This window comes from Dendrobates tinctorius, unplaced genomic scaffold, assembly GCF_039654945.1.
Source record: "Dendrobates tinctorius isolate UK_male_01 unplaced genomic scaffold, ASM3965494v1 ptg000019l, whole genome shotgun sequence".
Taxonomy (NCBI): domain Eukaryota; kingdom Metazoa; phylum Chordata; class Amphibia; order Anura; family Dendrobatidae; genus Dendrobates; species Dendrobates tinctorius.
In genome coordinates this window covers 60,555,192-60,627,280 of record NW_027361687.1, presented here as the reverse complement: position 1 = coordinate 60,627,280, position 72,089 = coordinate 60,555,192, and the positions used below count along the sequence as shown (strand labels likewise).

Sequence of the window (72,089 nt, the reverse complement as noted above, 5' to 3'; positions counted from 1 at the left end):
CACGTTCAAAGGCACTCAAATCACCTTTCTTCCCCATACTGATGCTCGGTTTGAACTGCAGGAGATTGTCTTGACCATGTCTACATGCCTAAATGCACTGAGTTGCCGCCATGTGATTGGCTGATTAGAAATTAAGTCTTAACACACAGTTGGACAGGTGTACCTAATAAAGTGGCCAGTGAGTGTGTGTATGTGTGTGTGTGTGTATATATATATCAATATGCATGCAAGTGAGATCTATATGAAATACATATATATTTCCATCACAATCCCCCCTTAGATATCACTTGCCCTAATCCTGCTCCTGTCCCAAAGCGCTGCAACTTTTTTATGCTGCCAGTGAGCTGACACATGCCTAGTGCATACACCCCCCCTCCGTACAGACTTTCGCAAATGGGCGGTCAGGAGATCTGTTCCTAACGGGGATTCATTGCATTGTAATCAAAGTATCTTAGTTAGCAGTCTATGCAGTCGGTGGTGTGTATTCTCTATCAGGTAGGTAATTTATTCAGTCAGGTAGGGCATCCACAGCATCATTCCGGCTTAGCTGTATCTTCTGGTATGAGAGCTCTCTTGTGATGCGTGGATCCAAGTGGGAGGTCTTCCCTCCAGGTTGGTGTCGTCAGCAGCACTTGGAGAAGGGTCATCAAATCTGGGATCGAGTGCTCTCCTTACAAACTTTTTCCACCAACACTGTCTCCTGGCTTCAGGGCGTGGCAATGCAGAAAAAAACTTGAGACTGGACATTAGCAAGTTTCTTGGTGAATTCAGTTACACAAGCAGACAAAGTATATTGCATAGTCAACTGCTGAGAGAAGAACACCCCTAACCTGGGACTAGACCCAAATAAAACTTCATATTGGTGACAGCTTTTTCTGGGCCTATGGGAGTGTCTAATGCCATGGTTTTTGTTTCTTGGGCAATTTTCAACATGCTGCTCTTAAGTTTCCCATTTAGTCTAGTTTGCTGATACTTTGGGAATGGTGGGAAATGTGTAGGCCTACTGCTGACCAGATCTCTTGTCGTGTCAAGTTTGCTGTGAATGTGGGTCCCTGATCATTCGCTATCCCTTCTGGAACCCCGTATCTGCACACTATGTCTGAGAGTAGCTTTTTTTGCAGTAGTCTTCGCCGACTGGTTCCTTACTGGAAAAGCTTCAGGCCAGGTGATGTGGGGGAACTTTTTTCCTCTCGTCCAGTGTTGCATTTGTCGGCGGTCAAACAGCTGCTTGTAAATTTGGCTGTTAAGGTGGGAGTCCAATCAGATCATTCATCTGTGTCTTCAATCTGTGCGGGGGCCCATGTGCCCATTGAACCACCATAGGGTAAATACTTTGAGGTAGACAGGTTTTGGAGTCCATTGCTTTGAGATAGACAGGGTTTCCTTTGAGGTAGACACTGTTTTGAAGTCCAGTGCTTTTGTCCTTCCTTGATATGTTGTCCCTTCTGCATCCAGCTTCCCTTCTCCTTTGGAGTCTGGTCCTGTAATTTCTTGAACAGATCCCAGGACGTCATTTTGTCAGGTTTTCTTGTCTTCAGTTGTCATGTAGTAGCCGTCCGGCTCTACAACCTCTCCCACTTTTCCATATTGTCTTCCTCTGGCTGCTTTTTTGGCTGCCACGTCTGCCGTGTTGTTGCCCCGTGCCACTACTGTGATCGGTTTTCCGTGTGCCGTGACTTAACACTGTCACCACTTTTGGAAGTTGGAGAGCGTCCAGCAAGGTCCCTGATGTCTCAATGATGCTTCACAGTTGTGCCGCTTGCTGTGATGAAGTCCCTTGCAGCCCAGATGGGTCCAAAGTCATGTGCAATGCCATGCGAATACCTGGAATCGGTATAGACTATTGCAGTTGTCCTTCGCAATCTGGCAGGCCTTCGTCAGCGCCATCAGTTCCGCTTCTTGGGCTGACAAGCTAGACAACAAACTTCTGTACCATAGGATTTCTTGATTGCTGGTCACTGCACATCCCGTGTGGAATCTCTCCATCTGCAAATCTGGAGCCATCTACGGTATCCTGCGGATATTGTTCTGAAGAGTCCGTATCCGCATCCCCCCTTGGGAGTAGAGTCACGCAACAGCTGAGAGCACTGAAGATGAAGATGCCAGGCGGGTGGAGAGCCAGGATCTCCAGTGGTTCTCCAAGAATGATGTCAGCAGCCTTGTCCAGGAGGGCGTGCGCTGCAAACAGGACGCAAGTAGCTTGACCTTTTTCCATTTGGTAAAGACGGAATGGCGTCTCGTAGTCGGAGGCCTAGAGCTGGCGCAGAGACTATGGAGTCTTTCAGTTTCGTGTATGAGATGATGGATGCATACGACATGAGGAACGGGGTTGCATTGATGCAATCGTACAGAGGCTGCATTAGGGCTGAAGCATCAGGGATTCAAGTTCTGCAATACGAAACTGGACCAAGGAAGACCTGCAGCATCTTCGGAGTTGTTAGGGGAGCCATCTTCTCAGTGGTCTTCCGGTCATCTGTCAAGCATTTCGTCTGGCTGGCAATAGTGTCCCAGGCACGTAACTTGCTTTTGACACCACTGGACTTTGTTTTTCCAGAATTTGCGTTGCTGCTCCGCCAGGCAGAGTAGAAGAGACAAAGAAAGAGCAGTGCAGGTAGCGATGTCTGACTTCTGCATGTTCTGCAATCCAGTTGATGAGGATGGAGGGCAATGCTTTGAACTGTGAATGGCTGTTCTGGGCCCTCTTGGGCATCACTGTCCATGTGTTCTGCACCCCCATGGTGCATGAAGGTTAACAGGAACTGGTCGTCCAGGTGAAGGGGGAACATTGAAGGAAGCATTGGACAGATCAATCACGGTGAGCACTGTTGCTTGGGCTGGCACATTTGACAGGTGAGTGTGCAGATTTGGCACAATTGGAGTTTCAAACACGGTTGCATCGTTCACAGCCCTCAGGTCGTGCACCATTCTGAACCTGGCTGGTTCTCCTTTCACAGTCTTCTTGACCGAGAAAAGCGGGCACTGCACGATGATTCCTATTGACGAGGCGGCCCAGTCTGGCCTTGCTCTTTCACAATGCCGTGAAGGACTCCCATCTTCTGGCACAGAGCTGGCAGGAAAACAAGCCGTTTACTGGGATCCTCTTCATTAGAGATGACGTCCAGCTGAGCTTCCTTGTTCACCACCAAGGCGGTCACTGTGTTAACACCTGCTCTGATCACAGGGGGTCTCTTTGCTGGGACGTCTTCTTTACCAGCGTCTTGTTTTTCTCTGCACGGGCTAGCAGCCATTCATTTCTTCCAGCTTGGTCTCAGGTCAGCATTTGTGCACCAATTTGAAGAGCTGAGTGGCTGTCTTCCGGTCCAGGGCCTGGATGAACTTCAGGGAGCACCTTGAGAATCCTGTACAAGATGATCGTGTGGTACTGGAGCCGGAAGCAGCGTGGCCATTTCACAAAGCGGGTAAGGTCCCTTTGGGTTGAATTTCCTGGCCAATGCAAAAGTTCTTAGGCCGTTTCTCGAACAGCGGGTTCACTTAGACCTTCAGTTGGTCAGATACAGTTCAACTTTGGGTGATGGACTGGGGATGCTGGGCCTTATGAGGGTACGGGGTTCCAGACTTGGGTGACACCCGCACTGGCGCAACTTGAAGTCTCCCTTGGACCATAGGCTTTCGGGTGCTATGTCCAGCACCTCCTTGGGTAGGCTTTCACCGGTTGTTTTTGAGGCTCTTGTAGGGCCACCAGCATGATTGATTCTTCTTGGGTCAGGGGTGGAGAAAGTGTCATTTTTCCAATCTTCCTGGAACACCTTGGTCACCTTCAGCTCTCTGCGGTAGGTATGCTCCCAGCAGGTTGAGCGTGCAGGTCTTCCACCACAAACTGAAACAGGATGGAGTGTCCTGGCTGGGTTCACATGCTCAGGGGCTTGTAAGCTGGGAATCTCTGACTTGACCATCAATTCCCACACAAGACACAGAGGACTTTTGACAGGCAGTTGGGGTCGGGGAGTTCCACATGTCTCATCGCACTTCTGACTGCACCAGTGTCCATAAGGAAAGCTCTGACAACCCCCCTCCACCTTCAGGGAAATTTGAGGTATTGGGTCCACTGATGGGGTTTCACATGTCAGGGGCGTGATGTCTTGCGGACCTGGCTTGCCTCTGTCCTATGGACGGGGTTCTTCACTGCTTCCTGTGTTTATTTCTTGGCCTGTTCCTCTGCGTGATGTCCTGGGTTGCCGGGGTGCTCTGCACTGGTTCTGGAAATGGCCAGGTTTTCCACAGTTGAAACACCTGGCAGGTCTCCTGTCTCTGCGCGGAGGTTGTTCTCCCACATCTGTGGCCACCATAAGAGGGTCTGTCTTCCGCACTCCTGGGTGGGATTCAATCCTTCTGGCTACTGTGAGCAGGGTATCTACTGCTATTGACCTGTACTCAGGCCTGGCCACTATCAGCAGTTTCTTGATTGGTTGTCTTTATAGTCCATGAACAAAGGCCTGTGTCAACACTTGTCTGTGTATCTGATCATGAATAGTGAAGCTTATATCTTGGAATACTTGCATACCTCTGCCATGAAACTTCTCTACAGATTGTGTTGACTTGGCTCATGTCATGTAGGCTGAGGGCTTGTCCTGCCTGTCTGGCTTTGACCCACTCTCTGAGCTGCTCAATTAGCTTTGATCCTGACTTCCAGGAGTGTGCATCTAATTCTTCTGGAAGCTTGAAGTGTTCCTTCATGATTGGCCAGAATGCTTCACCTGCTTTTATTTCCATTATGGCCCAGAGATCAATCCAGGTTGCAGCATTTTTGCTGGCTCTGCTGCATTCTTCGGTAAAACGACATGGGGTCCATATCCGGGGTCTGGCAGATGATTCAGAATACTGAAAACCTGACTAGGGTGGAAGGGCACATAGAGCCAGAACCCTTACACTCTCTGCCCTTGCCTACTTGGTGCCTGTGGGTTTCTTTCCCTAGTACTGCGCAGCATGTATGATGTTCTCTCTTCACTTTCATCAGAGGAGAAACTGATATTGCGTGTTTTTTGTCACATACTGGCTGAAGTCTGCACATAGAAGTTGACTTTTGTGTGAGGATGCTTCCCCCCCGAGGCTGCGTTGATGATGTAAATGTTGGCAGCTCTGTCTAGTACCTAGGTTCCTCATTTTCAGCATTCATTGCTCCTGCCTCTGCCTCCCTGCACCCTGAGCTGTGGGCTCTGCTGGCTGTTGTATTGGGGGACTATCTGTGGTGTTTAGTGTAGGGAGATTTTCACTTTCTTCTCCTGATATCATAGCTGGCACTTTTGAGAAGGTGCCCTGTGGACATACGGACACCTCATTGTCCGGATTTGGCATTGGCCCAGCTGGTGACAACGAACTGAGAGGCGGGGGCGAGAGAGCATGAGGAGAGAGGAATGAGGGAGGAGAGAAGACAAGAGAGATGAGGGAGGAGATGATAGGAGCGGGAGGAGGAAAGAGAAATGAGGGAGGAGAGGTGAGTTAAGGAGGAGAGGAGATAGAAGGGGGAGAGAGACGTGAGGAGGGGCTGATTCCTTCCCCTTTTCTGCAGCCAGAGAGGGCATGCTTGGACGAGTGGTGTCTTCTTCCTGTAGGGGGGTGGGGAGCGGGGTGCCCCACAGACAGCACAGGTTTGGATTCTGCTGAGAACACCTTTTCCTATCTTATGCAACGTAACTCTCAGTACCTTCTATGCTGTAAGTCCGCTGCTACTTTATAAAACGCAGGTAGCAATCCAGCTTCAACTAACTTCCCTTTTTTCCTTTCAATACATCATGCCATGCCGCAGCCTAAAGGCTGCCCCTTGTAAGTCCACATACTCTTCTAAATCTCACCTACTATGTCTGTTCCAAAAACTTAAAAAAAAAAAAAAAAAAAATAAACGATTAAAACTTCAAAAACTTTTTAAAACTTGTTTAAAAAAAAAAAAAAGAAAAGGGCAAAACCAAAACTTTTATAAAAACTTCAAAAAGAAAAGGAAAAACTAAAAAAAAAACAACTAAACTTAAAGGAGAAAAAAAAGATAAAAGGAAAAATCAAGGAGTTGGTAAAACTTAAAAAAAAAAAAAACCTCCGAAAAGAAATCAAATATCAGTGCAACTTCCAACAATATATTTATGTCCGTGCACAGATGCAGGACACACACTTCCCCTTTCCTCTGCCTGCGTCTATTCTCAGTTAAGTCACGTCTCTGAGAACAATGAAAACAAAAGGGCACACTGAAACAATGGTATATACTCAGCAACCCAGCTTTCCTCAAAATTCTCACACTGCAGCTTTCACAGAATGTAAAAATGAACCAAGGGAAGCACTGCACAAAACAGATGTGACAATATGAAAAATATCAGAGACGCGCCCTACGGGCAAAAGAGGAAGTGTTAAAAAAAAAAAACTTTTTCTGCTCCAGAACTTCATGGAAAGCAGCAGTGAATCACAGACGGATGGACACACATGAATAGACATCTGGGAGAAATCGAAGCCCTCTTTGTTTTGTGACACATAGTACAACAATCTCTGGTAACCGATAACTGCCAATCACACTGGGTATTCTGCGCTCTGGCACCCGGAAATGTTATCACCCTGTACCGGTCGTCCTGCCTGGCTCCCCGTTAACAGGAATCTGTGATAACTCCACAAAGCTGTCACCACCCATCCCTGGCTCCGATGCACAGGTGAATCTGCAACAACTTTGTCAAGTGATTTGGCTCGCGATATCTCCCCAAGTTGCCACCACCCGTGCCTGGCTAGGCCTCTCCTGTCCGTCCAATGCACAGGTGAATCTGTGACAACTTGTCAGGAGACTCGACTAGTGATATCTCTCTAAGCCACCACCCCTCCTGTGCCTGGATGGGGCTTCTCCTGTCCCTCCGATGCACGAGTGAGTCTGTGAGGACTTATCTGAGAGATTCCACTTCCTGCTATCAGTTTCCCAGCAACCGCAAGCAAAATCAGCCACCTTTCCAACCCTCTCTCCTGGATCTTGACAGACATGAAACACATACCACTCGCAGCAGACACCTTTACTTATATCCCAGGGTTTGGATAAGAGCGTGGACTTTTACACTATCTGGGAAATGCGGTGGTGACCACACCTGACCGGCAAGAGGTATAGACCCGGACTGGGCACAGGGGACATTCAGGTAAGATAACCAGATTTTCTTACCTTACTTATGGAACTGCGCAGTCTCCGTCCCCATGAGCCAAGGCCATGGCCGACACCCCCGTCTCTCCAGTCAGCAGGGTCCCCGTGCATTTCGTCCACAGCCCCACGTTGGGCGCCACATGTTATGGAAATTTGGTTGGGATTAATCTATGCCCGTGTGTGCTGCGGCTGCTCCCAATTAAAACAGTCTTTGAGCACTCAAGGAGGAATGATTACACTATACACTGATAGTAGCTTGACATTCCATCAGAACTCTGGAGGTTTATTGCACATACATAGTTTTATAATTACGTATAGAAAGGCGTGGTTAGTAAATTAACATAAGGCTGAACTTCTATCTTATTGGCTGGTTGGAGTATATGAATGTATATGGAAGTGTCTAACAAAAGGGTGATTCAGCAATACATGATTTCCTGTAGCCATTTTCCTACCATTCAGCAAAGATGGAGACCTCAGTTTGAACATCTGGTGCTAGTTCCTGTTTTCCTATGTCTAGAGACATATCACAAGATAGTCTGGTTTGAGCTAGATGGCTCACGAGGTCCCTGGGTCATTCTGAGCAATTGATTATAGAGTTCTTTAGCTATGATAATATATATATGTGTCAATATGCATGCAAGTGAGATCTATATGAAATACATATATATATTTCCATCACATGCGTACCTAATGTTAAAGATAGGTACGCAGGCCGCATGCAGACGTAGGAGGAGCTGACCGGAGGAGGTGCGGTAGTGGGCGGAGATGACCGGAGGAACTACGCAGCCCTCCACAGCTCTGCCGAATGCAAATGTGATGCCTGCCTAACAGGGAAAAATGCAGGATTCTACATTTGGGCAGGAAAAACGAAAATTACATCTATGGAACAGGAGGAACAGAATTAAGCCTCAGCACGTGTGAAAAAGACTTGGCTATACTAATAGATCACAGACTACACAAGTCAACAGTGTGATGCAGCAGCACAAAAGGCAAACATGGTTCTATGATGTATTAAGAGAAGCATAGAGTCTAGATCACGTGACTAAGCACCCAGAGACGATACAGGTGGGTGGCTCTGTAGAGTAACTATGTAAGTGCGATAAAGATACAGGGAATATGAATGCATGAGTTCTAGTCCTGACAGATACTAGTTAATCTGATGGTCCCTAGTGATGAAACTAATAAAATGAAATTATCTACGGGTTGGAAAAATAGTTTTGACTCATCAGAGATATATACAAATTCTTTAATATGGATGCTAAACGATAAATAACCTTATTTTAAACACGAAAGTATATAATGAGAAGAGAAGGGAGAAAAGGAAGAAGGAAAGGGAAGGAAGAGGGAGGAAAAGGGGAAAAAACAAAACTTTCTATTAGATTCCAAGCAATATAGGTTCCACCTACAACTAGCCTCCTAACAGTTTGGAGAGGTGTGCATGTGTTTTTAATCGATGATAATTAATTGAAGGGTGGAACCTTTTTGTTTTTTGTTTTCCCTATATAAATGTGTCTTTTAAAGATATATATGATTTTACCTGATGAAGGCTAATTTTATGTATAGCCGAAACACGTTGTGTTTTTATGTCTAATAATAAACTGGATATTCCTTTAAATATTCGGAGTAATTAATGAATCAGCCGGAAGCGCTCCTTGACAAACTGGAAATCCTTTTCTGCAGATCACGTGACGTAATTATTGCCCTCTACTCCTCAGTCAGGCCTCATTGGAAATACTGTGTCCAGTTCTTGGCATCATTTAAAAAGACATTTGAAAAACTGGAGCAAGTTCAGAGAAGAGCTATCAGGATGGTGAGCGTACTGCAAAGTGTCCTACGAGGAACGGATCTGGGAATGTTTAGCTTGCCAAGAGGCACTTATTAGCTGTCTTCAAATATCTTAAGGGATGTCACAGTGATCATCGTTATTCTCATTTGCACATGGAAACACGAGAAGCAATGGAATGAAATTGAGAGAAGATACAGATTAGATATTATAAGAGAAACTTTGACAGTGAGGGTGTGATGGACACTGTATCGGACTCGCCACCAGAGACTTTATGCGTGTCCAAAGACATGCTGGGGAAACCTGAGGAGTTCCTGCCGGAGAATGTGAACACGGCTGAAAGTGTGCTGCAGGAGGAACAGGACCTGTAACACGAGACCACTGGGGGGGAGTGACTGGGGGCAGAGCTAAGTACCAAACTCCTAGCAGGGATAGTGGGGCCCAGCAGAGCCGGGAGAATCGCCCGTAAAGCCGAGGTCAGACCAGAGGGCAGCGCAGTAACAAGCGGGTAACACAAATAGAGTGGTAAGAAGCAAGCCGGGAGTCAGAAGCCAGAGAGAGCAACGCAGTACCAGGACAACAGGAAGTCAGGGACGTAGCCGGGGTAGAACCAAGAGTAACAAAGTACAGCATCAGCAGACCAATATCAAACGAGAAACAGACTGGGTCATACACATAGCAATCGTACAGAAGCAGGCAATATACACAGGTGTACAAGGGTCAGCTACTCAGCCAGGAACGGACATATCCCTGATAACGAGCATAGCACCAGTGTTATTATTTGTAGCCCTCCCCAAACCAAAGAGAGGCCACAAAGGATTTATCCAAGAAGGACTCTTAACAGAAACTCCAGGCAGACCATTACAGAGGGTGATCAATGAGTGGAGCAGGCTGCCACGAGAGGTGGTGAGTTCTCATTCAATGAAAAGCTGGACAGACCTCTGTCTGAGATGGTTTAGTGACTCCTGCATTGAGCAGGCAGTTGGACACGACCTTTGAGGTTTCTTCCAACTTTTAACATTCTATGGAGTGCACGTGGCACTGACAACCAATGTAAGTGTAGAACTAGTGTAGGATACATCCATGATACTTGCCCATGCTGGACGATTTCCTTATCGTGTCTCCAGATTAGGCTCCAAAGAGACATCAACAGAATTTTATTGTATTGTTGGATATAGTGTGTAAATACAAGTGCTTTTGTATTTTACATCCGTTCTTGAGATATTAGCACTTTTGTTTGCAAGTCATTGCCTAGGAGACCGACCATCACTGCAGTATAACTTGTAAACGCTTCACTGAAGCTGGCTGGGATTAGGAGGCAATAGCGCGCTTCAAATGATCCCGGTTGCTTTAAAAACAAGCTTAGGCTAGTTTCGCACTAGCGTATTTTCCGTGCAGCGGACGACGACGCTAAGCCCCACCCCCTGCCGGCTCCCTGCCCGCCCCATCCGGTCATCGCCGCCTACTATTGCACACGGCCGCATGCGATCTGCACACCCTATCTTTAGCATAGGGTGCGCTGGCCGTGCGCTAGTAGGATTTTGGCGTGCGCTGCACACTTTTGAAGGTGCGCCGTGTGCGCCGTATGCACCTAAAGATAGGGTGCGCAGATCGCATGCGGCCGTGTGCGATGATAGGCGGCGATGACCGGATGGGGAGGGCAGGGAGCTCACAGGGGGCGGGACTTAGCGGCGCCGTACGCTGCATGGAAAATACGCTAGTGTGAAACTAGCCTTAGAAGAAAAAAAGATGGTAAGCGCTGCGCATCTTCTGTTGTCTAGCAGTGGTGGTTGGTCTCCATGCTGTATACAAAAGAAAAATGTTAATATCTCAAACTTCTGAAAATTTTGGTAAGCAATAAATTGCTAAATTACTTGTATTTCCAAGAGCTATTCAACAAAATCCATTTCTGAAGATGAGAATGAAACTTTTAACCCCTTCCCGACAGTTGCAGTACATAAGCATACTTCCCTACCAATGCATTATATATGTCACGGCGATCTCCCGCCCTTGCACAGGAGGCTAAGCGAGGGCGATCACCGCCTTTTGACAGCTGACAACCAGCACTCGATGCGGGCAGCGCTCCTGCTATTGAACCCCATAAATGCTGAGATTTAGCATTTGCTGAGCATTTAGCAGGCATGCAGAGTAAGGGAGCCCCTCTCTTCCCTCCAATCGGCGCCCCGCGACTTCACTGTGGGGTTCCGATGTCGTCATGACGTCATCTGGGTCACCAGAGCTACAAAACTTGCTGCACCATGCTCAGATCATGGTGTAGCAAGTTTCAGTGCAGCACTGACAGTTTTCAAAGCATAACATTGCATCTCTATGCTAAACCAACGATCAGAGTGCAAAAAAAGTGAAAGTCCCATAGTGGGACAATGTTAGGAAAGTTGGAAAAAAAAATTGTAAAGAAAAACACAACCCCAAAATAATAAAAAAAAATTGTAATATATTGTACAAAAAAAGTATACACTTTTGGAATCGCCGCTTCTGAAATGACGACCTATAAAACTAGTCCCACTAGTTAACCCCTTTAATAATAATTATATAGCATCAACATATTCCGCAGCGCTTTACAGTTTAACAGTTTCAAACACAACAGTCATAAGTAACGACGTTAACAATAATACAATAATTAAATCAAAATAAAATGACCCTGCTCATGAGTGCTTACAACCTACAATGAGGTGGGGGAGATACAAAGTCCAGCCATCTTGAGGGAGTGGGGGATAGATATAGTGAATGGACTACACACACACACTCACACGCATATATAAAATGATCTTGATTAGGGAACATGATAGGCTGCTCTGAACAAATGTGTTTTGAGGAAGCGCCTAAAATTGTGCAGGTTGTAGCTGGTCCTAATTTCTTGAGGTAGAGCATTCCAGAAGATTGGCGCAACATGGGAGGAGTCGGGAGTGCGAGGTACAGATTAGTGCAGAGGTTAGTTGAAAGTCGTTTGCAGAGCACAGCGATCGGCTAGGGCGATAGACAGAAATAAGGGAGGAGATGTAAGGGGGTGCCTCACTGTGGAGAGCTTTGATGGTGAGAACAAGTACTTTGAATTGGATCCTATAATGGATGGGCAGCCAGTGTAACGACTGGCGAAGAGCGGACACGTAAGAGTACCGATTAGCCAGATGGACGACCCTGGCTGTTGCATTAAGGATGGACTGGAGAGGGGAAATTCGAGTGAGGGGGAGGCCAATTAATAGAGCATTACAGTAGTTCAGGCGAGAGTGGATTAGGGCGACAGTGAGGGGTTTTTTTTGTCTCCATGGTGAGAAAAGGGCGAATTCTAGAGATGTTCTTTAGTTGTAAGCGGCAAGAGATTGTATATGGGAGGTGAAGGAGAGATTGGTGTCAAAAAACACCCAGACAGCGCGCCTGCTGCTGGGGTGTAATTATGGTGCCACAGACTGAGAGGGAGATAACAGATTTAGGGAGGTTAGTAGACGTCGGGAGCAGAAGTAGTTCAGTTTTGGAAAGGTTGAGTTTCAGATAGAGAACGGACATGATGTTGGAGACTGGGGACAGACAGTCACTGGCGTTCTGTAATACAGCGGGAGTAAGGTCAGGGGATGACGTGTATAATTATCAGCATATAGTACTGAAACTCAAATCTGCTGATGGTTTGTCCAATTGGGGGCGTGTAGAGAGAGAAGGGGGCCAAGGTCTGAGCCCTGAGGTACCCCAACAGTGAGAGGAAGAGGAGATGAGTGGATTCAGCAAAAAAAAAAACACTGAAGGAGCGGTCAGAAAGCTAGGAAGAGAACCAGGAGAGAGCAGTATTCTTAATGCCTAGTGACTGGACCCTAGAGAGTAAGAGATGATGGTGGTCAACAGTGTCAAAAGTTGCAGAAAGGTCAAGAAGAATGAGCAGAGAGTGGTCACCGTTAAATTTTGCTGTCAGAAGTTCATTGGTCACTTTGAGTGCAGTTTCTGTCGAATGTAGGCGGCAGAAGCCGGACTGTGAAGGGTCTAGGAGGAAGTGAGTGGATAGGTAACTGGTAAGGCGGGAGTAGACCAGGCGCTCCAAGAGTTTAGAGATGAAGGGGAGATTGGAGAGTGGCCTGTAGTTATTTGTGCAGGATAGGTCGAGTGCGAGTTTCTTTAATAATGGAGTAATGATAGTGTTTGAAGGAGAAGGGGAAAATGCCGGAGGAGAGGGAGAGATTAAAGATTGTAGTTAAGTGAGTTGTGACGACTGGAGGAGATGAGGGAATGGGGTCAGTAGTGCATGTAGTCAGATGAGAAGAGGAGGAGCCTGGAGACTTCTGTAATGGGATCAAATGTGGAGAGTGAGCCAGGGGAAATGCAGGGAGGGATGGGAGTCACGGCACCTGGTGACTGGAAGCGGATTTCCTGATGGATATTATCTATTTTCTCTATAAAGTGGGAGGTCAGGTCATCAGCACAAATGACTGTGATAGGGGCTTGTGCTTTTGGCCTGATGAGGGTGTGAAAGTTGTCAAAAAGTTTCTTGTGGTTGTTGGATAGTGAGGAGATCAGGATGGTGAAGTAGGTCTGTTTGGCAAGGTGAAGGGCAGAGTTATAGGTTCTTAGTTTTCCTCCATAAGCCTTCAGCACTCCTAGAGCATCGCTGGAGAAATCGAGGTTGCGATGTGAGCCGGGGCTGTTTTACTCTGTGCTTGGAATTTCTGAGGGTGAGGGGAGCTACATGGTCAAGGATGCTTCTGAGAGTGTCATTGTATTGGTGTTCAGCCAGATCAGAACAGGAAAAAGGGGAGATTGTGGACAGTGATGAGTGTAGGGAGTCCTGAAAGTGTATGAGGGTTAATGGTTTGTAGATTTCTGAATGTGTGATAGGTAGGAGTGTGCTGGGGTGGGCGAGGATTTGTGAGTGGAAAGGAGAAAATGCTGTGGTCCGAGTGGAAGCTGTGAGTTATCAAGGTAGGAGATTGAACAGAGCCGGACAAAGATCGGGTCAAGGGTGTTAGTCTTTGCGTGTTTCAGAGGTTGAGAGCTGTAGGAGGCCGAGAGACGTGGTTAGTGATAGAAGCTGGGATGCAGAAGTGAAAGTTGGACTGTTAATGGGGATGTTGAAGTCTCCCAGGATAAGGGTTGGGAGTTCAAAGGACATAAAATGCGGCAGCCAGGCGGAGAAATGGTCAAGGAAGTGGGTGGGTGAGCCTAGGGGCCGGTATATGACCGCTACTCTGAGGGTGAGGGGACGGAAGAACTTGATGGTGTGGACCTCAAAAAAAGGGAATGAGTGTTGGAACTTGGGGGATGACCTGGAAAGTGCATTGTGGGGACAGGAGTATGCCAAATCCACCACCATGTCTGTTTGTGGGTCTTGGGGAATGGGAGAATTGTGAGCCACTGTGGGAAATGGCAGCAGGGGAGACAGTGTCAGAATCCTGATTCCAGGTTTTGGTGAGGGCCAAGAGATTGAGAGTTATTGAGAAAGTAATTGTGCAGGAAAGGAAGCTTGTTGCATACAGACCGTGGATTCCAGAGGGCACAATTAAAAGGAGAGGAGGGAGTGCAAATAATATTAATTAGGTTAGTAAGGTTTCGATGTGAGGATAGGGATTGAGGGATGGTGGACCAGGGTTGGGGAGATGTCCCCCGAAATCAGTAGGAATAGGAAGATGAAGAGCAAGTAGTTATTGGAATTGTCAGAAGTTTTTTTTGTTCGATGTGCTGGGCAAGATGAGCTGAGGTTTTTCAGAAAGGTGAGAAGTGCATGGGAGCTGTACATGGGAGAGGGAAGTATAGAGGGGCTGATGTGTATGAGTCGGGATGGAGGGGGGGGATGGGGTGGTGAATGTGAATGGCAAGGGAACACGGGAGGATAGAAATAAAGCACATGGCTAAAAGGGAGAGCAAAGTGTGGGTTACCTGTCTCCTGCCCCGACTAACTGCCATGGATTAACTGCTTCGTCTAGAGTCTTAGCTGCTGAGATGCTTTGCTGAGGGGATGCATACACCCCACACTGCGTGTACCCCTTAGAATGCTTCTAAATTCATAGGCCACACTACAGGTTCAGAGGAGAGGGATTGTGAGAGCTGGTTTGGGAAAATTTAGCAGCTGCTCCAACACACCCAGGGGGTGGATAGATGATTAAAGACACTAGTCCTGGTTCCATCTCTATGCTATAACACATTTCACAAGATATCTGCAATGACCCCAGCCATGGATATACAGCAGTGAGAATTGAGTACAATGCAAGAGATGAATTATAGCAATAATTCAGCAGATTCTATACCATTAAAAGAAATGTAGGATGATAAACAGCAGATGACAGTAAGCAGAGGTTGTACCATTAAAAGAAATGTTGTAGGATGATAAACAGCAGATGACAGCAAGCCGAGGTTGTACCTGTGTGAAGAGAGAAGATGGATGTTAATTCCTTGCCATGGATTAACTCCTTCGTCTAGATGCTTAGCTGCTGGGATGCTTTGCAAAAAACAATGCGTTATCAGTAGAGTTGAGCGATACCGTCCGATACTTCAAAGTATCGGATCGGAATGGATCGGCCGATCTTTAAAAAAAGTATCGGTATCGCCGATTCCGATACCGGAAGTCCCATTCAAGTCTATGGGACTTCCGGTATCGGAATAAGAAAAACCCTGTTTTTGCCTTGTACAGCCTCTCTGGGGTCTGTACGGGCCTTTCGGGGGGCTGTGCCGGCCTGCCAGGGGGTCTGTGCAGGCTCCGGTGGTCTGTGCCGGCCTGCCGGGGGGCTGTGCCGGCCTGCCGGTGGTCTGTGCAGGCTCCGGTGGGCTGTGCCGGCCTGCCGGTGGTCTGTGCAGGCTCCGGGGGGCTGTGCCGGCCTGCCGGGGGGCTGTGCAGGCTTCGGGGGTCTGTGCAGGCATCGTCCGATGGGACTACAAGTCCCATCGGGCGATGCCTGCTACCATGACAGTGATTGACACATTAGCCAATGATGGGACAGTAGTAGTCCCATCATCCGGCTAATGTGTTAAATGTTAAAAAAAAAAAAATACTACATGCATGCTACATACATACTACATGCTACATACATACTACATGCTACATACATGCTACATACATACTACATGCTACATACATACTACATACATACTACATGCTACATACATACTACATATATACTACATGCATGCTACATACATGCTACATACATGCTACATACATGCTACATACATGCTACATACATGCTACATACATGCTACATACATGCTACATACATGCTACATATATGCTACATATATACTACATACATGCTACATACATGCTACATACATACTGCATGCTACATGCATGCTACATACATACTGCATGCTACATACATACTACATACATGCTACATGCATGCTACATGCATGCTACATACATACTACATGCTACATACATACCACATACAAACTACATGCATGCTACATACATACTACATGCATGCTACATACATACTACATGCATGCTACATGCATGCTACATGCATGCTACATACATACCACATACATACTATATACATACTACATGCTACATACATACTACATATATACTACATGCATGCTACATACATACTACATGCTACATACATACCACATACATACTACATACATGCTACATACATGCTACATATATACTACATGCATGCTACATACATACTACATACATGCTACATACATACCACATATATACTACATACATACAATACATTCATACAATACATACATAGACATACAGTACATATAACATAGAGTAACATACTTACCAATACTTGTCACATTGTTCCCCGAAGCCATTGTCTTTTCCGGAATAAATATTAACATAACAAACCACAAAAATACTCACCCACGATCCGAAGCAGTCCACGAGTGTGTCCCACGACGATCTTGGGTAGAGAACTGCAGCATCAGATGATGCTGCCGTTCTCTACGGGCTGCAGGAATCCAATGACGGAAGGTAGGTATCCTTCCGCACTGTATTCCTCCGCCACTTAAAAAAAAAAAAAAAGTCCCTAGTCTCACTTTATGCCATTGCTGCGTGGGAAATTCCCACACAGCAATGGCATAAAGTGAGACTAGGGACTTTTTTTTTTTTTTTAAGTGGCGGAGGAATACAGTGCGGAAGGATACCTACCTTCCGTCATTGGATTCCTGCAGCCCGTAGAGAACGGCAGCATCATCTGATGCTGCAGTTTTCTACCCAAGATCGTCGTGGGACACACTCGTGGACTGCTTCGGATCGTGGGTGAGTATTTTTGTGGTTTGTTATGTTAATATTTATCCCGGAAAAGACAATGGCTTCGGGGAACAATGTGACAAGTATTGGTAAGTATGTTACTCTGTTATATGTACTGTATGTCTATGTATGTATTGTATGAATGTATTGTATGTATGTAGTATATATGTGGTATGTATGTAGCATGTAGTATGTATGTAGTATGTATGTAGCATGCAGTATGTATGTAGCATGTATGTAGTATGTATGTGGTATGTATGTGGTATGTATGTAGCATGCATGTAGTATATATGTGGTATGTATGTAGTATGTAGTATGTATGTGGTATGTATGTAGCATGTAGTATGTATGTAGCATGCATGTATGTAGTATGTATGTAGCATGCATGTAGTATGTATGTAGCATGCATGTAGTAGGTATGTAGCATGTATGTAGCATGTATGTAGCATGCAGTATGTATGTAGCATGTATGTAGTATGTATGTAGCATGCATGTAGTATGTATGTAGTATGTATGTAGCATGTATGTAGTATGTATGTAGTATGTATGTAGCATGTAGTATGTATGTAGCATGCATGTAGTATATATGTAGTATGTATGTAGCATGTAGTATGTATGTAGTATGTATGTAGTATTTTTTTTTTTATTTTTTTTATTTTATTTTATTTTTTTAACATTTAACACATTAGCCGGATGATGGGACTACTACTGTCCCATCATTGGCTAATGTGTCAATCACTGTCATGGTAGCAGGCATCGCCAGATGGGACTTGTAGTCCCATCGGACGATGTTTGCACAGCCCCCCGGCAGGCCGGCACAGCCCCCCGGCAGGCCGGCACAGCCCCCCGGCAGGCCGGCACAGCCCCCCGGCAGGCCGGCACAGCCCCCCGGCAGGCCGGCACAGACCCCCACAGGGTGCACAGACCACCGGCAGGCCGGCACAGCCCCCCGGCAGGCCGGTACAGACCCCCACAGGGTGCACAGACCACCGGCAGGCCGGCACAGCCCCCCCGGCAGGCCGGTACCGACCCCGGGCAATCCACACAGCCCCCCGGCAGGCCGGCAGAGACCCCCGGAAGGCCCGAAATGACGGCGCATCATGATGCGCACACACCGCGCATCATGATGACGTCAGGCCGTCAATCAACTTTGAACTTCTGATTCCGATGCCGAATTCCGATATTGAAAAAATATCGGAAGTCGGTATCGGAATTCCGATACAGCAAGTATCGGCCGATACCCGATACTTGCGGTATCGGAATGCTCAACACTAGTTATCAGACTTCCAAATAAAAAGTGGAATAAAACGCCATCAAAAAGACGACTGTAAGTAAAAAATGGTGCCGCTGAAAACGTCATGTCCTGCAAAAAAATTATCATAAAGCTCGCGGAAAAATAGTTATTGCTCTCAGAATAAAGTGATGCAAAAATAATTTCTATAAAATAGCTTTTATTGTGTAAAAGCACCAAAACACATCCAAATGATATAAATGGGGTATTTCTGTAATCGTACTGACCCAAAGAATAAAACTGCCTTATCAGTTTTATCACTCGTGGAACGGTATAAAAAAAAATAAACTTGGAAAACAATGAATTGCTGGTTTGTGTTCGTTCTACCTCACAAAAAATGGAATAGAAAGTGATAAAAAAAAGTCACGTGCCTGAAAATGGTACTAATAAAAATGTCAACTCGTCCTGCAAAAAACAAGCCCTAATATGACTGTGGGACAAAATATGGAAAAATTTATAGCTCTCAAAATACGGTGATGCAAATAGTTTTGCAGTAAAAATTGTCTTTTAGTGTGTGACAGCAGCCAAACACAAAAACCTGATATAAATCTGGTATCGATATACTCGCACCGACCTGAAGAACAGTCATCTAACCAGTTATAACGCAGGAGTAACGGCATAAAAAAAAAAAACTAATTCTTCACATGCAGATGATGTGATCATTCTGCTTCTAAAAGACTGCAGTAAGGCTCCGCGCACATTTATCCTGCGCTGAGTGCTTACACCGGGGTTTTCATGTAAATCTCTGAAATACATGATTCCGAAGGAACCCCCAACAGAAGATTCCTTATAATGAGGCAGATGAAGGCACTGTGGACGCCGTCTGACCTGTGATCTGGTGGTGTCAGTCTTTTTAGGATTGCATAAAAGTGCAGTCGACCACAGATATGGGGAATACACTTCCGAAAAAGACACCTCTGAACAAAGGCCAGATGGAGTCCAGAGTAACTCTGCTGCCCCATTATAGTGAATGAATCCATCGCGAGTTTAATCAGAGTTGCGTCACTCATAGATTTACATGGAAATCCCAATGTAAGTGCTCAGCATATAGCGTCAGATAAATGTGATCCCAAACAATTTTGTAAAATGTTTCCAATAAAAGCTTCTACTCAATCAACAGAAAAGCAAGTCCCCACTCAGGTCTGTCATGTCAATATAAATATAGGGGGCTTCCACTAGCAGCACAAAGGCTCTGGAAAAGTGCTATAGCTCCTTGCATCCCAAAAGAAATTCAACATATTCTGTGCTCCCAAATCCAAATGCCCCCCCCTCCCTTCGGAGCCCCAGTGTGTCTAAACCACATTTGGCGTCCACATGTTTGGTATTTCAGTAGCAATGAGATCCCTCTTTAAAGGTGCATGTCTCCAGAAGCACAAGCTGGGCACTACAACGTACTGATCACTACAATGTACTAGGGACTGCAATGTGTACTGGTTATGACAACAAGAATTTGCAAATTTCATTCAGCAACATCCACTGTTAAACACTCACGGAGTCAAAATTGTCAGTACACCTATAGATAACTTCCCAAAGGGGTATAATTTGCAAAATTAGTCACTTGAAGGGGGATTCTGCTCTTCTAGCACTTGGGGCCTCTGTCTATGTAGTCTGCAAACTATTCTAGGAAAATCTGCTCTCCAGGAGGCAAACAGCACTCCGTCTCTCCCGAGTCTCTGTGGCTAAGTAGTATTATACAACCATATATAGGGAATTTCTACATTCAGCAGAAATTGGGGGACAAATTTCCGTGCCATTTTTACCCATTTCCCCTTGTGAAGATGTAAAATCTGGGCCTAAAACAAAACTTTGGAGGTAAAAATGTAATTATTTTTTTTCTTCACTGCTCATTTACTATAAAATTCTGTGGCACACCTTGGGTGTCAATATGATCACTGCACCTCTAGATGAATTCATTGAGAGGTGTAGTTTGTAAAATGGGTTTGCTTATAGGGGTTTTTTTCTGTGTTGGCACCTCAGGGGCTCTGCCAATGTGACATGGCACCCACAAGCGAAATCTGAACTGAAACATGGCGCTTCTTCCTTTCTGAGCTGTGCACTGTGCTTAGTTTTCCTCCTACATATGGGGTATCTGTGTACGCAGAATAAATTTTGAGGTCCTTTTTTTTCCTTATGAAAATGAAAAAAATGGGGCTGAAACACTTTTGTGGGAAATATATATATATATATATATATATATATATATATATATATATATATATATATATATATATATATATATTTATTTTATTTTTTTTTTTTTTTTTCATTTTCACAGATCAACATTGTAAAATTCTGTGAAGCACCTGTGGGTTCAAGGTGTTCACCACACATCTAGATAAATTCTTTTAAGGGGGGTCTAATTTTCAAACTGGGGTCACTTGTTTGGGTTTTCTGCTGTTTAGACATATCAGGGGCTCTCCAAACACAACATGACACCTGCAGACCATTCCATCAAAGTCTGTTCCAAAACGTCACTCCCTGTCTGAGCCCCGCCATGCGCCCAAATAGTAGTTTTCCCCCACATGTGGGGTTTCTGCTTACTCAGGAGAAAGTGCATAACCAATTGTGTGGTCCAGTTTTTTTCCTGTTACCCATGTGAAAATACAAAAATTTGGGTCTGGAATAAAATTTTTGTTAAACTGTTAAATGTTCATTTTTTTTTCCCTTCCACATAAAGCACATGAAGGGTTAATAAACTTCTTAAATGTGGTTTTGAGTACCTTGAGGGGTGCAGTTTTTAGAATGGTGTCACTTTTGGGTATTTTCTGTCACATAGACCCCTCAAAGTCACTTAAAATGTGAGATGGGCCCTGAAAAAAAAAAAACGGTCTTGTAAATTTTGTTGAAATAATGAGAAATCGCTGGTCAACTCTTAATCCTTATAATTTCTGAGCACAAAAAAAGTTTAAAAATTTATGCTGATATAAAGTAGACATGTGGGAAATGTTATTTATTAACTATTTTGTGTGACACATTACTCTGATTTTCAGGGCATTGCAAAATTAAAAGTTTGAAAATTTTTCAAAATTTTTGCCAAATTTTTTTCCACAAATGCAAACAATATTGGACTAATTTTACCACTGTCATGAAGTACTATATGTGACGAAAAAACAGTCTCAGGATCAGTGGGATCCATTGAAGTATTCCAGAGCTATAACCTCATAAAGTGACAGTGGTCAGAACTGTAAAATTTACGAAGGTGAAAACAGGCTCAGGGTGAAGTAATGGTGTTTTTAAAGGGATCCCCTAAATGTAACAGCATTCAGTTAAAAAACGACCTTTCCTTTCTCTTGCAGGCTAAAGAGAGGGAACTGGAACTGAAAAACACCTGGGCGGAGAATAAGATGAGCCGGCGGCAGACGCAAGCAAAATATGGCTTTTGATGCCCCTTAGCGGCTGGGTGAGGTTTGGTTGCCGAAGTGGAAAATCCATATAGCCGTTATTGCGAAGTGGACAGACATGCAGCCAGGCCGCCCGCTGCACACCATGTGTGGGCTACAGACTATGGGAGAACTTCGACCTTTATTAATGTGGTGAATACCATTAACTTTGAAATGCCAGACTTTTTTTTTTTTTTTTTTCCGGCTTCTGGCTGGCACTGAAACGTATACCTGTATAATGTGTAAATGAGAGGACACGGACTCGATGGTAAAAGACTTTTCCACACGCTCTTGAGGTTTTTTCAGTTTGTTACTTTACAGGTAGTCTCCGTCTCGCTTCTAGTTATTCCTCTGAGTACCTCTTGTGTTGTAGGAGGCAGCAAGTTTGTGGGGTTCTTATAAATACACTTGAGTCCCACTATATACTTTCCATGGATTACTTGGCTTTATTGCTGTAGATACTAGGTTCTGAAGTCAGGTTCTCACTCCCTTTGATTTGGTACCTCTCTTGGGGTCCAAATGGTAAGTAGTGAGCACCAACTACTAGACAGGCAGTGTACACGTATGTCCTCTAATCTTGACACAGCTCATGTCTAAATCCTGCCCAATAGTGCACCTTCCCATGTCTAATGAAAATCCAATGCATTTGCCACTATACTCTACATCCGGCACATGTGCAGTACAAGCCAAATCCTGTATGGGGTCTGGCGCAGGTGCATTGCAAGCTTATATCCTGTGTGGGATCTGGCGCATGCTCAGAGCAAGCTGAAATCCTGTATGGGGTCTGGCATATACGCAGAGCAAGCCAAAATTTTGTATTGGTCTGGCACATGCACAGTGCAAGCTGGAATCCTGTGTGGGGTTTTGCGCATGCGCAGTGCAAGCTGGAATCCTGTGGGGTTTGGCGCATGTGCAGTACAAGCTGGAATCCTGTGCGGGGTTTGGCGCATGCGCAGTGCAAGCTGGAATCCTGTGCGGGGTTTGGCGCATGCGCAGTGCAAGCTGGAATCCTGTGTGGGGTTTGATGCATGCGCAGTGCAAGCTGGAATCCTGTGTGGGGTTTGGCGCATGCGCAGTGTAAGCTGGAATCCTGTGCGGGTTTGGCGCATGCGCAATGCAAGCTGAAATCCTGTGTGGGGTTTGATGCATGCGCAGTGCAAGCTGGAATCCTATGTGGGGTTTGACGCATGCACAATGCAAGCTGGAATCCTGTGTGGGGTTTGGCGCATGCGCAGTGCAAGCTGGAATCCTGTGGGGTTTGGCGCATGCGCAGTGCAAGCTGGAATCCTGTGGGGTTTGATGCATGCGCAGTGCAAGCTACAATCCTGTATGGGGATTGGCGCATCCACAGCGCAAGCTGGAATCCTGCATTAATGTTCACCTGATTGCCATTGCTTGTGTCTGAGAAGCCGCCAATTACAATTCCGCATGGAAGCGGGGTGTATTTTCCTAGCAATTCCAGGAGCTGAATGCACGGACAGAAGTAACACATGTGCCCTCTGCTTCACTGCGCATGCACCAGGACTAGAAGACCACAGCGCAGAATTTCTGAGTTTTGGGATATATTCTGAGCTCAAGTTGAATGTGTTTCTATGGCCATAAGTGACATACACCTGGATGGTCCGATGCTGCTGACGCCTGCCCTGGTGACACTACCATTGCCGCCTTGTGGTAGGCTTGAATTAACTTGCTGAACGCAAAGCTATATAGTAATGTGAACTGTAAATAATCCGAACAGTGTGTGTGTATGTGTGTGTGTGTGTGTGTGTATATATATATATATATATATATATATATATATATATATATATATATATATATATATATATATATATATATAAAAAAAATTTATTATTTTTTATTTTTTTTTTTTTTTTTATTTTTTTTCCCTTGTAGCTTTTGTCCAATTCGGAGGGTTCATTGCCTGGAAGACTTTGTGGTTTCAAATATTAAAAATCTAGTTAGGATGAAGTCTCTGCAAATAAAGTCTTTTAATTTAAAGGTTTTTATTTGTATGAATATTACACTACAGAATATCATTTATTGGCAAAGAAAAACAAAATTGAAGGCAGGAACATGAAAAGTCACAGCTAACGAGTTTAACATGGGTATGAAAATGAAATGCAGTACCGAAGATCTGCCACAAGGTGTCAGTAAAGTCTAAATTTATATAAAGGCATTAAAAAAGTTCTGTTTTAAATATCTTATTTACAAGCTAAATACACGTCTGTAACTTTTCATTCAGTACCCCTAGTGGGAAGAAGGAACTTTCCAATTTTTTTTTTTTTTCGTCTAAGCCAATATCTAATGTGATTTTAGAAAGAACAGAAAATACCTGCAGAGAAGTCGCAAATTGTGCCTTCTGCACAGGGAATCAATGTGATGTTATTATTGATGTCACAGGGTTTCCCATCTTGCAGATATGTAGACCCCTTGGGTCATTTACAGATGTTGTCAAAATTGTTGGTACCCCTTGTTTAATCACAGAAAAACCCACAATGGTGACAACTTGAATTTGACTAAAGTAATAATCAAAAATCTATAAAAATGAACAAATGAAAGTCAGACATTGCTTTTTCAACCATTCTTCCACAGAATTTTTAAAAAATAAAACTCCTGAAATAGGCCTGACCAGAAATGATGGCACCCTTAACTTAATATTTCATTGCACAACCTTTTGAGGTAATCACTACAATCAAACGATTCCTGTAACTGTCAATGAGACTTCTGCACCTCTCGACAGGTATTTTGGCCCACTCCTCAAGAGCAAACTGCTCCATTTGGCTCGTGTTTGAAGGTTGCCTTTTCCAGACAGCACGTTTCAGCTCTTTCCAAAGATGCTCAATAGGATTTAGATCAGGGCTCATAGAAGGCCACTTCAGAATAGGCCAATGTTTTCCTCTTAGCCATTCTTGGGTGTTTTTAGCTGTGTATTTTGGATCATTATCCTGTTGCAAGACCCATGACTGAGACCAAGCTTTCTGACGCTGAGCAGCACATTTCTCTCTAGGACCCGTTGACAGTCTTGAGATTTCATTGTACCCTGCACAGATTCTAGACACCCTGTGCCAGATGCAGCAAAGCAGCCCCAGGACATAACAGAGCTTCCTCCATGTTTCACAGTAGGGACAGTGTTCTTTTCTGGATATGCTTCATTTTTCCATATGTGAACATAGAGCTCATGTGCCTTGCCAAAAAGTTCCATTTTTGTCTCATCTGTCCATAGGACATTCTCCCAGAAGCTTTGTGTCTTGTAGTTTGGCAAATTCCAGTCTGGCTTTTTTATGATTTTTTTTTTTTTTTTTTTTTTTTTTTCCCAACAATGGTGTCCTCCATGAAGTCCACTTTGGCTCATACAGCGACGGATGGTGCGATCTGACACTGATGTTCCTTGAGCTTGAAGTTCATCTTTAATCTGTTTAGAAGTTTTCTGGGCTCTTTTGTTACCATTCGTATTATCCGTCTCTTTAATTGGTCATCAATTTTCCTTTTGCGGCCACGTGTCCAGGGAGGTTGCTACCGTCCCATGGATCTTACATTTCTGAATAATATGTGCAACTGTAGTCACAGGAACATCAAGCTGCTTGGAGATGGTCTTATAACTTTTACCTTTAACATGCTTGTGTATAATTTTCTTTCTAATCTCCTGTGACAACTCTTTCCTTCACTTCCTCTGGTCCATGATGAGTGTGATACACACCATGTCACCAACCAGCACAGTGAGTATCTGTAGCCCTCTATACAGGCCCACTCACTGATTCCAAGATTGTAGACACCTGTGATGCTAATTAGTGACACACCGTGATTTAACATGTCCCTTTTGTCACATTATTTTCAGGGGTACCATCATTTCTGTCCAGACCTATCTCATGAGTTTGATTTTTATTTTTTTTAATTCTGTGGAAGCATGGTTGAAAAGTAATGTCTGACTTTCATTTGTTCATTTTAATAAATTTTTGATTTATTACTTTTGTCAGATTCAAGTTATTTCTGTGATCATTGTGGGGTTTTTCTGTTATTTATTGAGGGGTACCTACAATTTTGACCATGTGTGCATGTTCCTGATGTGGTTAAACTATTATGTACTAAATAAGGACTAATAATAAGAATAGCAGTCAACAGCAGCCTGTAAATAGTTTCTGTATAAATTGGATATTTTTTTTCCAGCACGTCATTCGTCGGCACATCATCTGGCTTTTCTTCCTGGGTTCTTCGATGTGGGCACACAATTTTCAGGAATCTTTTCATAGATGTTCTCGTCTACATCTGACAATCCCTGGCCCCTTGCATATATTGGGTCATCTAGCTGTGGCTTCATCTGTAAAAATGGAAATAGGAATTGTTTTTTCTTAATTGAAGTTTTCCTACAATGTTTCTGATGTAGAGCCTGTATAACTACCTCGCATAGCTGGTTGTTCTGCTGCTTCTGACAATGCAGGACAACACTCTGCTTTGCCTCTCCCATTTCTCAGCCTATGTGCACATTTACATATCATTTTTTCTCTTTCCCCCATGACGGCACCACGGAGAGAGAGGGGAATCCGCCCTCAGGGACAGGAAACCTACAAGTGAAAAGGGCGGTACCTCTCTCCCACATCAGTTGGTTTCCTGTCCCTGATGGGGGGGACCTACAGCACGTACCTTCAGAGAATCCGTAAGATGCCGGGGGCCGAACCAGTGCGGTATCAGGCAGTGGTGCTCCCTGCCTCGGCTGGGTCGGTAACATCTCCCTCCCCGAAGCACCACCGTCGGGGTCGGCGGACCTTGAGGGTGAGTGTGGAGAGGCAGTGAAGAGGACGGAGTCTGCCAATCCAGGAAAAAAAAAAAAGGGCACTTTTCCCCATGTGTAGTGACGGCGGTCACTAAAGGGGACTTCCCTGCCAGAGCGCCAGAGTAGAGCACAGTGGGAGGTAGCGGCGGCTACCAAACCCCCCGCAGGATAAAAGCCTACGCAAGTGCCCACGCACGCGCGAGCACCTCAGAGAAGGAGAAAAATAAGATTGCAGTGTGCATGCACAGGCAAGCGTTTCCAGCGGTGGTGTGATGCATTACTGGGTACGCCGCACCGCCTGACGGCGGGAACAAAGCATATTTAAACCCCTTAAGGGGAGCAGATGCACCCACAGTCACAATGAGTGACCATGAAGAGCGGCAAATAGAACAGGAGGGTCAGCGGCAGTCCCCTAAACAGGTGAAGCGGCAGACGTACAAGCACCCACAATGCCAGCGCACATCTTCCCAGCAGCGCAGCAGCAGCAGTCGGTCAGGATTGCAGCGCAGCCGACATTCCTCCAAAGCGGCACGGCCAGAAGTGGATCCAGTTGTGGAAATAATCCCTAGGCCTGAGACGGTATCCTTCTTTACAAGGCTGAGTGATCTCTGTGAAAATCTGCTTGTTAATGTGGAGTTATTTTTTTCTAGGGAAAGAAATGCATAGTCAAATCCATGCACAGGGTATGTGCTATATGCGCTGAAGAGCTGCCCTCTACATGGGAGAAAAAGCTCTGCGGCACATGCATAGAACAAACAATCCAGGATGAATCCCCGAATTTTGCTTTAGACCTCAAAACGCTGATAAGAAGCCAGGTTGAAGATGCCCTTAAACGCGTGAAGACCTCAAAGAAAAAACGCAGGTCCAGGCAAAGGTCTCCAGAGTCGAGCATTATTGGGTCAGAGAGTGAACTGTCCGACTCAAGTAATTCGTCATCTTCCCAGTCTTCTTCATCATCCTCAGAAGGTGGGCGTAGCTGCTTCCCTAATGAAGACACAGACGCCCTTGTAAAAGCTGTGAGGGCGACTATGGGGCTGGCAGACAAACGGCCTGAAAAAAACGGCCCAAGATCTAATGTTCATCTGGCTGGAACAAAAAAACTGAGCATTCCCGATAAATGAGAAAATCCACTCCCTAATTAAAAGGGAATGGAAAAAAACAGATAGGAGTACCTTTTTATCACCCAAGAGGAAATATCCCTTCGATGATCTGGCCTGCTCCTTATGGACTAAAGCGCCAAAATTAGACGTGGCAATAGCGAAAGCCTCAAAAAAATTCGCCCTGCCCTTCGAAGACATGGGCACCCTGAAGAACCCAATGGATAAGAAAGCGTAAATCTTTTTAAAGAGCTCCAGGGAAGCGGCAGGGGGAGGGTTAAAACCAGCCATAGCAGCCACGTGTACTGCTTGCGGCCCTAATGGTGTGGTTGGACCACTTAGATTCCCAAGTAAAAGAGAAAATCTCAAGGGAAACAATTCAGAAATCAGTTTCTGTAATGAAAGGGGCAGCGGCTTTTCTGGCTGATGCATCAGTGGACTCGACCAGTTTAGCAGCCCGAGCAGCGCCTTCTCAAATGCCGCAAGACGCGCTTTATGGCTAAAGTGCTGGCCAGTAGACTTACAGACCAAGACTAAATTATGCTCAATTCCATGCGAAGGCGAGTTTTTATTCGGCTCAACCCTAGATGACATCTTGGACAAGGCATGAGACAAGAAAAAATCCCTTCCCGGGTTCCCCAGCCAGTCATACGGCCCTTTCGGAACAAAAGGTTTATGTGACAAAGGCGCCCAAAGGGGAACAAGGACGGATGGGAGGATAAAAGGAATAAAAACAAGGCTTTATGTTCAACAAACCCCCCCCCCGATAACAAAAAGCCACAATGAAGGTGTTCCCCGGGTTGGAGGAAGATTGACCTACTTTCTTCCGGCCTGGGAAGAAATCTCCGCAAGTGCTTGGATACTGAGCATAATAAAAGAAGGTCTGAAACTGAAATTCCATGCCTCCCCAGACGACTCTTTCATGATAACGCCCCAAAAAACATCACATGAACAGTCGGCACTTCAAGAAGAAATCGTGAATCTAATAGAAAAAATGGTATTACAAGATGTCCCCTACCAGGAAAGAGGCAAAGGCTTCTACTCCACTCTTTTTCCGCAGAAAGCCAGATGGAATATACAGGGTGATCATAAATCTAAAAAGACTAAACAAGTTCCTGGAATTACAACATTTCAAAATAGAAACAATAAAATCTTGTGTAAAGATGCTTTTCCCATCATGCTTCATGACTATATTAGACTTAAGAGACGCATATTACCATGTACCCATTCACAGAGACCACCAGAAATACCTCAGGGTAGCGGTGACACTCCAGGGAGAGGTAAAACATTACCAGTTCAGAGCAGTCCCCTTTAGGTTAGCCATTGCACCAAGGGTATTTACAAAGATGTCAGAGGTAATGGCCCACATAAGGGAACAAAACGTTCTAATAGTCCCTTATCTGGACGATCTTTTGGTGGTAGGCGTCTCCTTTCAACACTGCAAACAACAGCTGGACATAGTCATTACATCTCTATTGAATCTAGGATGGATGCTGAATTTACCCAAATCCAGAGTTGTACCAAGTCAGGTACAGGAGTATTTAGGAATAATCCTGGACTCTATCAAGAAAAGATGTTATCTCCTGCAGGGGAAGGTCCAAAAAATGATACAGATGGTATCACAAATGACAGTTTCCTCGGTCAATACCCTGAGAAAGGCAATGTCCCTGTTGGGATCAATGACAGCCTGTATCCCGGCAGTGCAGTGGGCACAAAGCCATACTCGGGACCTACAATGGGAAATATTAGGCACAGGCGTTTCCCTACATGGGAATTTAGTTCAATAAGGAATAAATTCTTGGACTTTAAGTGCGCTGCCAGACAGATTCAATAACCACACAAGGTTAAAAAAGTTAACCCTTTAATCCCTACGCGTTTCGAAGCATAACGCTTCTTCTTCAGGGGTTGATCAACCCCTGAAGAAGAAGCGTTATGCTTCGAAACGCGTAGGGATTAAAGGGTTAACTTTTTTAACCTTGTGTGGTTATTGAATCTGTCTGGCAGCGCACTTAAAGTCCAAGAATTTATTCCTTATTGAACTGTGGTGCGGTTCCGCTGTGGACCGTTGGACGTGCAGCAGGCTGACTTACTATGCAGGCTTTACTTTCTCTTTGAGAAGGTGAGTATAATACTTTCAGTATTTGTACATTTTACCCGGATAAGACCCTATTGCGCTTTTGTTTCAACCCTTTAGTGAATATAATTTCTACATGGGAATTTAGACAGGCAGTTAGACATCTCGTCAAAGACAGTACGCTCATTAGCATGGTGGGCGGACCTGGCAAATTTAACCAAGGGGGTTCCCTGGGGATTTCCGGTAGCAAAGATTTTAACCATGGACGCAAGTCAATGGGGGTGGGGTGCACATCTAGACAATCAGGAAGCACAAGGCCCCTGGGCTCAAGATCAGGAATCAGCCTCCTCGAACATGAAGGAATTATTGGCAGTAAACCTAGCGCTTGTTCACTTTCTAGGTCTTCTTCACTCCCAACATGTAAGGGTCGTCTCGGACAACCAGGTAGTGGTAGCATACCTAAACCAGCAAAGGGGCACCAGGTCTCGAGCATTGATGGAGGTAACAAAATCCATCCTTCACCTAGCAGAACACAATCTAGGGTCCCTGACAGCTCTCCACATAAAAGGCTCAGAAAACCAAAGAGCAGACTTTCTAAGCCGGAGTCGCCTAAAGCAAGGGGAGTGGGAACTAAATCAGTCAGTTTTCAACCAGATCGTAAAACTCTGGGGTCGACTGGAAATAGACCTATTTGCAAACAGACAGAATCGGAAAATAGAAACCTGCTCAATCGATCCCCGACGGAGCCCACTAGCTCTAGACGCCTTTCACAATACCCTGGGATTATCGTCTTGCTTATGCTTTCCCACCAATATCCCTCATCCCCTTAGTATTGAGGAAAATACGGGAAGACAAAGCAATGGTAATTGTAGCCCCCTTCTGGCCTCGGAGAATATGGTTCTCTTGGCTGAGAAGGATGTCTGTTTCAGACCCCTGGGTTCTACCGGACACTCCAGATCTTTTATCCCAGGGTCCAGTGCGTCACCCCCACATAAAAAATTTACACATAACAGTTTGGCTTTTGAGAGGAAACTCCTAAAAAGCAGAGAGTTCTCATCAAATTTAGTATCCACTCTACTGCAAAGTAGAAAATTAGTAACCACTAAAGCATACGGGAAGGTGTGGAAAAAATTAATTTCAGTGTCAGGTTCTGACCCAACGGGAGAAATCCCAATAGAAAAAATCCTGGAATTCTTTCGGAAAGGGTTAGAACAGGGATTAGCTACCAGCACCCTGAAAGTACAGGTGGCGGCCTTGGGAGCACTATAACAATCACGATTTAGCCAGAAATCGTTGGATTATGAGATTCATTAGAGACTCAAGTAGATCCAGACCTATCCCTCTCCATACTACCCCCCCTGGGATATAAACCTAGTACTAAATGCACTAACCAAAAACCCTTTTGAACCCCTGGCGGAGGCTTCTTTAAAAATTTTAATGCTTAAGACCTCCCTGCTTGTAGCCTTAACTTCGGCCCGCCGCGATAGTGATATACAAGCTTTAACGGCATACCTACCCTTCACTCAAATACTTGAGGATAGAGTGATTCTTAGGACCAACCCAGCTTACCTCCCCAAAGTCCCGTCACCGTTCCATAGGACCCATGAGATCTCCTTGCCCACCTTCTGTCCCAGTCACAAGAGTAAAAGAGAGGAAGTACTGCATACTCTAGACGTAAATAGATGCCTGATCCAATATTTGACAGCCACAAAAGGGTATAGAAAGGATAAGTTTGTCTGCTTTCAGGGTCCACGGAAGGGACAAAAAGCGTCGAAGGCCACACTGGCGAGATGGATAAAAGACGCCATCACCCTATCCTACTCCTCTTGTGGGGTGGCCATCCTGGAGGATATAAGAGCCCAATCAACCAGGGCAGTGGCATCATCCTGGACGGAGAGAGCCGGAGCTTCAATAGACCAGATATGTAGAGCTGCCACTTGGTCTTCCCCCTCTACATTTTTCAAACACTACCGTCTAGACTTGACCTCCTCTTCAGATCTCGCCTTTGGGAAAAGGGTTCTGGAGGCGGTGGTCCCCCCCTAATGTACAATCTTTGTAATTCTCTCCGTGGGCCGTCATGGGGGAAAGAGAAAATCGTAGTTACTTACCGATAACGGTATTTCTCTGATCCCATGACGGCACCCGTACATCCCCTCCCTTTCACACACAGGTGTGAACACTACAGCGAGTTAGTTATTAGTATTTAGTCACGCGGTGCCTCTACTAAGCTTAAATTGATTAAATTTTGTTTTGTATAACCATTTGCGTTTCAGCTGAAAATTCTGTATAATGCTCTGTAAACCAACTGATGTGGGAGAGAGGTACTGCCTTTTTCACCTGTAGGTTTCCTGTCCTTAGGGCGGATTCTCCTCTCTCTGTGGTGCCGTCATGGGATCAGAGAAATACCGTTATCGGTAAGTAACTACGATTTTTTTGGGCTGACCAAGGCTCTCTTGATATGAACTAACAACTATAATATATATTATAATATATATGAGGTGGATGGTTTATATCGCTAGACCCTCAGTCGGTTATTGTAGTCCAAGTATAGACTGAAGACCAGATGGGTGAATGCGCATTTTGAGAGGAAGCAGGTTATACATGACAGTGGAGAGACATGGTGGATCATCACACAGGCTACATCCAGGGAGTGAAGAAAATGTAAGGCAGTTTTCAGGGGGACGAGGAAGAAACCATTAGACATTTTCTTCAATTTTTCTGCTGTATAGTGTATAATGCTCCTTCATATAGCATGCTGTTCTGCTGCTAGTAACATGGATCTGAGACCGCACTCTGCTCCTAGCTCTGGTCTGTTTCTCTGGTCTGCCGCTCCCTTTTTAGTGTTTGTGATAGCGGGGAGGGCAAGTCGGTGGGAAACAGCAGATAACTGGGTTTCCTCCCTGTCCACACTCTTATCAAGGAGGGCAGATTACAGACTGTAGATAGGAAGGAAAGCATACTGTACTTATCTACAGTATATGTGATCTATCAATCCTGATAACTTAGATGCTTTTTCACTCTCCCCCACTCTTATATTTTGTTTTCAACCTTTTTCCCTCCCTGTTACTATGTATAACACAGATATCAATTAGGGAACACAGATGGGAACAGTATGCTTTTCTCCTTAGCTGTCTTCCCTATTTTCACTCAGTTATAGATAGCAACAGTGAGGGGGGGTTGTAAAGCAAATGTTAAGAGTGGAGGAGGAGAAAGGCATCTAAGTTATCGGGGAGGGCAGATCACACAGACGATTGATAGCATGAGTATGCTTTCCTCCCTATCTGTGTTTGACATCCTTGTCATTTCTCTCAGTATTAGAGATGGCAGCAAGGTATAAGCAGTAAGTCAGACTGGAGAGGGTGGAAAGCATCCAAATTATGGAGGGCAGATCACACAGCATTTAGATGTGGGAGCAAAGAAAGAGAAAGGTAAGATTATACAGGATCTCTTTATGGTCAAGCGAAAGTAGAGCAACCTTAGCGCACACTGCAACAGAATGGAGTGGGATATCACATACTACAGTCTGAAGCCTGTCTTGGGGTGTAAACTAGTCTTTCTCTTGACTATGCAATCACACTTTTCCTGTAAGCGTCATGTAGATAGTAACTGATTTACTCTCTACTAACCACTTACATTAGTCCGTGAGAAATGCCCACTCCTGGCGTCCACCTGGGGCGCTGCACTTTGCTTGTAAGAGCGAAATGATGAATGGAAAGCCGTGGTCTTTTGTTTTACAGGTTTGGTTGGCGTATGAGGAAGAGTAGAAAGTCCAGCTTGTCGATTCACGGCGGCTCTGGGCTTGCAAGATGTAATAGCATTGACATCCACCTCGCTATAAACATTTTCCAGATTGTGCTTACAGGATCCTCGGCCTACAGCATAAAAGGCTATGGGCTCGCTGACATTACTGCCACTCTCCACTCTTGGATGATCGCAGAAGTCTGGCTCTGTGTATGTGTGGACCTCTCCTGAAGGGTCGTATGGAGGGGTTAGTGAACAAGAACCCCCTACATCACTTTCGTCATCCCCTGAAGGCTGCCTAACAGGAGTCACGGCAAAAGATAGGTCACGGTTCTGTGGACTCTGGACTGGTCCTTTCCTAAGCAATGCTGGGACCTTTCTTACAGCTGAAGGTGAGGCATATTCCACCTGCTTGAAAAGAAGGAAAAAATAATGTTTGCTACTGTATCATAGTAAATAGTGATGAGCGCGTATACTCGTTGGTCGAGTCTCTCTGAGCATGCTCGGGTGATCTCCGAGTATTTTGGCGTGCTCAGAGATTTAGTTTTCATCGTCTCAGCTGCATGATTTGTGACTGCTAGACAGCTTGAATACATGTGTGGAATGCCTGTTTGTTAGGGAATTCCCACATGTATTCAGCCTGTCTACAAGTCGCAAATCATGCAGCTGAGATGATGAAAACTAAATCTCCGAGTACGCCAAAATATTCGGATATCACCTGAGCAACGATGCTCCTCGCCTATTACTAATAGTAAAGTTGTAACCAGACGAGGCAGCTGAACCCTTGTGGCCAAAACCCTCGATTTGCTGTGCAATAGGGTGCCTGCGCAATCGATCTACTTTTTGCCAGTAGGAGTTGATGGTGTTGCTCGTCCCACATGTTCTCTGCCGCTCTGTGCTTTTTGGGTGGAATGGCACAGGCGCAAACATCCGTAGAACAAGAACATCCCTTTAGTGGTCAAAAAGGAACCATTTTTTTACGCTGTAGTCTTTTTTTTTTTTTTTTTTTTTTTTAAACTCCTGGTCTATTGTTATATAAAATTACCGGTGTTTTCTCCTCACAGATTACTCTATTCCTTTCTATCGAAGAGGTGGGTAATGGAGTCGCAGGATCTGAGTTCTGTTTGCTGATCCTGGAATACATCTGTCCATCTTGTGGGTTGAGTTGTGATGAGCCGGAGACATTGTCCCTAAAAGAGTTCTGTAGGTGAAAAAGCACGTGGATGAGTATATACTGTGCGTATAAATGACCTTAGCACTTGGACCACGAATGGTGGGCTGTGATGATCTTCACCTTCATAAATGATCAAAATAACAAAGGAACATTTTATTGAGTATAACTGCTTTTAGTTCTAATGGTACTGATGTGCGTGTTGAGACTTATAGGCCAAGCAATGCTTCCTGGGAAAAGGGTATGCAAATCGGCTCTTCTCAAAGTGGAAAAAAACTGTCTGGGTACCTCAGAAAAATGGAGAAACTGTTTTTTTCAACTAAGAATACAGCCAACCTCCACTACATGGCACTAGAGAGAGAGTTTTCACCCCCAGGTGATATCTAATTTGCATATTTTCCCATGGGGCATTGCTCATACATAGACGGTCTCGCTAATATTTTAAAAGGATGCTTTCAAATGAGATAAAGAGCTGTAGTGTGTGATATAACATGTCTGCCAATACTTCAAAGTATATGTAGTAGTATATACAGTAGGACAGGCCGTGGTCAGCATCTCTTTGTAAGGCTCCACAGGAAACTTGCAGTAGTAGTTGATTAGACAGTCTAGGCTGGGGTGGAAGGTCTCCTCTCCTTCTATCACATATCGCTCGTCTTCTAACTGATTGAGCTTGAAGTGACGGCATCGCTCTGCTCCCCTGGTAGAGACACGGGACCGTAAAATTAGAACACTTAGATCATTAATACAGTCGGTTTTGTTTTAGCTAATGTGTGGCCCACTGTGTGACTCCTAATAAAAGAAAAAATAAACTGGTTTCAATATTGGCGCACCACTATTTTATGCCAGATAAAACTTCTAGGACCCCCTTTTTATAACCTTTTATAGAGGTTGTCCGATCCAGACACTACCAGGAATCCAGAGTCTTAATTTCAGAGAACTGGGTAGAGTGGTTTTATTAAAAGAGCTGATCCTCAGAGGAGGGACTATCCAATAACAGCTGCCCCACCCCTGAGGATCAGAATTGTATTATGAAACTTAGCTCTACTTCTGATGAATCCCCTAATCTTCCATAAGGTGGATTCCATATTTTCTCTAGCGATAAGTGTCACAAGCAGCATTTTTATATATACATTATATAGAAAATAAACCACGCAAAACAAAGAAAATCTTACCTATAAGACAGGACAAATCCAATTCGGCTTTCACAGAAACGGATGAGAAAACAGCCCAGAGGTTTATCTTGTAATATTTCTTCTGCTCGTCTTTGTGACAGGAGTGATAATAATCTGATTATTACATGTCATTAATAATAAGCACAATCTAACCTCCAACGTTTCTAAGGCTCTGATTGGTCCATATGAAAGGTATTTCTTGGTGGGAAACATGTACATGAGTTTGCCTTTTGAGAGGCTGTTAAAATAGCGTCTAGACAATGGCTGCCAGGATACCATAGACCAGGGTTCCCCAACTCCAGTCCTCAAGGCCCACCAACAGGTCATGTTCTCAGGATTTCCTTTGTATTGTACAGGTGAAGCAATTATCACCTGAGCAATAGTAAGGAAATCCTGAAAACATGATCTGTTGGTGGGCCTTGAGGACTGGAGTTGGGGAACCCTGCCATAGACTATGCCTTTATCCCCAACTCTGTTTTTAGTAACCCCCGAAAACTACACTGACATACTGCTGAGCTGTCACAAGCTCAAATACGTAAACTCTGGAATAAAAAGTATTGTGGTGGTGGGGTCTTCTACAACTGACCTGTAAAAAAAAATTACTTTCCACCATGTCAATATAACCATTCCAGGCTACAGCCTGAAGATTGAGCTGTGACCTTACCAGTGATGGGGGCTGTTATGTGGTTGGAAACAAAGTTTGTTCCTGCCTTTTATATAGACACAACTATAATGCGTGCAAAAATAATTAGTAATCCTGTTCAGATGCTCTTGGTGGGGTGGGCACCTCTTTTTTTTTTCTTATGGAGATCCAGCAGGTGAATCATAAAAGTAGTGCTCTCTGGGGAAAAAGGTATGCAAATGACATATCTAACTTGACCTTAAGGAGAAACCGTACCCTCTGGTTTGGGTTCTAATTGCAAAACTTGGGCCCCCACATAATTGGCTGTGCTGCTGCTTCTGACATGAATTCAAGGCGGCACACAAGTCTGACCAACCAGACATGTGGAACAACAATACTTCGTACTGATGCTCACCTCCGTGTTATAAAACCATGGAACCAGTCGGCAAACTGGCCGCTCTTCAGCAGCTTCTTCCTCTGCGTCCTTTCGAACCATTGATATGTTTGGTCTTTTAGGGTGGCTTTGGGCTTTTTTGATGGCTCTTTGGACACAGAGATGGTAGGTGAGGAATCGATATTCTAAGAAACAGAAAACATTCGGCAGTTTAGATCCTGACCAACATCCTTACCAATTACAATCCTGCCCGTGTTTCTTAATGAAGAACCATAAAATGATCTAAGACCCATGTAGAGTCATCCTTGATGTCAGAGCTGATGAATGACCTATGGTTCTTCAGAAAGACATTGGTAGGGCAGAGAACGACTGATATTTCTATATAGACTGGATTATAACCTTGTTCTTGGCCTCTGCAACTGACTCGGTCAGCAGACTGGCCTTTTCACGGCACGCTGGGCGGCTGTTGGCCATATCCTTGTTTTCAGGAATTGGTTTAAAAGTGCTGAAGAAAATTGGAGGGAAATCTATAGAAAAGAAAATTTCAAGAATTCGGTATTTTCATGACAAAGGACAAGAAAGCACATAAAATAGCATAAAACGCGTCAGTATAGGAAATATACTGTCTAGAACTGGGCACATCACTTCTTTGTGGTTAGGTCTGTAATTAACCTGAGAAGGCCCAGTGGTGGCTGACTGGTAAGAAAACCGTCATATGCTGCTAAACAACATTTATCTATTCCCACATAATAGTGCCCTAAAATGGCTTTTGAACAGTATTATGCAATAATAGTACTGTATGATGCCTAGATGCCTACATAATAAGTTTCATATAATGCCTAGATAACTGTCATGGGGATATCGGGACAGAGAAGGGCTGTCATGATCACACGCGACTGAACACACCGCCTCCAGCAGGGCGAATTTATATTACACGCGTGCCCCTGGATACACCGCCTCCAGCAGGGCGAATTTAAATAATTACACGTGCAGCCGGATACACCGCCTCCAGCAGGCGAATTTCAGAATAAAGGGGAAAACCAGGGAAACAATTACAATGGTGGCCCTGCGATAGGGAACGGGGACATGGAGACCTCCTGCACTCCCCTGAGTCAGTGTCTCTACACTCCTAACGATCCCTAGGCCGGTTCCACACCGGGCGCCGATCAGGATACCTAATATCCCAAGCTCGCCCTGCACCTAGCCCTTTCTAGTGAAGTGGACGGGGCAGACACTAATCCCACCACTGAACTAACACACACATAAGGAAAAGAGACAAACAGGGAACACCACTTAGCTTTGCTCTTGTCAGGAACACCGCACTGCACTTGCTCACTGAGCCAGTGCGCGTGTCCTGAGTAAAGCGAACTGTGCTCAAAGATACCTGTGGAGCGGGCAGCAGCCGAATAGGTGCATACTTCAGAACAGCAGGACCTGAAGCACATGACTGCTGGGGGCGTGGCCTAAACTCCAGAGAGCTAGGAGCTGCAAGAGAACTCCTAACAGGGTAACTGCGAGACAAAGTTACCAAGGGGCATAGACATGGAGGATAGTCAGGACATAGCCAATGAGTCATACACAGAGATAGCTGCAAAGTACCAGAGGGGCGAGCAGAGAGTAGTCAGATCACAGGCAATGAGTCATACACAGGGAGGGTAGCGAAGTACAGAATCAACAGGCAAACTCACAACAGGGAACAGAACCGGGTCAGAACTATATAAACAAGCTATAACAACGAACAGGCACAGGCACACAGAGGTCACCACACTCGGCCAAAGGCAAAAGTATAACTGACAGGGATTGGAGCTTCCCAGGGGTCTAAGAAGCTCTCCCAGAACCAAAGCGAGGCCACAATCATTAACCCCAGGTGTGCAGGTCAAAACCTGCGCTGAGCTCCAGACATTAACCCCTGACCTGCAGCTCAAAAACCTGCACTGGGATCATGACAGCTCTGGTGCTAATGCTCCCAGCAACAGAGTCCGACACCTGAGTGCATCTTCCTCCGACCGTTCCAACACCTGAGTGCAGCTTTACAGCAACAGCGTCCAGCACCCGAGTGCCACCTTGAGCAGCAGAGTCCAGCACCTGAGTGCAGCTGTCCAGCAACAGAGTCCAGCACCTGCGTGCAACTGTCCAGCAACAGAGTCCAGCACCTGAGTGCAGCTTTCCAGCAACAGAGTCCAGCAACTGAGTGCAGCTCTACACCATAGCTGCCACTCCACCAAGCTTTGCAGGAACTCCTCACTGACACCATAGCTGCCACTCCACCAAGCTATGCAAGACCTCCTCACTGACACCATAGCTGCCACTCCAGGACTCTGACTGAGCTGCCCGGGACTCTCCTCCAGCTCCCTCCTTCCCCAAGGATGGTTGGAAAAGACCAATAATATCACCAACAGTGAGTGAGCACAACTGACACACCTTTATTGAGCAATCATACCTGTTAGTGATTCCCATGCAATAACACTAACCACCACCGGGGGCAAACTAGAACTAAAAACACCAGTGCAATGACCCTAATGGCCACCGGGGGCAAAAACCAACCTTAAGCACAAGCTTAAAAAAAAGGAAAAAAAAGGTTACTTTGTACATTTATCTGTCAGATCCAACCTGGATCATGACAAGGGCCATAAGTTTGCGGTGTCTGGTTACACGAATGCCTGCACTGATTAAAATGCTTCACTATCATATTAATACAAAAAGGGTGGGGGAACAAGAGGCGCAATAGTGCCCTATCACTAGTGACACTACGATGTTAGTGGTGTAATGCAGTTCCACTCACCTATTCCAGTTGTGTGACCCACAACTGGCTTGAAGACATAACACAGTATCAGCTGCTGCAGGACCTCCACCGACCACTCCAAAGTGGAAAAACTGCCAGAGAATATGGGAAGCAAGGTGTGCCACAGTCCGCACAGTCCTCAGGGGAAGGTGCCAGGAAGGGCGCCGAAACGCGTAGGAAGGAATAAAGAAGTACTTTGTTACTACATCTTGCATCCCAGGTGATTTTGTGGATTCAGCAGCGCGGACTGTGGCACATCTTGCTTCCCATATTCTCTGTCACTATCATATTAAACAGTGCAGGTTTTCCTTTCTCTGTCATTGCAAGTTTTAATCAATTCTGTCTATCTCCTGGAGCACTCCATCCTGAATTGTCTCAGCTGTTCTGTGTTGGCCTCTCCCCTCTGGTATATATGCTCGCCACAGGAACATGTGAGTTGCCAGTGATAGTTACAAGCTCCTGGTTTGGTGTTGAAGGAGAGTTCTGAGTTAGTAGCATTCGATTGGTGTAGTTTACAGGAGATATCTGCGTGGATTTGGTATTGTGTTTATCCTAATCCTCTGCCATTTGGGTTACTCCTCCCATGATTTCCACACAGATGTTTGGAGTACATTTGTACGATAATAGTTTTCTTTTATTCCTGTCCGTTTCCCCCATCTGTCAGGTTAGTGTTATCCTACACACTTCCGTACCTCCCTGAGTGGTGTAGGAAACAGATCAGCGTGCATGCAGGAGCATAGCAAGGTACGAGACCCCAGCATCTCCATCTTCAGAAGTAATCTGGGGTACAGGGATAACCTAGGATCCTCTTATCTTTAGGGACAGGGAAGGTGCATTTCCCTGAAAAATCCTGCTACAGTATCCTGACAATTGCATTGTCAAACTACATATAATAGTAGTATCTATGTACATAAAAGTGCCATATAGTGGCCATTTACTAGTACTATATAATGCCTATATAATAGTGTCATGTGGTAGCCACATAATAAATCATGTCTTTATATGAGTACTGTGAAGAATATTGGAGACATAATTCTATGTCAATCATCTGTATACTATTCGACATGGAGTTATAAAAAAAATCCTTTAGCACATGCTGTGGAAACATGACACCTGTTCAGCTCAAACAAAGCTGGCAACTGCACGGCCAATCCCTGATTGAAGGCTGGCTGTCTCGTTGGGTATTTTTGCACCTGTGCAGTTGCCGTTTTACTTGGGTCCGCTGCACCCTGTTAGTGCATTTGTACTGAGGCCTAGTTAGACAAGTAAGTATCTCTGCCTGTTTTTGGCTTTTCTTGAAGATTGGAGGATTTTTTCCTCTTTTTGTGGTTTTTATCTCACATAATAGTACCATGTAATATGTAATCCATAGATAAGAGTATCGTATAACACCATAAAGTGCCCACTTAATTATACCATAAAATACTTAAAGGGGTTGTCAACTACTTTAAATTAACCGCCCAATGTATCCCATCCCCCCGGGGCCCCTAATGAATTTTGTAAATACCTCATGTTGCCTATACTGCCTGTGAGCGGCGCTATCGTGGCCGCTCACAGGCAGCATGTGACCCCTGGCTGGAGCCTGGCTCTTGCTTCCGCTGACGTCCCGTCAAGTGCTGACAGCAGCCGGGGGTCCCTCTTCCTCCTTCCGTGCTGGCTGCCAGGCTGTGGGCAGGGTTACCCCCCCCCCGCGTCACACCCGGCATCCACCGCGCACCCATTCATTGAGAAAGCACGCTGTGGATGCTGGGTGTGACGCGGAAGTAACCCCACCAACAACCCAGCAGCCACCGTGGGGAGCCAGCGCTGAGTCACGCATCACTTGACGTGACGCCAGTGCTGGGTCGCATGCTGCCTGTTATACAAGCTGCACACTGACTACTTTACATCGTATCAAAGTGTCAGATCTTCAGTGTTGTCCCATAAAAAGATATCACATTTTAACCCCTCTGTGCCATCCGACGTACTATTCCCTCCATGTGACATGGAACTTTATTCCATCCATGAGAATTGTAAGTCATGGCGATCGGCCGTGCTCACGGGGGGACTACGGCTGGGTGTCAGCTGATTCTCACAACTGGCAGCGGTCACTAAGTGCCAGGAGCGGTCATAGACCACTCCCGGCATTTTAACCACTGGATCACTGCGATCAAATAAGATTGCAGCATTCCGGAGCCGATACAGGGGCTGACAGCCCTTCTACCTTTGGATCGGAGACCCCGCGGCGTGACGCGGGGACCCGATCGCTGCTATGGTAATCCAATGTCATCATGACAACATCTGAGAGACTTCCTGTCAGGAAATGGTTGAGGAGGTAAAAGTGGCTGGGACCCTAGGAGGTAGCGACTATGTTATTTTAGAATTTTGGATAACTAGAGGAGGAAGACCTGTGAAGACTCAGACGTCAAGGTTAGATTTCAGAAAGGCAGATTTTAAGGGACTCAGAAAGAGAATTGGAGGGATCCAATGGCTGGATATCCTTAAAGACAAAAATGTCCAGGAAGGATGGGAAATCTTGAAAAATGAAATTCTCAAAGCACAATTGTTAACAATTCCGAAAAGAGGGAAGAACAGGAAGCATTTAAGGAAACCAGGATGGATGAACACAGAACTTAAGCACATGCTAAAAAGGAAGAAAAAAATGTTTATAAAATGGAAAGAGGGAGGCATAGCTAAAGAAGAATATAATGCTGTCTGCAGAACCTGCAGGGCACAAATCAGATTAGCTAAAGCTGACAATGAATTGAGGCTTGCAAGAGATGTCAAAAGCAATAATAAAGGATTTTGGGGATATGTCAAAAGTAAAAGAAAAGTCAAAGATGCTATGGGATTTTTACAGGATGAAAATGATGAAATGGTAAGACAGGATGTTGAGAAGGCTGAACTTTTAAATTCCTATTTTGCATCTGTTTTCTCTCAGAAAGGAAATGTAACATCAACTGTTCTTCACTGCCCTATTAAGGGAATAGAAGAATCCAGGATATCTATAAACAGAAAGATGGTGAGGAAACACTTAGCTAACCTAAATGAATTCAAGTCTCCAGGTCCAGATGAATTACACCCCAGAGTACTGAAGGGGATAGCAGAAGAAATTTTTGAACCCCTCACCATAATCTTTGAAAATTCTTGGAGAACAGGAGAAGTCCCAGAAGACTGGAGAAGAGCAAATGTTGTTCCTATCTTCAAAAAGGGGAAGAAAGTGGACCCAGGCAACTATAGGCCGGTGAGTCTGACTTCTATACCAGGAAAGATCTTTGAACAAATTATTAAACAACATGTATGTCAGTACCTGGATAAGAATGAAGTGATTAAACAGAGTCAGCATGGGTTTGTAACTAATAAGTCATGTCAGACTAACTTAATTTCCTTCTATGACAGAATCACTGATTGGGTGGATCAAGGAAATGCTGTAGATATAGTATATCTTGACTTCAGCAAAGCAATTGACAAAGTATCTCATACAATCCTTATTGAAAAAATGACTAAGTATGGAATGGGCAAGGCAACTGTTAGGTGGATTCATAACTGGCTTAGTGATCGGACCCAAAGAGTGGTCGTAAATGGCTGCACATCCAGTTGGAAGAATGTCTCAAGCGGGGTACCACAGGGCTCTGTCCTGGGCCCTGTATTGTTCAACATCTTTATCAACGATTTAGATGAAGGAATTGAGGGTAAACTGATTAAATTTGCTGATGACACAAAGCTAGGAGCGATAGCTAATACTAGAGAAGAGAGAGAGGATTCAAAAAGATATAAATAAACTGGAGAAGTGGGCAGCAACTAACAGAATGGTTTTTAACAGGGAAAAATGCAAAGTACTACATCTGGGCAATAAAAATGAAAAAAGCATATACAGTATGGGAAGTATAGGGCTAAGCAACAACACATGTGAAAAAGACTTGGGTATACTAATAGATCACAGACTGAATATGAGTCAACAGTGTGATGCAGCAGCAAAAAAGGCAAATGCAATTCTAGGATGTATTAACAGAAGCATACAGTCTAGATCACGTGAAGTCATTATTGCCCTCTACTCCTCTTTGGTCAGACCTCATCTGGAATATTGTGTCCAGTTTTGGGCACCACATTTTAAAAAAGACATCAACAAACTGGAGCAAGTTCAGAAAAGAGCGACCAGAATGGTGACCGGTCTGCAAACCCTGTCTTATGAGGAAAGGTTGCAGGATTTGGGAATGTTTAGTTTGCAAAAGAGAAGACTGAGAGGAGACTTAATAGCTGTCTATAAATATCTAAAGGGCTGTCACATTGTAGAAGGATCAACTTTATTCTCATCTGCACAAGGAAAGACTAGAAGCAATGGGATGAAACTGAATGGGAGGAGATACAGATTAGATATTAGAAAAAACTTTTTGACAGTTAGAGTGATCAATGAGTGGAACAAGCTGCCACGAGAAGTGGTGAGTTCTCCTTCAATGGAAGTCTTCAGAGGCTGGACAGACATCTGACTGGGATGATTTAGCGAATCCTGCTTTGAGCAGGGGGTTGGACCAGATGGCCCAGGAGGTCCCTTCCAACTCTATGATTCTATGATTCTAGGTCAGTGTGCAGAAAATGCAGCGCTGACAGCTTATATGGCATGCAGATGCTGCTTCATCTGCACACTATAGAAGCGATCAACCTGCACAAAATGAGTGTCCCATAGTGGGACAAAGTGTCAAAGTTAGAACTAAATTAAAAAAAAAATTTAAAGGTAAAAATATTTAAAAAAATAATTAAAAAATCAATATTTATTCAATCAATAAATATTTGAATGAAAAAAAATCTAAGCAATAAAAGTACACATATTTACTATCGCCGCTTCCATAACGACCTGACCTATAAAACTGTCCCACTAGTTAACCACTTTAGTGAACACCATAAAAAAAGGCAAAAAAATAATGCTTTGTCTTCATACCGGCAAAAAAAAAGTGCAATAACACGCGATCAAAAAGATGGATATAAATAAACGTGGTACCGTTGAAAACGTCATCTTGTCCCACAAAAAAAAAAAGCCACCATACAGCTCCATCACCGGAAAAATAAAGTTATAGGTCTCAGAATAAAGCGATGCAAAAATAATTATTTTTTATATAAAATAGTTTTTATTGTATAAAAGCAGAAAAACACAAAAACAGCTATAAATGAGATCTCTCTAATCGTACTGACCCGAAGAATAAAACAGCTTTATCAATTTTACCACACACAGAACGGTATAAACCACCCCCCAAAAGAAATTCATGAATTGCTGGGTTTTGTTCATTCTGCCTCCCATAAATCGGAATATAAAAAAGGGGGAGACAGAAGCGCACAATAGGGTCTTATCCAATGATATAAACGTTTCACAGATATGGATCCACTCACCTGGTTCAGTTGTGTGGAACACAACAACCATAAGCACAAATGGGTAGGATCCGATGAACTGCAGCAATCAGCTGGTCACTAGAATTGCATATATAGGAAAGAGAGAAGTCCGGCTTTCAGGATCGCGCTATTCCAGTCCAAAGTTCACAAGGAGTTAATCCAAGGACCAAGCAGCGATTATAACTTTCTTTTTATTCCATAAACTCTACGCGTTTCGTGTACACACTGTACACTTCCTCAGGAGCAAAGTTACCAATGTATCTTTGCTCCTGAGGAAGTGTACAGTGTGTACACGAAACGCGTAGAGTTTATGGAATAAAAAGAAAGTTATAATCGCTGCTTGGTCCTTGGATTAACTCCTTGTGAACTTTGGACTGGAACGGCGCGATCATGAAAGCCGGACTTCTCTCTTTCCTATATATATAAATCGGAATAGAAAGCGATAAAAAAATGTCATGTGCCCAAAAATGGTACCTATAAAAATGTCAACTCGTCCTGCAAAAAACAAGACCTCACATGACTGTGGGGCAAAATATAGAAAAATGATACCTCTGAAAATATGGTGATGCAAAAACTATTTTTTGCAATAAAAAGCCTCAGCCATGCACCCAAACAGTGGTTTACCCCACGTATGGGGTATCGGCATACTCAGGACAAATTGCACAACAACTTTTGGGGTCCAATTTCTCCTGTTACCCTTGGGAAAATAAAAAATTGGGGGCGAAAAGATCATTTTGGAGGAAAAAATTATTTTTATTTTTTACGGCTCTACGTTATAAACTTCTGTGAAGCACTTGGGGGTTCAAAGTGCTCATCACACATCTAGATAAGTTTCTTAGGGGTTCTAGTTTCCAAAATGGTGTTACTTGTGGGGGGGTTCTACTGTTTAGGCACATCAGGGGCTCTCCAAACGCAACGGTTTAACTTTTAACCCTTGTAACTTCCTAACGAAAAAAAAAAACATTTGGTTCCAAAAATGTGCTGATGTTAATTAGATATGTGGGAAATATTATTTATTAACTATTTTGTGTAACATATTTCTCTGTTTTTAAGGGAATGAAAATTAAAAGTTGGAAAATTGCTAAATTTTCGCCCAATTTTGGTTCTTTTTCACAAATAAACGCAAGTCTTATCAAAGAAATTTTACCACTATCATGAAGTACAATATGTCACGAGAAAACATTTTCAGAATCACCGGGATCCATGGAAGCGTTCCGGAGTTATTACCTCATAAAAGGACAGTGGTCAGAATTGTAAAAATTGGCCCGGGCATTACCATGCAAACCACCCTTGGTGGCTAAGGGGTTAAAAAATGTGAGGGGTGTACTCACTTTTGTGATATACTGTACCTACAGTGGTGTTCAAAATAATAGCAGTCCAATATGACTAACCAGATTAATCAGTGCTTTTGGTATAAATTATATTACCACGTCACACAATTTACCAGTTGGTGCAGCAGATTCTAAGGAAACCACCAGACTCTGCATTCATGATCTGCACTTTTTTAAGTTTGGATTAGAATAATTAATTGAAGTGTTCAAAATAATAGTAGTGTGGAGTTCAATCATTCTGTGAAGAAACAGGTGTGAATCTGGTGGCCCTTACTTAAGGGTGAAGCCAAGACATGTTGAACATGCATTTCTTCTTGAAAACCTGAGAAATATGGGTCGTACAAAACATTGTTCAGAAGAACAGCATACTTAGATTAAAAAGTTTGAGAGGGTAAAACTTACAAAGAAGTGCAGACAATGATAGGCTGTTCAGCTATAATGATCTCCAATACTTTAAAAGGTAAAACCAAACCAGAGAGACATGGAAGAAAACAGAAGACTACCATTCGAATGGATGGAAGAATAGCCAGAATGGCAAAGGCTGAGCCAATGATCAGCTCCAGGGTGATCACAGACAGTCTCAAGTTACCTGTGGTACTGTGACAGTTAGAATACGCCTGTGAGAAGATAATGTCTTAGCAAAGTCACACTGTTACAAAAAGACATGTACTAAAGCGGATACTATCTGCCAAAGAACACATCGACTTGACTAAAGAGAAATGGAGTAATATTTTGTGGCCTGATGAAAGTAAAATTGTTCTTTTTGGGTCCAAGGGTGGCAGACGGTTCTTTGTTTCGACCCCCAAACTCTGCATTCAAGCCACAGTACACTTTGAAGACAATGAAGCATGGTGGGTGGAAGTCTCATGATATGGACATGTTTCTCTTACTATGGTGCCGAACTGATTGTTACGAATCCTGGAGTGGACCCGCTGGATCACGGTGCCGACAACCCCGGGCAAGCTGGTAAGGTGGAACCGACTCCTATACAGGCACCGTTAGGGTCAGGCCCGTGGGGGAAGGTATGCTGCGATAGCTAGTGCCAGAGGGATGTCTCGAAGGAAACAGAACCAGGGAACTCACCAAGAACCGAACGGAGAAGAGAGTGTCTACTGAGAGGCATGGGATCCAGGACAAGGCAGCGTTCGCACAGCGGGTACGGGATCCTGGACGGGGTCGATTTCCTCACAGGGAGGCACGAAATCCTGGGCAAGGCAGTGCGCACACAGGAAGACATACAGGGGCAGGAACAGAGTACCCACAGGGAGACAACCAATAACAGGTACAGAGCAGATTACACACAGAGGGACACACAAGAACAAGGCCAGAGTAACGGTGGTACCAGGAGGTAAAGTACTCCGAGGGAAACGAGGATCTGATGTGCAAGTACCTAAGGGGACCTAGAGAGGACACTGAAGTAAGGCACAATAATAATCAGGTGCCTCCTGAAGCGGCTTGATATACCAAGAGACCACTGCCCAGGCAGGGCAGTGCTTCCAGCTCAGTACAACCCGGCAACATAAAGAAGCCAGGAGTGCGCTCAACCGTGACCTAAGCGGCCTAGTACGCATGCGCGAGGAGCGGGATCTCCAGTGCGGCTGAGGACCCGGAAGGGCAGGCGAGACTCGGTGAGGGACCCGGTAAGCAAGGTGAGTATCGCCAGGTGTTGTAGCAGAAACCCCCCTTACATCCCTCTCAAGGCTGGGAAGAAATCTCCTCAGGATACGAGGTGAGTTGATGTTCTCCCGTGGTTCCAATGACCTCTCCTCAGGACCATACCCCTCCCAATCAATCAAGAAGGTTCTCCCTCTAACCTTTTTCCTGGCAAGTATATCTCTTCCCTCAAAAATGTTATCCGTGCTAACAGGTGGAGGAGAAGAACCAACAGAAGAATGATGGCGGTTAAGGACCACAGGTTTAAGGAGAGATACATGGAAGGAGTTGGGGATACGGAGCACGTCAACTTGTAGGCTACATCAATGATTCGACCCAGGATCTCAAAGGGGCCAATGTGGCGAGGACCCAATTTGTAAAAGGGAATCCTAAGGTGGATATACTTAGATGAGAGCCAGATCTTATCGCCGGGATGATAAGGAGGAGCGTCCAAACGCCTCTTGTCAGCATGCCTCTTCATCTTGACGCAAGACCTCTCAAGTGCATCCTTGGTCTCCTCCCAAATCTTAGAAAACTCCATGGGCAAGGAGTCGACAGCCGGCACACCCGAGACAGAAGAAGCCAGAAGAGACAGGTTGGGATGTTGTCCAGAGATGATGAATAACGGGGACTTGGTAGAGGACTCACCGTGATGATTGTTATAAGCAAACTCGGCCCAAGGAAGAAGGTCAACCCAATCGTCCTGGTGGGCATTAGAAAAATGTCGGAGATACGAAGTCAAGACCTGGTTAATCCACTCCATCTGACCCCTGACCATTGGACTGGGGATGATAGGCAGAGGAGAAGTCCAGAGTCACATTCATAAGTTTGCAGAGAGCTCTCCAGAACCGGGAGGTGAATTGGACTCCCCTGTCTGACGGGAAACCATGGAATTTGAAGACGTGCTGGATAAAAATTCTTGCCAACTTGGGAGCTGAGGGCAAGTGAGGCAGTAGGACAAAGTGGGCAATTTTAGAGAAGCGATCCACAACCACTAGAATAACTGTGCAACCCACGGAGCGAGGAAGGTCGTTGACAAAGTCCACGACAATACGCCGCCCAGGAACCGAAGGCACGGAAAGAAGATGCAGGACCCCGGAGGGTAGTTGTCTCGGAATCTTGCTCCTGGGTACAGGGTGGACAGGAGGCTGTAAATTCTTTGATATCCTGGCGAAGGGACGGCCAACAATAGTGGCGAGAAATAAGGAAGTGTGTCTTCTTAGTTCCAGCATGACCGGCAATCTTAGAAGAGTGTCCCCAGTGCAACACCCTCTCTCTGTCATTCTCTGAGATGAATGTCTTACCCGCAGTAAGGTTTCAGGGGGACCACTGTGATGATCTTGGAGGGATCAATAATGTGTGATGGATCCTCTTCTACATCAGCCGACTGGAAGGACCTTGACAGCGCATCAGCCTTAACGTTCTTTTTGCCTGACCAGAAGTAAAGCTCAAAGTCAAAGCAGGCGAAGAACAGGGACCACCTGGCTTGTCGAGGGTTGAGTCTTTGGGCCTACTGAATGTAAGCCAGATTCTTGTGGTCGGTGAAAATTATGAAGGGATGTACCGCGCCTTGCAGAAGATACCGCCACTCCTCCAACGCCAACTTGATAGCCAGTAGTTGTCTGTCACCGATGGAATAATTGCGTTCCGATGTAGAGAATGCTTTGGAGAAGAATTCGCAAGTGCTCAATTGACCAGATGATGACCTCTGGGAGTGCACAGCTCCGGCCCCCCGTGGAAGAGGCATCCACCTCGAGAATGAATAGTCTGCTAGCGTCTGGACAATGAAGTACCAGCGCTCGAGCAAAGGCTTGCTTCAGAGACAGGCGGCCTCCGCAGACCAAACACTCTGATTAGCTGCACTGCGGATAAGACGAAAGGTACATGGTAAATGAGGAGAAGTAGGGACGATCTGCCTGTAATGGTTTGCGAAACCAAGGAATCTTTGGATGGCCTTCACCCCGAGGGATTGCTGCCAGTTGAGGATGGCTGACACCTTCTCGGGATCCATTTTTAGACCTGAGTCAGAGATGATGTACCCCAAAAAAGGCAAGGATGTCTGACCAAATATTTGTAGTGCCCATCTCGCGTGTTGAATGCGGTCTTCCACTCGTCTCTGGCATGGATGCGGACCAAGTTGTAGGCCCCATGGAGGTCAAGCCTAGTAAAAATTCTTGCTACTCGCAGGCGATCAAAGAGCTCAGGGATGAATGGCAATGGGTACTTGTTCTTGATTGTACTCTCATTGAGCTGTCTGTAGTCAATGCAAGGACGAAGTGAGCCGTCTTTCCTTTTGACAAAAAAGAATCCAGGGCCGGCAAGAGAACAGGACTTTCGAATAAAGCCTTTGGCCAGATTCTCCTTAATATAATCCGACATGGCTTGCGACTCATCTGGAGAAAGCGTATAGATTCTACCCCTGGGGGGAGTAGAGCCAGGAGTGAGTTCAATCGGGCAGTCATATGGCCGATGCTGGGGAGACCTCAGCCTCCCTCTTGCAAAAGACATCCACAAAAGACCAATAAGCGGCCGGTAATCCGACTGGAGTGGAGACGGGTCGAGAAATTTTTACAGGGTGCACCGATAACAGGCAACGATCATGGCAGTGCTGACCCCAACGTAGAACGTTCCCCAAGCACCAGTCAAGGATAGGTTCATGTTCCCTCAGCCATGGTAGCCCGAGAAGAATTGCATGGGACAAGTTGGGTAGGACATAGAATGCGATTCTCTCACGATGCAGAGCCCCCACCCGCAACTCCACCACTTCCGTAACCCACGTGACAGTCTCTTGTAAAGGCCTTCCATCCACAGAAGAAATCAGCTGCGGCTCCTCCAGAATCCTGAACGGAATCTGTTGCTTCTTGACCTCCTCGAGACTCATGAAGTTGCCGACTGCTCCCGAATCCACATACGCCAACTCCGAGTAGCGCCTATTCCCAGAAATTATCTGAACAGACATGGTTAAGGGTAAAGAGGAGTCACACACACCTAGGGAGGCCTCTCCTACCTGACTTAGGTGGAGGAGTTTCCCGGACGCACGGGGCAAGAACGAAGTAAGCGCGAGGCACTTCCACATTAAAAACAAAGCCCTTGTTCAACCCTCTCTCTCCGACGCTGATCCGCCATTTAGACCCGATCCACCTACAGTTGTGGCCAAAAGTATTGACACCCCTGCAATTTTGTCAGATATTACTCAGTTTCTTCCTGAAAATTATTGCAAACACAAATTCTTTGTTATTATCTTCATTTAATTTGTCTTAAATGAAAAAACACAAAAAGAATTGTCCTAAAGCCAAATTGGATATAATTCCACACCAAACATAAAAAAGAGGGTGGACAAAAGTATTGGCACTGTTTGAAAATGTGATGCTTCTCTAATTTGTGTAATTAACAGCACGTGTAACTTACCTGTGGCACCTAACAGGTGTTGGCAATAAATAAATCACACTTGCAGCAAGTTGACATGGATTAAAGTTGACTCAACCTCTGTCCTGTGTCCTTGTCTGTACCACATTGAGCATGGAGAAAAGAAAGAAGACCAAAGAACTGTCTGAGGACTTGAGAAAAAAATTGTGAGGAAGCATGAGCAATCTCAAGGCTACAAGTCCATCTTCAAAGACCTGAAAGTTCCTGTGTCTACCGTGCGCAGTGTCATCAAGAAGTTTAAAGCCCATGGCACTGTGGCTAACCTACCTAGATGTGGACGGAAAAGAAAAATTGACAAGAGATTTCAACGCAAGATTGTGCGGATGTTGGATAAAGAACCGCAACTAACATCCAAACAAGTTCAAGCTGCCCTGCAGTCCGAGGATGCAACAGTGTCAACCCGTACTATCCGTCGGCATCTGAATGAAAAGGGACTGTATGGTAGGAGACCCAGGAAGACCCCACTTCTTACCCCAAGACATAAAAAAGCCAGGCTGGAGTTTGCCAAAACTTACCTGAAAAAGACTAAAACGTTTTGGAAGAATGTTCTCTGGTCAGATGAGATAAAAGTAGAGCTTTTTGGGCAAAGGCATCAACATAGAGTTTGCAGGAGAAAAAAAGAGGCATTCAAAGAAAAAAACACGGTCCCTACAGTCAAACATGGCGGAGGTTCCCTGATGTTTTGGGGTTGCTTTGCTGCCTCTGGCACTGGACTGCTTGACCGTGTGCATGGCATTATGAAGTCTGAAGACTACCAACAAATTTTGCAGCATAATGTAGGGCCCAGTGTGAGAAAGCTGGGTCTCCCTCAGAGGTAATGGGTCTTCCAGCAGGACAATGACCCAAAACACGCTTCAAAAAGCACTAGAAAATGGTTTGAGAGAAAGCACTGGAGACTTCTAAGGTGGCCAGCAATGAGTCCAGACCTGAATCCCATAGAACACCTGTGGAGAGATCTAAAAATGGCAGTTTGGAGAAGGCACCCTTCTAATATCAGGGACCTGGAGCAGTTTGCCAAAGAAGAATGGTCTAAAATTCCAGCAGAGCATTGTAAGAAACTCATTGATGGTTACCGGAAGCGATTGGTCGCAGTTATTTTGGCTAAAGGTTGTGCAACCAAGTATTAGGCTGAGGGTGCCAATACTTTTGTCTGGCCCATTTTTCAAGTTTTGTGTGAAATGATCAATGTTTTGCTTTTTGCTTCATTCTCTTTTGTGTTTTTTCATTTAAGACAAATTAAATGAAGATAATAATACCAAAGAATTTGTGATTGCAATCATTTTCAGGAAGAAACTGCGTATTATCAGACAAAATTGCAGGGGTGTCAATACTTTTGGCCACAACTGTACATAGGTTCAGGTGTGGGAACGGAAGAAGACAACGAAGACCGTGGGCTGAGAGATCTATTGGTGGGAGAAACCGGACGATTGTACGTTCTCTGCCGAATGGACTCCTGGGAACGCTGCTGGAAACATAGGTCAATATGTGTGGCCAGAGAGATTAAATCCTCCAGGGAGGTTGGAGAATCCCAACCCACCAGTTCGACCTTAATTCGACCCGACAACCCACTCCAGAATGCTCATACCAGTGCCTCATTATTCTACTCCAGCTCCGAGGACAGAGTATGAAAACGAATAGCATATTGCCTGACCATAAAGGAGCCTTGGTGTAGATTAAAGAGAGCCGCTGAGGCTACGCGGCCTGACTCATCAAACACTTTGCAGAAGGTCTCCAAAAAGGTTGACAATTGAGAGGTTATGGGATCATCACGCTCCGCAATGGATTAACCCAAGCCAGAGCCTCGCCCTCTAAATGTGAAACCACAAACGCCACTTTAGTCCAATCGGTGGGATATTTGTGTGGCAATAATTCAAAGTGAAAGCGGCATTGATTCAAAAAACCCCGCCACAGCTTGGGGTCGCCATTATACCGGGATGGTTTACCAAGGTGGGGTGGAGGGTGCGGGGTAGGATCAGGGTTATGACACTGAGCTTCTTGTGCGGCGGCAGACTGAAGGGAGAGCAGTCGGTCATCCACCTAAGCCATATAGCTAAATATGTGAATCTTGGTGTCACATTGCTGCACAAGATCCTGTTGAAGACTGGCGAGCTGGGAGGCATTCCCTGGGTCAGAGGCCTGTAAAGTGGACAACTGGGACTCCATGGACTTCACGAAAGACATTATACGCGTCTGATTCTCCTGCAAATACACCAACTCTTTTTGTGCGGCAGCCGAGGCACCAGCAGGGTCCATGGCCTGATTATTCTGTTACGAATCCTGGAGTGGACCCACTGGATTGCGATGCCGACTGACCCCGGGTGAGCTGGCCAGGTGGAACCGACCCCTATACAGGAACTGTTAGGGGCAGGCCCGTGGGGAAGGTATGCCGCGATAGCTAGTGCCAGAGGGATGGATCGAAGGAAACAGAACCAGGGAACTCGCCAAGAACCGGACAGAGCAAAGCGTCTACTGAGAGGCATGGGATCCGGGACAAGGCAGTGTTTGCACAGCGGGTAAGGGATCCTGGGCGGGGTCGGATCCTCACATGGAGGCCCGAGATCCTGGGCAAGGCAGAGCGCACACGGGAAGACATACAGGGACAGAAACAGAACAGAGTACCCACAGGGAGACACACAATAGCAGGTACAGAGCAGAGTACGCGCAGAGGGACACACAAGAACAAGGACAGAGTAATGGTGGTATCTGGAGGGACAGTACTCCGAGGGATCCGAGGACCTGACGTGCAAGTACCTAATGGTACCTAGAGAGGACACTCAAGTAAGGCACAATAATAATCAGGCGCCTCCTCTAGCAGGAAGCGGCCTGATATAATCAGAGACCGCTGCCTAGGCAGGGCAGTGCTTCCCGTTCAGTACAACCCAGCATCATAAAGAAGCTGGGAGTACTGGCAACCGCGACCTAAGTGGCCTAGTGCACGTGCGCGAGGAGCAGGATCCCCAGCGTGGCTGAGGAGTCGGAAGAGCAGGCAAGACGCAGCAAGGGACCCGGGAAGCAAGGTGAGTATCACCGGGTGTTGTAACACTGATTTACTACATATCTGGGTTCATGGACCAGTTTGCAGTTATTAAAATGCTTAACAAGGTCATGTTTCCTTACACTGACGAGGATATGCCCTTGAAATGGGTGTTTCATCAAGTCAACGACTATAAACACACCAGTAAATTAGCAAAATCTGGGTTCCAGTCCAACAAAATTGAGGTTGAGTGGCCAGCCCAATTTCTGGACCTTAATCTGATAGAACACTTGTGGGGTGACATCAACAATGCCGTTTCTGAAGCAAGGCCAAGAAATGTCAAAAAATTGTGGGATGTAGTCCAAGAATCCTGGGCTGAATAACAGGTGACAGGGGCCAGAAGTTGGGTGACTCTGTGCAACATAGATGTGAAGCAGTTAAAAAAAAAACCTGTGGTATACAACTAAATATTAGGTTAGTGATTCACCTTAATGATAAATCCTCAAAAAATACATATTTGTAAAGACAAATGTTTTTTTAGATCAGCCCAATGTTCATTTTTTCTGTGAAGTAGTTTAATATCATCAAAATTTCTCTTCATGTTTTGAATTAGAAAACTGTGTGCAATGTTCTCAATGCTGGAAATAACAACTAATGTAACGATTGTGTGATTAACTCATGTGTTTGAACACACTGCTATTATTTTGAACACTACTGTATAACTCACGGTAGTATAGATCTCGCATCTACCAGACCGTTTTCCGTTATCTATAGGCGCAGCGTCGGACTGGAACACCTTGGGCCCACCAGAGAAAATCATTCTTGGGGCCCACTATGTAGCTGCATAGAGTTAAATACCAGACCACCAATTATGCGGTAAAACACGCTAATATCCGGGTATAATATAAGGTTGTACATGTCTTAATTATGTAGCAGGAGTTGGGGTAGCCCCCTCATAGAATATAAAGCAGCCCCCTCACATAGTATAATGCAGCCATCTCATAGAATATAATGCAGCCATCTCATAGAATATAATACTGCCCCCCTCATAGGGTATAATACTGCCCCCCTCATAGGGAATAATGCACCCCCTCAAAGGGTATAATGCACCCCCTCATAGGGTATAATGCACCCCCTCATAGGGAATAATGCTGCCCCCTCATAGGGTATAATACTGCCCCCCTCATAGGGTATAATACTGCCCCCCTCATAGGGAATAATGCACCCCCTCATAGGGTATAATGCTGCCTCCTCATAGGGTATAATACTGCCCCCCTCATAGGGAATAATGCATCCCCTCATAGGGAATAATGCTGCCCCCTCATAGGGTATAATACTGCCCCCTCATAGGGTATAATGCACCCCCTCATAGGGAATAATGCTGCCCTCCTCATAGGGTATAATGCTGCCTCCTCATAGGGTATAATGCTGCCCCCTCATAGGGTATAATACTGTCCCCCTCATAGGGAATAATGCACCCCCTCATAGGGTATAATGCTGCCTCCTCATAGGGTATAATACTGCCCCCCTCATAGGGTATAACGCTGCCCCCTCATAGGGTATAATGCTGCCCCCTCATAGGGTATAATACTGCCCCCCTCATAGGGAATAATGCTGCCCCCCTCATAGGGTATAATACTGCCTCCTCATAGGGTATAATACTGCCCCCCTCATAGGGAATAATGCATCCCCTCATAGGGTATAATGCACCCCCTCATAGGGTATAATACTGCCCCCCTCATAGGGTATAATACTGCCCCCCTCATAGGGTATAATGCTGCCTCCTCATAGGGTATAATGCTGCCCCCCTCATAGGGAATAATGCATCCCCTCATAGGGAATAATGCTGCCCCCTCATAGGGTATAATGCTGCCCCCCTCATAGGGTATAATACTGCCCCCCCTCATAGGGTATAATACTGCCCCCCTCATAGGGAATAATGCGTCCCCTCATAGGGAATAATGCTGCCCTCCTCATAGGGTATAATGCTGCCTCCTCATAGGGTATAATGCTGCCCCCTCATAGGGAATAATGCACCCCCTCATAGGGTATAATGCTATATAGATATATAGATATAGAGTTAGATAGAAATAGATAGAAAGATAGATGTAGAAATAGATAGATATAGAGATAGATAGTAGATAATGGATAGAAAGTAGATAATGGATAGATATAGATAGAAAGATTCATAGAGATAGATATAAAGATAGATATATAAAGAAATATAGATAGATAGATCGATAGGTAGATAGATATAGAGATAGATAGAAAATAGATAATGGATAGATAGATAGATATAGAGATAGATAGCTATAGATAGAAAGATATAGAGATATATATATATAGATAGAGAAAGATAATAGATAGAGATAGATAATAGAGATATACAGATATAATAATAATAATAATAATAATAATATAGACATATATAGATAGATATAGAGATAAATATATATAGATAGATGGATATAAATAAAAATAGATATAGAGATATATAGAGATAGATAGATATAGAGATAATAGATATAGAGATAGATAGATAGATAGATATAGAGACAGATAGATATAGAAAGATAGATATAGAGATAGATATAGAGATAATAGCTAGATATAGAGATATGTATAGAGATAGATAGATATAGAGTTAGAAAGATAGATATAGAGAGATATAGAGATAGATAGAGATAGCTAGATAGATGGATAGATAGATATAGATAATAGAGATGATAGATAGATAGATAGATAGATATAGAGATAGATGGATAGATATAGAGATAGATGGATAGATATAGAGATAGATGGATAGATAGATAAAGAGAGAGAGATAGAGATTGATAGATAATGAGATATAGAGATAGATATAGAGATATAGTGTTAGATAGAAAGATAGATCTAGAGATAGATATGGATATAGAGATAGATAGATAGATATAGAGATAGATATAGAGATAATATATAGATAGATAGATATAGAGATAATATATAGATAGCTATAGAGAGAGCGATATAGAGATAGATATAGAGAGAAACAGATATATATATATATATATATAGATAGATATAGAGATAGATAGGTAGATAGATATAGAGATAATAGATATAGAGATAGATAGATATAGATATAAAGATAGATAGAGATAGAGAGAGCGGTAGATAGAGAGAGAGATAGATATAGAGAGAGATAGATACAGAGATCGATAAATAGATAGAGATAAAAGGTATCAACTACTGAGGACTCTCAATCCTGAATATTTTTCTATTTACTGGCTAACACGGTACAAAGATATACATCTTTCCTGTATCTAGATAGAGATAGATATAGATAGAGATAGATAGAAAAAGATAGATAATAAATATAGAGATAACAGATAGATATAAAGATAGAGTAAGATAGAAAGATATAGAGATAGGTAGATATAGATAATAGAGATAGCTAGATAGACATAATAGATAGATATAGATAGATATAGATAGAAAGATAGATATAGAGATAGATGTAGAGATAGAAAGATAGATATAGAGATAGAGCGATAGATAGATATAGATAATAGATAGAGATAAATAGATAAAGATAGATATAGAGATAGAAAGATAGATAGATATACAGAGAGATTGATATAGAGATAGAGATAAATAGATAGATAGATATAGAGAGAGCTATAGAGAGAAATAGATATAGATATAGAGATAATAGATATATATATAAAGATAGATATAGATATAGAGAGATAGATACAGAGAAAAGATATAGAGATAAATAGATAAAGATAGATAGATATATAGATATAGAGATAGAAAGATAGATAGAGAGATAGATATAGAGATAGAGATATATAGATAGATATAGAGAGAAATAGAGATAGATATAGAGATAGATAGAGAGATATATAGATATAGATATAAAGATAGATATAGAGATAGAGCGATAGATAGCGAGAGATATAGATATAGAGATAGATAGATACAGAGAAAAGATATAGAGATAGATAACGGATAGATAAATAGATAGATAGGTATAGAGATAGATAGATAGATATAGATATTAGATAGAGATATATATAGATAAAGATAGATAGATATAGATGGTAGCTAGATAGATAATAAATATAGAGATAATAGATATAGAGATAGATAGAGTAAGATAGATAGATATAGAGATAGATAGATAGACATAATATATAGATATAGAAAGATATAGAGATAGATAGATATAGAGATAGATGTAGAGATAGAAAGATAGATATAAAGATAGAGCGATAGAGATAGATATAGATAGAGATAGATATAGATAATAGAGATAGAAAGATATAAGAGAGATAGAGAGAGAGATATATTGAGAAATAGAGATAGATAGATAGAGAGAGACAGATAGAGAGAGCGAGAGATATAAAAAAAAAAAACAAACAATACTCACCTCTCCTCCTCGCTCCCACGCTGATCCCGGCTTCAGTGTCAGGAGCTGCCCCCTCTGCCAGACACACAGCGGGTGCGCGATGTAGTGACGTCATCGCGCACTGGCTGTGAGCCAGGAGCAGAGAGGACTGAGGGCGGCGCCGGCCCTGATTTACAGATGCAGAGCGGCTTACTGGGCTGGGGGCGGGGCCTCTGGGGGTGGAGACCTGAAATGATATTCACTGCTTCGCAGTGAATATTCATTTCTCTTTAGCAGCGGGGACAGGGGCTCCTGCCTCCTGACACCCGCTGCTGCTCCGCTGGCAGGGGCCCCCATAGCAGCTGCATGGTGTGCGACACACCACTGGCTGGGGGCCCCTGGAGCAGCGGGGGCCCTAGGCAACTGCTGGCCCTGTATGCCTGCAGGTGCCAGGGCCCACCAGATGCCAGGGCCCACCGGAGAATCCTCCGGTTCCCCGGTGGGCCAGTCCGACGCTGTATAGGCGGTATTGCTCACTCTTTCATGTTTCTGATCATGAGATTATCAGGGAAGATCATAAGTGAGAATCTCTCAGGCTGATAACTTTTCACTTCCTTCATTTACTCTATATAGAACTGCACAGGATGTTGCACTCAGACAGCAAATTGTCTTATCTTCGTTCTCAAGAGGGATAAGGGGCCGCCAGAGATGTCAGGCATCTGCCTATTCCCCTTTCCCTATTAAGAACACAAGCGCTTTTGACCAGCTCTAGGGTAAAGGGGGCTTTACACATAGCGATATCACTAGAAATATCGCTAAAGCGTCACCGATTTTGTGACGCAGCAGCGATATTGCTAGCGATATCGCTACATGTGATACTTACCTCCGACCGACTCCCCCGCTGGCTATCACGCGAGATCGGCCTGGTCCATTTCTCGTCGTCAGCTTCCTGCTGGTGCCGACGAGTGAGCCATGGACGCAGGCGGAAGACGGACACCCTCGCCGCGTGTGAAAGGTAAGAGCGACCGCCGAGCGCTGCTGCATCGCCAGTGAGATCTGCCTGTTTGGCAGCTCACTAGCGACCATTTAGCGATGCACTAGCGATCCTGACCGGGTCATATCGTGGTCGGGATCTCTGGTGCATCACCAAATGTAAAGGGGCCTTAAGAGTGCATGTGTGTGGTTTGGGGTAGTCGGGAGACATAGCTGTTGAGCAAACAGTAATCTACAGTTAACCTGGAACTGCTCAGGGTTGTTTTGTTGGAAACTTGTTTTTAAATGTCCTTTTAGGAAATTCAGAAAATTTAAAGCACTACTGTCCTATAGCTGCAAATCAGTAAACCTCACCTTTAATCTTAGGTTCCACCACACATGATGAACCCGCATCTCACAACTCTGCTTGACGTTACTATCATGTCAGCGAGATCACGTGGTATGGTCTCCTCACTTGCACCATTGTTGCATTCCTCACACCCTGGGAACACATAAGGTCAGTTGGTGCAGTTTTGCACACACTGTGTCCACACGGGTCCAGGGAATCATGGGGAGTAGTAAGAGGATGTGACTGACACAGTCACTGTTGTGGCGCCACACTCGCTTACAGCCCTGACAGGCTGAGAGGCCCCTTTCACTAGCACCAGTGAAAAAGAGCGTTGCCAGCCCGTAGGACTGTTACCAGTTCCTCATTTGATATAAATCCGGTCCGTTAATGGGATTAGATTGGGCCAGAAACCAGCCCCAGTATCCTGGAAAGTTAAACCGGGAAACGGACAAGTGGATCGAGATAAAAGAGCAGCCCAAGGTTAAATGATATATTTAACAGCCTTAAGGGCAAACTAGACAATACACTATATACACGATGGTTATACATGTACAATGTCAGGTATGCAAATTACAATAGTGGTAGTACAAAAGATATAAGCAGAATGGGGGCATGAGATGCTATCTGGCTCCAAGGTACTTCACAGAACATTACTCAACATGGCCCTCACTGTTGAAGTGGAGCACATGAATGAAAGAGCAATCACATGGCCTTACACTAGCCTTTATCTTCTTTGGATCACACCCATCCTGACCTCTGGGCTGAACCTAAGTCCTTTCCCCTTGCCTCTGCAGAAAAAAAATCTCCAAAACCTATTGAAGATCATAACTCCTTTCTAGACGGTCCTAGGGCAGCAATTCTGGTGCCATCAGATCCAGCTGTGCCCCTGTTACACGTGGGGACCAAACAAGGCTTGACTACCTAGCCTCTCCTGTTCTAAGTATCTTCATACCCCTGGGTGCTAGAGTTGTTGAGAACCAGGCAGGTGTTCGCTATGTTCTGGGTATCTCGGAAAAATACACAATGTACTGCTAGGACGTATAGCATCTAAATAACTCTTTATGGAATCATGTTTCTAGAATGCTCTTTGGTATCTTCAGCATGACTCTATATTGCAAGCCAGCCTATGTCCTGCTCTGAGATGCTCAAGGTGTGAGATCTGTCACTCAGTCTTTGAGGCTTTCCCCCTTGCTGCTGCTAGCTACACACTGAAGGGGGTTTTGTAATCTTATGCCACATAGGAGACAAACGATTGGCATTAAATTATATCTCCAATAACAGTTGTGACCTCACAGTTTCGAGTGACATCACAGTGCTAAGTGACTGAACATTTTCAGTACATAATCTTTGAAGCTCACATTTAACAAATCTCAGAGGGGTAAGGTGAGATTCTCTGCGTTTTGCTTTGTGCGTGTGATCATAGGTTGACCTCCTCTGCTAAACACAAACTCAACATGAGATATAGCAGAAATCAAAAACTACCCACAAAATATGAGAGGAGTAGAGAAGAGACAAATGGAGTCACTCCAAAGAGGAGAAGAAAGGAAGGAAGATCCTGCGGAAGGATGTTACCACCTGGAGACCTCTCTATCTGAGAGAGAACAGACTACAAAACCTTTCTTCATAAAGGGGCTACAAAGACGCCGGAAAAGAGTTATTGTACATCTAAAAAGAACACCAAAGAGAACATCAAGAAGGACACAAAGTTCTGCATTATTGCTGACCAACTTAATGCCCAGCTGGAAGAAGGCAAAAAGGAGACATCTGAGGCATGCAGAGATGCTGGAGAAAGGAGCTGGTCCAGAAATAGGACTGATGTCAAGAGCATAGATGGTCCTACAATGAGAACTACACTACAGATGGTCATGCTGCACCTAAGGAAAAAATCCAAGAAAGAGCAGCAAACGTGAAGGAATATAAAAGGAAACAACCAAAAAAAAGATGTGAGCCAGGAAGCATCCCTGGCGTTTTAAAAAGATGAGGTTTGGGCTGGACCCAGCAAAAAAAACTTGATGCCAAAAAATGAGGATCATGAAGCAGTTGGATACGAGACTGATAAAAAACAAAATCAAAAACTGAGAACTCTGACCCATCCACCGATCCACCATACCCCTAAGCTTAGACAAATTCACATTCCACCATGTTCTGGGGTATGGATGTTATGGGAAGGTGATGTTAGTCACAGACTCCATCTGGAGATGATGCGCCCCAGAGGCCGTGGGATACTCTGTACCGGGCCGATCATCTTAAAGGGATGTGTCACAGTGGCAGTGACCCGGTCCGTGGCCCCAGGCGGTCATATAAAAGGGGAGTTTTGATTAGGGATAAAGTTTATGTAGTGATTCATGACGCCAGTTGGAGTGTTCGACTGTAGTATAGCCGACACTGCAGATGATCCCTGGGGGAGTAGATGGTGATGGCAGTGCAGATGTTTAACCCTCTCCAACCAGGGCTGACCCCCAGAGATTGTGATGGAAGTAGAAAGCACGGAGTAATAAGGCAGGAGACAAGGAAAGTCACTTTATCATTTACTGTAGTTCAGAGGAGATATTACAACTCTCACCAGGTTGCAGTCTGTTCTGCAGAATGGGAGTTATCCTTCACTCTGCTGTGACTCGGTGTAAATGGGTCGCCCTCCCAGGGCTGTGGGGTACTCGGTACCGGGCCGGTATCAGCGGGATGTGTCACAGCAGCGGTGACCCGGTCCGTGGCCCTGGGCGCCCAAGTAATAGGGGAGATGAAATGGTGGAAATGTAGTTAATTGAATGAATAGTTCGTGACGCCACCTGTGGTGTTCGGCAAGTGAGGTGTTAAGCCGACGCTGCATGCAGATCCTATGGGACTGGTGGTGTGTTGTAGCCAAGATGGTGAAGCTCCCCACAGGTGGAGCTGTAGTCCCAGGGCAGTGTAGATGTAGGGGTAGAAGAGAGGCGCAGGCAGTGTAGAAGCTGGTACCCAGATGTAGCGGTACCAGGTGTGTTGGCGCAGGAATGAATGGAGGACACCAGGGCTTGTAGTTCCAAAAATTTACTCACAGTCTGTAGTACACACAGGTGCCTGCCTCTGTGCTGTGCCCTCCAGGTCAGGGACTCAGTCAACCTCCAGGTCAGATGGAATGCTCCGTTCCAACACTCCCCCAACATGTGCCTTTCTGAACGTCTCCTCTATAGCGCCTTTAAGTGTGAAGTACTCCTAGTACTGAGTTACACTGGAGTTCCTCCTGACAGATGTTCCCAAGAACTATACTTGTACGGCAGACAGCTGTAGCCTGCTTCGGGGACTCCTTGCTCCTAAGTCCCGGCTCACTATCAATGTTGCTGTTGTGCCCCCAAGTCTGAGATGGGAGTAGTGCATTTACAGCCCACTACTCCACCGGTGTCTGCTGCAGAACCATTAGTGTCCATACAACCTCGGGGACCGGGCCCCGGCCTTGCGCTTAGAACTTCTAGGCAGGGTTCTTCCTCTAACCCACGTCCTCTGTTCCCTTTTACTCCTACGCTCCGTACTAGTCTTTCCTTTTTATGGAAGATCGGGTTTCTGTTCAATGTCTTTCTCCTTCTTTCCTTTCCCATGCCAGCAGACCCAGGTCACTGAGATCTGCTGCAGCACCTCCTTCCTCCATCCCTCTCTCAGGGATCTTCTCTCCTCACTCTCTTCTCTGAACTGACTGACTGACTGAAATTCTAAACCTTCCCACTCTTTTATGTATTCTAACTCCACCCGCCTCCCAAAACGTTTAGTGTTCCAAGCAAGGAGCCACCAAAGATGCTCTGCTACACTCCAAGCAGGGAGCCACAATGTAGCTTTGCTGAACTACTGTGTTGTGTGGGATGCGAGTGTTGGAGCATGGTTAGGAGCCTCCAACCTACCTGGAAGATGGGGTACCACACCTCAGGAGGAGGTGCAGTACCTCTGTGGCAACTGAATCCTCAAGGGCGCCACAATAGCTTCCTGCTATTCCATTCCCTTCTGGGACCAAGGCTTCCCAGAGTCTAGAACTTCCAATATGGCCACTACTCACTGTGTATTCCTCCTCTGGCAACTTGCAGCTTGGATCCTGTGTGAAGTTCAAGTTCCTTCTTGCACAATCCTTCACTGATCCTAGATTGCTGCAGTCTTCCTGGGAAAAACACTCTGCTGTTGGTTGTATAAACCCACACAGTCTCTCAGCTTACCACCATGCTCTGAAAGCAGGGATGGCCTAGGGGCTGACTCCCTGATTCTTCTTAGCTTTGCTCCCGGAGGAAGCATATGTCTTGGCTTCCAGGAGCGTTCTCCATCTCTCCTTCTTCACTAGTGATGTGTCATTCGCGAACGATCCGACACAAAGAGCTGGCTCCCTGCTGTGAACAATGGGAGCTGGCACCCCAGTGAGAGCCACTAAAAACCCTGAATGGCTCTCACTGGGCGTAAAATCCCGGTGTTCGGCAGACGTAACTCCGCCCACCTGAACAAAACTCCGCCCACTCAGCAATTTAATTTGTTCCTAGAAAGTGGGCAGGGTTTATGTGGTAGGTGGGTGGCGTTTCGGATACCTGAACATGTATGCAATAGGGATCCATTTAGGATCCAAAAAGAGTCGGCTCTTTTTAGTGAGCGCAGCCATGAGAGCTGGATCACCAAAAAGACCTGGACTGCCCATCACTATTCTTCCCTTCCCTGAAAACAACAACTCGACTTCCCCCCCCTCCTAGTTAGGGTATGTCTGCAAAGCTCTAAGCTTCAGACAAGTAAGGGAGTGAGGTGATTGTGTGTGTGTGTTGTGGCCTCTAGAAGAGAAAGCATAACTCCCATTGCTTACAAAACACATGCAAAACAGTACATATTTAACCATTTTTGTGGTGGCAAAGACGCAGGCCTCCACAGAGATAATGTGAAGAAGACAGTCCTATAAAACTGGACTTGTAGAGGGCCTTTTCCTGCAAATGACAAATGGCAGAAGGTTTCTGTTGCATGGCTATGATTTTTTTCATACTGAAAACTAAGCTTACATCATGGAGCTGGTCAGTGGGGACACTCTTTACCACCCCTATATAGGAGTACTTGCTTAATCACCATACCATGATATTTAGCATGAGATGGTGAGATACAATACTTTCCTAAGGGTTTAGCCATGGAGATCTCAAAATCTCCATGGCTAAATCTCTTACATGGTCACCGTCATTTCCCCAATCCAGAGAATTTAAGAAACTCTAATATATTTTATAAGACTAATATGCTTCCTTCTCCACTTATGAGCCCCTTCTCTTCCCCCTGCTTCCTGAATTTATTATTCACTCTGATTTACAGCTAAAATCCGCCTTGCGCTAAACAAAGGCACAGTGAGAGATGACATTATAGCTGCCTTTTGAGGTCTATGGAGAGAGGAGGAGAAGAGAGACACACACACAGATGATACTCCTGCTTTCTAGGAAGTGTTTATCGCACCCCAGAGCTGGATTAACAGCTACACTACTTAGTTCTTATCTTTCATTCTTGTGCAACTATCACTTTTTGGCAGTTTCTCACCACAGGCAGCACTTGCCCAAAGCTGGGCATCTGTGCAACTCACCTCTTAGTTGACTTTTATCAGGGTACCTGCACAAGTATTCTGCATACTGCTTGTAGACTGACACCTACAATGGTTTATCACGGTCAGCCTGTGTGCCCCACCGCTCAGTACCCAGAGTGAACAAATATACAGTATAACATGCAGTTGCGGCAAGAAACAAACTTCAAACAGCATAAATACAATTTATTGCTTGTCTTTTGCAATAACATAAGTTTGCATGAACCTACTTGCTGACTAGTTCCTTAAATGCCCAATACACATTTTTTTTCTGTGCTTTGTCACATACATTACATGACAGTACACTTCTAGAGCGTAAACTGAGAATCAGGGTCAATCGGCTCCTGTGAATAAATTGGAAGCTGCGCATGTGCAATTCTATGGGGTTCTTAAAAAGACCATTGAGGTGAACCGAGAGGACCGCGCTTGCGCATCCAACTCCCCATTCTCAGCAGCAGTGACATGGAGCACCCCACAAACTGAGATGTTGCTGTTTGAGTAACCCCTTTAAGCTTCCACTTGCTCTTTTAACCCCTTCACGACATGTGCCCCTAACAGCGATCCACCTGTGGCTGTTAACCTGTTAAATGCCGCTGTCAATCTCTGAGAGCAGCATTTAATGTGATTGCGCCGAAAGCGTGTCACTAATCCCGCCCATCGGCGCCCATGTCACATGAGTTGCCGATGGGTTGGCATGACAACTCGGGGTCTGCAGCAGACCCCTCTGGTTGTCATTGCTGCATTGCTATGAGCGCCGCCCAGCGGTCGGCGCTTATAGCAAGTGAGCATTTCTGCTACATAGATCAGGGCTGCAGCCCTACCAGGCCCGGATTGGCAATATAACCAACCGGGCATTTTCCCGCTGGGCCGCTGTCACGTGGGCCGCGGGCGGCAGCGCCAATCATCTGGCCGCTTGCCAGCTGCTGCGGCCACTGTTTCTCCTGCCGCCGGCCCTCTGCGGGCACGGCGTGATAGTTTCCAAGTTCCTCCCGCACTGCAGGGAGATAAGCCGCCACGCCCCCTCCCCCATCCTCGCCCTAGCATTAGACCCCCTCCCCCCCAGCCACTCACAGCGTCGCACTCGCTTGCCTGCTGGCTCTGTTCGCAGGACCTGTGATGAGGTCACAGGAGGGGAGGAGTCAGGGGGTCACATGATCAGGAGCCTTTGTCCAGACCCCCCGAACATGTCACCCCTGACTCCGCCCCTCCTGTGACCTCATCACAGGTCCTGTGCGCTCAGCCTTGCCTCTACCGTCTGCAAGACTCTGCTTTGCTGTTGTCATGGTGCTGGTTGAGGTAAGTATGTGTGGGGTCAGGATTTACAGTGTGGATGTAGCAGAGCTGTGTGTGTATGAGGTGTACGGAGCGGAGCCGTGGGTGTACGAGGTGTACGGAGCGGAGCCGCGTGTGTGCGAGGTGTACGGAGCGGAGCCGCGTGTGTGCGAGGTGTACGGAGCGGAGCCGCGTGTGTGCGAGGTGTACGGAGCGGAGCCGCGTGTGTGCGAGGTGTACGGAGCGGAGCCGCGTGTGTGCGAGGTGTACGGAGCGGAGCCGCGTGTGTGCGAGGTGTACGGAGCAGAGCCTAGTGTGTGCGAGGTGTACGGAGCAGAGCCTAGTGTGTGCGAGGTGTACGGAGCAGAGCCTAGTGTGTACGAGGTGTACGGAGCAGAGCCGTGTGTGTACGAGGTGTACGGAGCAGAGCCGTAGAGCCGTGTGTGTACGAAGTGTACGGAGAGGAGCCGCGCATGTGCGAGGTGTACGGAGAGGAGCCGCGCGTGTGCGAGGTGTACGGAGCGGAGCCGCGCGTGTGCGAGGTGTACGGAGCGGAGCCGCGCGTGTGCGAGGTGTACGGAGCGGAGCCGCGCGTGTGCGAGGTGTACGGTGCGGAGCCGCGCGTGTGCGAGGTGTACGGAGCGGAGCCTAGTGTGTGCGAGGTGTACGGAGAGGAGCCGCGCGTGTGCGAGGTGTACGGAGCGGAGCCGCGCGTGTGCGAGGTGTACGGAGCGGAGCCGCGCGTGTGCGAGGTGTACGGAGCGGAGCCGCGCGTGTGCGAGGTGTACGGAGCGGAGCCGCGCGTGTGCGAGGTGTACGGAGAGGAGCCGCGCGTGTGCGAGGTGTACGGAGAGGAGCCGCGCGTGTGCGAGGTGTACGGAGAGGAGCCGCGCGTGTGCGAGGTGTACGGAGCGGAGCCTAGTGTGTACGAGGTGTACGGAGCGGAGCCGTGTGTGTGCGAGGTGTACGGAGAGGAGCCGTGTGTGTGCGAGGTGTACGGAGCGGAGCCGCGGGTGTGCGAGGTGTACGGAGCGGAGCCGCGCGTGTGCGAGGTGTACGGAGCGGAGCCGCGCGTGTGCGAGGTGTACGGAGAGGAGCCGCGCGTGTGCGAGGTGTACGGAGAGGAGCCGCGCGTGTGCGAGGTGTACGGAGAGGAGCCGCGCGTGTGCGAGGTGTACGGAGAGGAGCCGCGCGTGTGCGAGGTGTACGGAGAGGAGCCGCGCGTGTGCGAGGTGTACGGAGAGGAGCCGCGCGTGTGCGAGGTGTACGGAGAGGAGCCGCGCGTGTGCGAGGTGTACAGAGAGGAGCCGCGCGTGTGCGAGGTGTACAGAGAGGAGCCGCGCGTGTGCGAGGTGTACAGAGAGGAGCCGCGCGTGTACGAGGTGGACAGAGAGGAGCCGCGCGTGTACGAGGTGGACAGAGTGGAGCCGTGTGTGTATGGAGTGGAGCCATATGTGTACGGGATGTACGGAGCGGAGCCAAGTGTGTACAAAGCATACAAAGCGTGCTTTTCCCACGGACACAGGAGTACACGGCGGAGCCCCGAGGAGCATTTTAAAAGACACACATGACGTTCCACCTGAAGTGATGTGCTGGAAGCTGACCGGAAATGAGATAATTTCTTGAGGAGATTGTGACGGAACTAGGAATGCTTCAGATCCATCACCGTGTCCTCCTCCGACAGCGCAGACAGCAGGATCGCCTTGGAATCGGGGATGCCGGCCATGTGAGCGGATCATGATAGGTCCTGCACCGGGAGGCTCAGGTGGGCACTACAATGGGAGCCGGGCTGCTATAGTATCTTTGTAGAATATTTCTTTCTCTCTTTTTCTTTCTCTCTCTGTTCTTTCTTTCTCTCTGTTCTTTCTTTCCCTCTTTCTTTCTTTTTCTTTCCTCTCTTTCTCTCTGTTCTTTCTTTCTTTTCTTTACTTCTTTCTTTCTCTCTCTGTTCTTTCTCTGTCTCTCTCTGTTCTTTCTTTCTTTCCCCTCTTTCTTTCTCTCTCTGTTCTTTCTCTGTCTCTCTCTGTTCTTTCTTTGTCTCTCACTGTTCTTTCTTTCTTTCCCCTTTCTTTCTCGCTCTCTCCGTTTTCTTTTTTCTCTCTCTCTGTTTTCTCTCTTCCTTAGTGCCAGTCAGTGTGCCCATAATGCCAGCCACTGTGCCCTCAGTACCAGTCAGTGTGATCAGCAGTGCTAAATGGGTGCGATTAGGTGTGCACATGGTTGTGACTAGTTGTGAAATGGGTGTGGCTGGGCGTGGCCAAAATTTGCAGCAGCGCGCCGCAATCTTTGTCCGTCTTTCCCTTCTTCAAAAGTTGGGAGGTATGATAGAGGCAGCTATGACCAGGGGGTCTGGTTGCCCAATAGAGAGCAGTTCTGCCAGGAATTCTGTAATGATGCATACAAAAGGGGACAGAGATTTGGGAGGAGTACTGTACCTAAAAGCAATAAATAGGACTGAGCTGAAATACTGGGCACAGCTCTGACTACATGTTATATAGTCGTGTTAATCACCTCTCACTTCTTGTAAACTACAAGTGTACAAAGATATTATATAGTCACCATGTGACTAGTGGGCCTGTGTAACTTCAAATGCCAGGGCTGAATTTTAGTCCCAGTCCTGCCCTGAGCCCTACTCTATGTAGCACAAGCGATCGGATAATCGCAGCTTCTAGTTTTCCATGGAGACTATTGAAGCATGCAAAAAGTAAAAAAAGTTTTAAAAAATATTAAATTGTTTTTAAAAATATAAGTTAAAATCAGCCCCCTTTCGCCCCATTCAAAATAAAATAATAAAAAATACACATTTGGTATCGCTGCTTTCAGAATCGACCGATCTATCAAGCTATAAAAAAAATTAATCCAAACAGTAAACAGAGTTGAGAAAAAAAAAAAGTAAAAACACCAGAATTACTTTTTTTGGTCGCTGCAACATTGCATTAAAATGCAATAACGGCCGATCAAAAGATCGTGTCTGCACCAAAATGGTATCATTAAAAATGTCTGATCGGCGCACAAGAAATAAGCCTTCACCCAACCCGAGAACACGAAAAATTACAGGTATCGGAAAATGGCACTCATGATGACCTGGAGAATCATAATGGCAGGTCAGTTTTAGCATTTAGTGAACATGGTAAAAAAAAATCCCAAAAATTGTTGTGGATTTGCACTTTTTTGCAATTTCATTGCACTTGGAATTTCTTTCCCATTTTCCAGTACACGACATGGTAAAACCAATGGTGTCGTTTAAAAATACAACTTGTTCTGCAAAAAAACAAGCCCTCACACAGCCATACTGATGGAAATATAAAAAAATGTTATGGCACTATGAAGAAGGGGAGCAGAAAACGAAAACGCAAAAACGAAAAAGGGCTGCTGCATGAAGAGGTCAAAGATGTTCTGCAGCAGCTTAAATAGTATTTTAAGAGGATAGAAGAGTCAATGTCAAGAGCTTCTGCAATACAACGTGTCAATATAAACTGCAGCTGCTGAAGGGCATCTTCATGTCAATCAGTGACTTGCGACCTTCCAGACACCTGTTTTGACATTTTCGGTATCCAATCAAAGTGCAAGAATTTGTGATTTTTTTCGATCGTTTTTAGGTAACCTACAACCTTTGGGCCATTAATGTGCAGAGAAGTTGTGCAGGTTCTTACCAGGGCGACCATGATGTGCCGGCACTTACCTTGCTGGTAATCATTTTCCATCCCTGTCAGCGTGTAGAAAATCTGTAAGTGAAGGGGTAGAAGCCGCTCTCGCTGCTCGCTCTAAATTCCTGCTCATAGCTCACAGTCTGAGTGGCAGGAAACCAAGTGTAAGCCACAACACACAGCAATGTCACCATGCTGACATAGATGTGAGCGCGAGAAGCTCCTCGCCCCTACACACTTACGTCACGGAAAACAGCGCCCAGCGCAGCTGAGGTTGGCATTTTGGAAGAATGATCAGATCTGTTTTTTTGACTTTTAGTCTTTGCATTTCTGTTACATATATTGTGTAATCGCCTTCAACAATAATTCTTCCCAGTTACACCAGTCACAGAGGTTCCCCTATGTCCTAAATGGGGGCAATGGTGTAACGTGAGGAGTATCCACCGGGGCGGAACAGGCTATGGGCCCGGGGTCTCAAAATATCATCTGCGTCCACTGTCAAATGATCAACGTCTGACAGTGTCGCTCCATCTTGGAGAGCAGTGAATGAGTGTCTGGTGCTGCCTATGCAGAGCGCCTCCGTCAAGATTTGAAAGGGGTCCACCTATGTTATAAATGGGGCAGTGGTGTAACATTGGAGTATCCACAGGGGAGGCGCAGTCTGAGGTCTCAAAATTTTGACTTTATTCGTTTTTAAATGATCTGCGTCTGAAATCACTACTTCTTCTTGGAAAACAGTAAGTGCACGTCTATGCAGAGCACCGAGGTCCAGATTTATCATCGGATGCAACGTTCTTCATAGGCAGTGACTGATATGGAAGAACTCAAACATAATGAAGTTATCGTTTGTCATCTCGGTCGCTGCCTATGCAGAGCGCAACAGCTTATGACTTATTTCATCTGCTGCGCTCTGCATGCGCAGCAACTGAGGTGACAGGAGATCATCGGAGTCACTGGGTAACCGCAACAGAGAGGAGCTAGAAGATCACAGTGTCTGATTGCTCCTTCTCCAGAGCTGAGAAGAAGCACTTCTTTTTAATGGTGTTTATTTATTTTGGCAGAACAGGGGTTAGTCGGCCATGTTGGAAACTCTGAGCTCACAGCTGAGCTTGGCTAGCCACTCTCATCTCCTTTATAATCTGGCTCCTGATTCAAACCCATGTCAGAGCTAGCTTATGCTGCATGGCTTAGGAGGAGAGGCGTTCTTATGAGAAGGAGTGTTGGAGGAGCTATCTGTGACTGTTGCATGGTTTGTAAGTGTGGTAATTCCCTTCCCTCCTCTTACTTTGTTTTTTTTCCCCGTCCTCCACTCCCTGGTGCTATATGTGAGTGAATATTTGTATGCCTGGTATTTTCAATTATCCTTGTTTGTGTTGCCTTGTTTGTCTGGTTGGTGTACTACGGTGCATGGCAGCTCTCCTCTTCCCTGGGTGGGGGCAGAGAACAGACAAAGGGCTAACTCAGGAGAAAAGGCAAGGGTGGCGACCCGGGCATCTTCACCTTCAGAAGTATCCCAGGGAATAGGACGAGGCCGCCCCCAAGTGTTGGGGCTCATGCACACATTGAATATTTTTGAGTTTTTT

At 45.3% G+C, this 72,089-nt stretch overlaps 2 protein-coding genes across 5 annotated transcripts in view; one reads left to right on the top strand and one right to left on the bottom strand.

The window, feature by feature from the left end:
- PRCC (proline rich mitotic checkpoint control factor) overlaps nucleotides 1-22,202 on the top strand; it is a 30,065-nt gene extending 7,863 nt beyond the window's left edge. The window contains exon 7 of the mRNA XM_073567103.1: nucleotides 21,694-22,202. Within this exon, the coding sequence (XP_073423204.1) occupies nucleotides 21,694-21,780 (87 nt within the window). The 3' untranslated portion in view covers nucleotides 21,781-22,202. The remainder of the gene's footprint in view (nucleotides 1-21,693) is intronic.
- A 1,562-nt stretch (nucleotides 22,203-23,764) lies between these two features.
- SH2D2A (SH2 domain containing 2A) lies at nucleotides 23,765-70,677 on the bottom strand. Of its 4 annotated transcripts, none has more exons than XM_073567106.1 (8): nucleotides 70,542-70,677; nucleotides 37,219-37,346; nucleotides 36,841-37,004; nucleotides 35,804-35,893; nucleotides 35,163-35,328; nucleotides 34,506-34,661; nucleotides 33,353-33,871; nucleotides 23,765-26,095 (listed from the first exon to the last, which is right to left on the bottom strand). In XM_073567106.1, the coding sequence occupies exons 1-8, from the start codon at nucleotides 70,561-70,563 to the stop codon at nucleotides 25,964-25,966; spliced, it is 1,377 nt and encodes a 458-aa protein (XP_073423207.1). In that variant the 5' UTR covers nucleotides 70,564-70,677; the 3' UTR covers nucleotides 23,765-25,963. The 4 variants fall into 4 exon arrangements, with proteins under 4 accessions (XP_073423207.1, XP_073423208.1, XP_073423205.1 ...); XM_073567107.1 differs by lacking the exon at nucleotides 70,542-70,677 and adding an exon at nucleotides 66,659-66,994; XM_073567104.1 differs by lacking the exon at nucleotides 70,542-70,677 and adding an exon at nucleotides 58,761-59,221.
- Nucleotides 70,678-72,089: the final 1,412 nt, after the last annotated feature.

What these genes read in the sequence shown, in the direction of transcription:
- SH2D2A (XM_073567104.1), bottom strand. Translation starts at nt 58,854, where the DNA reads ATGACGTCACTACATCGCGCACCCGCTGTGTGTCTGGCAGAGGGGGCA. An exon ending in CATGGTTTTATAACACGGAG is followed by an intron (nt 35,894 to 36,840) that starts GTGAGCATCAGT and finishes CCTGTCACAAAG; the next exon opens with ACGAGCAGAAGAAATATTAC. An exon ending in GGATTTGTCCTGTCTTATAG is followed by an intron (nt 35,329 to 35,803) that starts GTAAGATTTTCT and finishes TGTCTCTACCAG; the next exon opens with GGGAGCAGAGCGATGCCGTC.